This window comes from Thunnus maccoyii, chromosome 8, assembly GCF_910596095.1.
Source record: "Thunnus maccoyii chromosome 8, fThuMac1.1, whole genome shotgun sequence".
NCBI classification, from domain to species: Eukaryota; Metazoa; Chordata; class Actinopteri; order Scombriformes; family Scombridae; genus Thunnus; species Thunnus maccoyii.
The window spans coordinates 14,876,040-14,948,128 of NC_056540.1; the positions used below are offsets into that span (position 1 = coordinate 14,876,040).

The following is a 72,089-nucleotide window of genomic DNA, read 5'->3' on the forward strand; positions in this document are numbered from 1 at the left end:
ATTCATGATTTTTTAATGGGGCCTCGAAGCTTCCAGAATCGCTGATTGTTTCTCCCACGATGAGCAAACATCCACAGCAGGGGGAAAGAAAAAGGGGGCCATGAGTCAGACAAATTTCTGCCATTTTCTCCCAACATACACTGTTAATGTAACACAGATTTCAAGAAGCCAATATCCTGTCCAGTCAGTCTTGATGTTGTTGCATGTAACCTGATGACACTGAGTAAAACATGACTTTCTGGGGAGCTTCTCCCTGGTCATTTAAAGCTGTCTACCTTCAACATGCCTAAACTTAGCTTCAGACTTGGAGGGCTGGGGAAAAAAAACATCCTTTTTCCTAAGAGTGAACATTCACATGAAGGTCAAACTAAAATGTAATTAAAACAGAGTTTGAGGTCCAACTACTGCTGTATATCTCTTGGGTCAAGTCCCAGTGATGTCACCTTAGTGAGCTCACATATAAAGGAATGTTGTTCAGCATTTTGGGAAATACTTATTTCCTTTCTTTCCAAGAATGAGCTCAGTAGATTGATATCACTCATGTTTGTGAGGTAGATATGGAATTAGAGCCAAGAAGCAAAAGGTCTAGCTTAAAAAAAACTAGAAGGAAGAAGAAAACAGCTGGCTTGGCTCTCTCCAAAGATCAAAACTACACCCACCAGCACCTCTAAAGTTGACAAATTAACACGTCCTATGTTTGTTTTGGCTATACACAATCGGAAATGTAAAAATGTGTGGGAGAGTTTTGTGCTGTAACTATGTCTTTGTGTGTGTTGAGTGTCCAAGCACCTCCTTTTCCTAAGTTCCCTCAAAGAATAAACGTTACTTTCTCATTGACCAAACTTATTGCAGCTAATTTGTCTCTCATACACAAATTACAGTCACACTGTAACTACTTGCATGAACTAATGATATAGTAAGTTATGTATATATACTGTATAACTTACTTAGTGCATAATGTATGTGGGGAGGCTGTCAGTAGAATGTGTGTGAAAATATGAATATCATTAAAACAGAATTGAGAGGCATGTAATGACATTTGACATTTTTAATAGTTAAAAAACGGATTGAGTCTCTACTCTCTAATTTTTAAATTATCATAATAGCCATATACAACACATAGCTATATACAACACAATATGAAAACAGAATATACTTCTAAAATAGTTACAAAACGTAGGCTCAACTATTAGCCTACTGTTGCATTAAACAGAAATATTTTCATATGAAAACCATCATTTTTGAAGACAAAGAATTCTGTATTACACATAAATGTCTAGTATTTTGTGACACCCCAAACTGCTGGAAAATTGACTGACTGATGACTGATTGAAAATTCAGAGGCTTATCATAGACCTCTTCCCACAGTATACTTGCATACATTCAGATGCAAGACTACCGCGTAACAATATGGCGGCCACACTGACATACCGATACAAAGACTAGCAGCACCCAATGGGGTATCTACGTGTATCTATCTATGCTTCCTGAAGTCTTGTTGTCACAGCCAGGTTTGGCACTATTGCATCTGTACAGAGAACTCTAAGCTGTGCTCATTTAACCTATCTGGCAACCTATAGCTTGAGACATTGCACAGAAGTGCTAACCGACGGATAAGCTGTTGCTTGTTAATAAATAGTTTAACCTTAATCCAACCAAGTGGGGTACCAGCAGACCCAAGAGGTATACTTTTTGTCATATTTCACAGGTGCTTTAATCTATCATTCGAATTTTTCATGACTTTGTCATTTAATTTGTTCCTAATGACTTCATATTATTGTTTTCTGTTTCTGTTTTAATCAGTGCTTTTTGAAATTACCAATGTATTGGGGTCCTGGGGGACCTCAGTCAAAAGCACCTAATTCCGCCTATGCAGTTTTAATAGTTGGAACTATTTATTGAGTTCATGTTTGCCATGGGTCCTAATTTAAAGTATCACACACTATGGGTTTGCTGATGAAGGGGTAGGGGCATTCTGTCAGTTATTTTGAAGGCTTTGTGGAAAGATTGTACTTATAAAAGCTGCAATTGGTACTACAGAAGAGTATATATTTTCGTTTTACACAATATGCAAATTAATTGTAACTCTCCTGAAATAGTAATAATATGTTTTTTTTCAGATGACATTAATTACATAACTAAGAGAGAAGAGAGAAGTTAACATTTATGGTTGTTTCTTACAGTAGTTTATTCTTGGGGTCCCCAGGGACCCCAGTTGGTAGTCCTTGTATGTTAAATATGTTGGTAGGATGAGGGTTATGCATATAACTCCCCTATACTGTCTGATACAATGTGTTAATTAGCCAGCTTTAGGAGTGCTGGTATGTTTATTTTTGAATGCTGTCACATTTGAAATTACTGTTTGAACATGAGGAAAAAAAGGTCCTAAAATGCATTGTTTGAAGAGGAAATTCGAAATCTTGGCTAAAGGTAAGGTTGTCTGCTGACTGTGTAAACACAACTGCCATTCAGTAGGTTCACAATGGAGGCTGTGAAACGTTAATTCTACACTGTATTTTAAACTACATGGGTTACATTTGAAGTAAGTGGAACTAAATACTTGGTTCAAATTCATTCAAGCTGTTTTTTTGTGGAGGGGTGGGGTGGGTTGGGGGGTTGGAATGACAATCTGGAGAGAGATAACTCCTTTGCTTCGAGTTCTTATGCTACGCTGAGCTAAGCCATTAGCGCCTCCCGACTCAAGCTACTTAATGCACAAACATGAGAGTGGTATTGATCTTCTAACCCCACTTTCCGAAAGAAAGCAAACAAACGTATTTTCCAAAATGCTGAACTATTCCTTGATCAATAAGAAGTCTGTGTATGCTATAGATTCTAAATAGTACTGACAATGTAAAACATGAATTTACATGAAATAAGTTACAGTGACAGATGCTACGTGTGTCTGTGTCTGTGTGTGCTGAAGCAGGGAGGGTAAACTTCTTGCCAGTAAACCAGCACAACAGTCTGTGTGTTCAGGATGAGCATGCTTCTGAACAGAAGGAAACTTTCAAAACAAGTCCTTCTGGTTTGTGTCCCATAATACAGAATTCCTGCTGTTCTCCGAGTGCTCTGCTTATGTTGTTGAAAAATTCTGATTTAATCGATCTGGAATGAAAATCAACAACAGTTAAGCATCAAAGGGCCACAGTCATTATTACGAGTAAAACTTTCAGTCTGTTCTAGGAATTTATGTCAGAACAGGATGATAGAGACATGAAAATTTGAATATAATCTATACAGATCCTCCTCCAGTCACCTCATCACCATATTCAAATATTTGAGTTTCTTTGTAAATAGTCCATCTCAAACAGTGATTCAAGATTATCTCCAGCAGTCAAAACCCCAAGCAAAATGAGGTTCAGATGTTCAGCAGAGGCAGTCGGGTTGCCTTTCATGGCCCTACTTTGCCTTGTAAACTGATTTGCTTGTTTAAAAATTGTCCATAAGGTCACTGGAGGAGGACTTCAGGATTCAAAAGTTAACCTTGCTCCATCCAGCAGTAATAAATCATGAGCTGCGAAAGTCAGGTTACAGCGATTGCATCGTGGAAGAGGTTCAGGTGTCCATTCCTTCCCCTCCCCTCCCCTGCCCGCACTTAATTTATATTACAGGTGTAAAGCAGTCTCTGCTCAGCTAAAGGTCTCCTCCAAAACCCTCAGGGCCACGGCTCACCCCAGCATGCAATAATTTATGAACAAAATTGCCAGGCTTTACGAGACAGGAGTGCCAAGTTTGTGATACCTTTATCTATTCTGGACACAGACTCTGACTGTCTAAAATATAGATCAAAGATTGTGGCCTGGGTGTAGATTAAGAGAATGTAACATGGAAAAGATGGGATCATTTACAAAAAACATAATTCAACTATAATTCAGTTCAGGAAACAAATCTAATATGTTTTTGTATTAAAACAACTTTAAGAGACAGAACAATGGTGTCATGATAATATGACATTTAGGAGGCGTTGCCATCTTTAACATGTCAGCTTAAAGAAGACATCAAGTCTGCAAGGTGATCATTAGACCAGCAAGGAGCTATGGATCATCAATCTGAACTGTGTGAGGCTGAGATCTCTCTTCTCTGCCTCAATGTCACACTAACACTCCTCCATCCCTGGTGCATTTTCTTTCGCTTTTTGTCTCCTTTCACTCTCCCTCTAAGTCTCCCCTTCTCTCTCAGTCGTTCTATTTGTCCACATGACTCTCTCTTTCTCTGCGTCTGCAGTGCATCTGAAGGAAAGCCACATGAGAGAACCTGGCGTACCGTATGATGGGTGCAGAGGCCACACACATCATTCAGTCCTGGCAGATATTTGTTCTCTTTCCGTAGAGGAGGGCAACACTATTAGACTGCTTAGAGCCATCCATCATCCTCCGCTCAGAGTCTGCGCTCAGTAGCATCTCTCTTTCAAGTTTTTGGAGGTCAGAGGAACAGAGTGAGCCATCTCAGTGTTCCCTGGCATTTCTGCTTTACGCTGGCGGCGGGGAGCTGCTGGACCGAGAGACGACAGGAAGGAAAAGCCTGCCATTTCTGCAAGAACAGGCACGGGGTCAAACTAATAGACTGGTTTCTGACAACAAACACTCAGGTGTCGCTAGGCGCAGGTTAAAGAGATGGCGGGGCAGCAAGTACAGGTGCCCCCAGTGGTTGTGTAACAGGAGAAGGTAGTTCAAAGGCTTCTGCTGCTTACACAACAGACATTTACCAACTTTCTGCTGTCTGTCACTGTGTTACACAGGCTTGCGGTGCTGCAAGGAAATGTGGATTTTCTGTGTTCCTTTCAGTTAGCCTCTGCTGGCATAATTTGTGGGTGTGCTGTCCTCCATTCACCTAAAAGGTATGTTTTAGCTTAAAAAGTACGCAAACAAGACTAGGTCAAAAGCTAGTATATTGTTGGACTGTATATGGTTGTGCAAAATTGTGGCCATCTTGTCATAGTCAGTGGTAGTGTCTATAATGTGAATTCCTGGATATTAAATGTGCATCTGCAATTTTCTGTAGTCGTCCCAGTAAGATTTGTTGTTAAAGTGTACTGAAGTAGCATATCACATAACATGGTTAAGCTATGTTTGAGTCAAAAAAAGGTTAATTATCTGTTAACTCCCTACTGTTTAATCTGTTTCTATCTGTGGATATTTTTTAAGACTCACTCTATATTGAGTGTTTTGTCAGATAGATAGTGTGTGCTCTCCCTCATGCCTCTTGGCACATTGAGAGCTGTTTTCTCTCACTCTGCAAGCTTGTGCTGTTTGTCCCAGCTCGGATGCAGCTGAAGCCGCGTGAACCAATGTTGGAAGTTTGTCATGTGCAGCAGCCCCAGGTGCACCACTGGGTGAGCTGCCGACATCCTCCCGAGGAGCGCCAGGAGGCCGTGGACCTATCGAATGCGGATTGGACCAAAACATCTAGTTCAGCATCTGCATTATTACGTCAAATTTGTACATCTTGAGATGACAGAAAATACCCTATTAACACATCCTTTTCAACATCTTAAGGCGTTTGGACCAACTTCCCAGGAACAGCGCTTGACATTGAAGTCAATATGACATAGTGGCCAAACCGTGTAATTACAACTTCCAGGTTCCACGTGAGGCTGTCCGGCCCGAAAAGACTTTTTCCCATAGACTTACACTGTGAAAGAGAAGTCTGTTAATCAGTGGATACATTTTTTGAGCATCACAATCCCTGCGAAATGACTCATTTCACTGTCAGAATTTGATCCATTCGGTCCGAGCACATTTTGAAAGTCTAGAGGAGCCGCATGATTGAATAAGTTTATCCCCATTCAAGTTAGCCGGGGGGCTAAACCGGAAGTTTGCTGTCTCCACCGGTGGAAGTCTCCAGTGAACATGTTCTATGGGCGCATTGGGCTCATAAAATATGTCCAGTACGTTTTCATGCAGGTAATGTCTTTACAGCAGGAAGAGACTTTTTATGGCTTCATGCATCACTGAGCAACTTTCATAGGAATGAACGGGGCCCTGCTTCCAACACTGTATCCAGTTCTCTTTATACATTCATGGTTTGTGCCATGAAGGCTTCCATGCTATTGGTGGGTGTTAACATACACACCCTTTTTTGATATAGGGGTGGTGTTGGGCTGTATGCACAGCATGCTTACGTTGTGGTCATGTGGGCTCTTGCTAGTGGGTATGTTTGGTCTACATACCTATCATGTGTCTTACACAACTGTGATTTAGTATTGAGACAGTACATTTGTGTGGGGTGGATCAATTTGCAGCCAGGAGGGTCTCACGGCACTGCAAGAAGTTTTAGTCCTAGCTGTTTGCTGATGAAAATTCTTTGTATGTATGGTCATTGTCTCCATTTTCAGTCCTTGTCTATTTGTGCTAGGGTTTAATATTAGGAGGGGAGTTCTGTGAGGATTATTGCTGGCAGCTGTAGCCTACTAGCCAAGGCTCAGGATTTCATTCCACTGCCCTGGGTGGAGTTCCAGGGCTTGCTGTATATTTGCATTTATTATGTGTTTGGATTGTTAACAAGTGGTGTGCTTATCCTTTATCACCTGACTTGTGATTCAACTGCTCGCAGTTGATAGAAACACCAGTATCTGGCCGTTTATAGTGGCAATTATTTATTAAGCCTCTCCAGCTTAATGGATTTAGTACAAATACTCAAAATATATATTTTGCTCTATTCCTGTGGGGTGTGTTCGGTCTCTGACAGTTTAGAAAAAGGCAGAGAACCACTGCTTTTATTCAAATGTACTGTGCTCCAGCCCTTTTGGGTTAGTGTATCACATTATCAACATAGGCCAACTACATGGGCATTTCACAAAGAACTTAAACTTTGCGCATATAAATAGAAGTGACTCTAGTCTGGGATTTAATTAACAAATACCAACATTTGTTCTTCCAGCTGACAAGACAAGCTGAGCATGCCAAACTATTCAGTCTTATTAATTAAAAGGAGAAAATTGTGCACCTCTACTTGGGAACAGGGATGAATGCAAACACTAACCATACTGACCCTAAGCGCAGAGCATGGAGAGTGGATTCTTAATACCTGCACCTTGCAGATATGCATTTAGGGTTTAATGATATAGGTTGTAAATTAATGACGAATGATCTCCCCTGCCTTCATCAAAAATTGATTTTGAATTGAAAAAATATTATGCTCGAACTTTATTTGCATAGCGACCTGAGCATGTGAGTGGAGTTGAGCGAAAAGAAACTCCACTCCCCAGCCACATGACTGTGTGTGTGCTCTAGTCCATTGCTCCCCTTTCTTACCTTTGCTCCGCTAGGTTACTGTTCCCTGCTCCCAAGAGGAAAAAACTCACTCCAAATTTGTTTTTTTCTGCTAATCAGCCAAAAAAGTGTTTTGAATCAAATTGTTTCAATAATCTGGACACCTCATGTTATTTCTTCACCACAACAGGAAAAGGTGATAGCCTTTTGCGTTTTTGGTAAGTTTAGCGACCACTGTAGGTTCTCCTACATGCTTGGAAGAGGAGGGTGAGGGGAAAGCTATTCAGTTGGTTGAAATCTGCAACCTTACCACTAGATGCCACTATATCCTACACACTGGACCTTTAATACCAAATATGGAATATAGGAATATGCCAGATATATCTAGCTATCTGGGGAGGGGTACTGCTTAGACAATGCAACACTGTGAGTGGCACAGAGCAAATTTGAGCGAGCTTGAGCAGATTTAAGTGATATCTCTTCAAATTCAAGTATCTGTACTTATATACGCCAATGGTTCAAGTGCGCTTCTCGCTTAGGTTAAATTAATGACGATGTGCTCCCTGCTCCACTCCAACTTCGCTCCTCTCACACGCTCTGATAGCCACTTTACATCCTCTTCAGGTTCTCATTCCTATCCAGAAAATGAACAACAGACCATATGTGTGTTTTCATTTAGTCTCAATTATATAACAATTTCTTACTAAACACAAATGTGGTTTTTAAACAGGAAAACTGATTCCTAATCAACAATCTATTCATGAAAGGACAAAAGTTAAATTGGATTTATTTTTTTTAACATAATAGTCACAATGTAAAATATAATTCACACCACCATTACATTACAAAATACCCCTTGGCTGCACCAATAATGTTCCCATTAATCAGAAAGGATCAGTTTACATCGGAGTTAGTGGCTTGAAGAACACCAAATTTTTTCTTTTTCCCTCATTCAACAGGTTGCCATTTGTACTCTAATACTGCTATCTAGTGGGCACTTAGGCGAACACAACACATTAAATGAATATGTCAAGTATGATATTGTAAAATACAGATGTTAATAATGTCACTGTAAATCAATATTATTTCTTAACCTAAATTCATACAAGCTAGGTTGAGCGGGGAATTGTTTTCTCTCTAGCAATTATTGTATGTAAGGTTTCCCTTCAGAAACTGATGAAGTGGTAGCACCCAATTTTAAATGGTCCAAACACCTTAAGATGCTCAAAATGGACGTGTTAACAGGATATTTTCTGTCATCTTAAATCGTACAAATTTGACTTATTAATGCGGACGCCAAACTAGACATTTTGGTCCACTCTGCGCTCCATTCAATCACTCACGCACCCAGTCAGCCACAACAATGCCTACACACGCTCCTCCGAAGGTTGTGCAATCATGGTGTGGGAGTCCAGGTGCAGTTTGAGGTAGGGCATGCACTAGTCTGACTCGCCGGATGTACACTGTGGGTATAAACCTGCCATTCTCCTCTCCTTCCGCTATCTGCGTGTTACCATTTTCAAAATCCCTGTCGCTTTGTGAAACAACAACAACGTCCAAGCTAACAACCTACATGCTGAAAATGGCAAATTATGTTTATCTTCTTTACAAGTATAAAAGTCGTATAACATAGTTTGTCCTTGGTTTACTGCTTTCAGGTGGGGGGGCAGTGTGCACTGAGAAAAACTCGGAAGAGACTCAGTAGCCACACATTTCTCCGTTCTCTGTTTAAGAGCAGCTGAGATTGACACTAAAATGAGAATAGCTGGTCCACCTTAAAGGACAGCCCACCTTAAGTGAGCCAGGTCAGGTTAGGCTAACCCATTGTTGCTAACTTTGGGGCTAACCCCCTTCACTTTTCCAGCAGTTGGGGAAGCAACAGACGAGACTTTTCTTGGTCTTGGGAAGCTGCATCATTTATTAAATGACATGCTGTAGTCTATACTGTACATTTACTGCCAGACTGACAACTTGCTGCTAAACTTTTCCTCTGCTCCGCTCGCATTCACTGTCACTTTTCTGCCACTGGCTCAACCACACACTCGCTATGCACACATATTATGCACTGCCTTATTCCTTAATGGAGCTATGCTACTCTTATAACAGTACCTTTCATGTAGAAGTCCTGTGAAGAATGAGAGGGAGGATGACTATAAACAATTCCATAATAACGTAGGGTGTTATCATGCTCACAAAATGTACGAGTGAAATCATTAGTAGCCCATTGATATTAACAATCATGTGAAATTTTAGCAGTGGCACTCATAATTTTGCAGCGGCGCAATAAATATAGGGGAAACTCTGTACATCTTTTACTGTTTTATGTGGCGTTTTCTTTTGTGGGGATTTCACCATTTTAATGCCATCGCTCAAACAAGTTCCCCCCCAACACTATTTTCAAGGGTACTGTCCCTGCATCCTGGGCTTAGTGCTGCCCAAGACGATTGTGATAAAAAATTTTTAAAAAAATACAAACAAGCCAGAGTGTTTTTATCCCCGATAGCAGAACTGGTAGTGGGTGCAGCCAGACCTTTCTCCAGCGCTGGCACAGCGCTATGGAGATTGGTCTGGCTATGCAAGACTAGGCATCTACTGGCTTGGCTGCAGGGTGCTCTTAGCATGCGATAAATATGGAATGAGCTGCAGTCAGTGTAATTGCTGTAAACAAAGTGGGTAGCTCTGGGTCTGAAAAGTGAAGCCAATGCAGAAGTGTCTGAAACCTGCATTCTCTCTAATGGCCAGCAGAGGACGACTCCACTGGCTCCAAAAAGAAGTCTAATTGTATGGAAGTCTATGAGAAATGTTCCTACCTCTCACTTGATTCATTACCTCAGTAAACACTTTCCTAATGAGTTTATGGTCTCAATCGTTAGTTTCAAGTCTTCTTCAATACAGCATGATGTTCATTTTGTCAATTATGGTCCCATTTAGAGTAAAATAGGCAATATAACAGGGTGTGCTTTAGGGTGTGGCTACCTTGTGATTGACAAGTAACTACCACATCGACAACATTGGTTAGGTAATGTAACCATGGCGTAACTCCAGATTCACAGAGTAGACATAACTGTTGATATTTCAGTGTGTTTTCACTTCATGAAAGTTAATTGTAACATTTTGGTCACCTAAAAAGTCTTGTTCAGTGTTTGGTTTTACTAAAAAACCCTCTGAGTCGGATGTTCAGTTTTTCCGGTAAGTACATTTTGTTTTAATGGCTTTAAGCTTGTTTTTCACTAACAAAATTAGCATTAGGATTATCACAGTTAACCATAGACTGTCAATGCACCGTGCTAACCAAGCTAGCAACTAGCATTAGGGTTAGCTCCACCCTATTGTCCAAATATGGTCACTTCTGGCTCCAAAAATCCAAGATGGCAACGGTCAAAATGCCAAACTCAAGGCGTCAAAATGGGAGTCCACAAACCGGTGGATAATGTCACAGTGGCTACGTCCTTGTTTTTTACCGTCTATGCTGTGAACACCCCCTGAGGACATCATAGAAAACTGTTTGTGCCAATTTATTGAGAAAGAGCAACCACCAATGGTGAAACTCCACCACTCGGCTGGCTGACCGGTGGTGTAACTTCATCACTCAGTGAGTCAGTTAGTGACGGACAGACATTCCTGTGTGTAGGGCTCTGCTGTTGCGGTCCAGCCAAAAAGACACTGCCAATCCAAGCTGCTCATTAAGAGCTGAAGCAACATCTGACACAGGGGACTGTAGTGGGGAAATTAAGAAGACTGGCATCAGTTCCCAGGGAAGTTAATACAGCCATTAAGTGTCCATCTGTGTGTCTGCTAGGTTTCAAAGAATTCCAAACGTGTCCGCGCGCGCGCACACACACACACACACACACACACACACACACACAAACAGCTGCTTTAAACTTGCATTGAATACAACTAACATATGAAAGACAAACAGGTTGATTGATGGGCTGAAGGCTGAATCAAGACACTGTTGAATAATAAACAAAAGGAGAATGAAGTCAGAACCGCTCATCAATACAGGCAGTCGAAGCTCCTAACTTGGTCTCATGACAACAGAGCCGTCATGTGATCTCTGCCACAGGATACAAAGGCGCTTTTCCCAGAATTCTCAGGGGCTCACACGCCAGCTGCATCATTATCTCTTCTCACCTCAGCTCTTTCCCTCCTTCCGTCTCTCACAATAGCTCCCTTTCTCAGCAAATTATTTGTCAGTCCCTCCTTGACAAAGTTGGTTTAAGACGCTGATGATGCCCTTCCCTCACCTCGAGTGATGTAGAATACAACGCAACAACAATAGTCAGCTAATCTGTCTGTACCTGAGAACGGGAGTGGAGAGAGGCCAAACACAACCTGCACGCCTCCTCTGGCAGCTGAGATGAAGCCACGTCTGGATCCTGTGTACTCATCTCTTTAATGGTGGATCTGGTGGAGTTGGGCTTGGCTGTGTAAATTTACCAACCCAGCATCAGAGTGATTGGCAGTGCCCAGGGGGGGAATGTGAGAACTTGGCAGCATGTTTTCCAAGCATACCATACATGTCTCATCAGTCTTAACACCGGCAATGGTATCCAGGTTAGATGGTCAGGACTTGTCAACCAGCACTGAAGCAGAAACTCATACCTTGCCAAACACTCAGTCTTGTGTTATTTGAACAAGCATGATGGACAGAATAATAAGTAAAACAGTGATCTAATTTGTTGATGATCTAGTCCTGTTTTTTGGAGCAGCAGGCAGGAGCAATATTATATCAAGTGCTTGTTGCAGGCTGTGCGAGTGTCTGTCAGCATGGTGAAAACAATAAGTAGCACAACTGTACAGGAAGGCAGACATTCACTTATTCACATACTTGCCTTGAGGAATGCTGCAGGACATAATGAGCCAAGTGGGATAAGAAGTTGTACATGATAAGGCAACAAAGACTGCATAATGAAATGCAGAAATGAAAGCAGCGACCAGCCACAGAGGCAGCTGTCAGTACCTCTGCGCTCAGATGTTGCTCTGGTCAATAGAGATCGATATTCTAAAACGCCTTCTAACTAAACACACACGCACACACTGTGGCCGTAACTCTCTATGAAACCCACCCAACTCATCAGTCTGTTAACTATTAGTTCCTTTTCAAAACTGTCATCAAATCACAATCACTAAGTTGCCTTTCTTTGTTTCCTATGCACTTGCAGCTGCACACTAGAGCCCATAAAGTTAGTACAGATTACATTACAAAAAAGCACAAGAAAGAATTCACACACACAGACACAAACAGCCTAATTTAAGGAGAAATTAAGACATAAAGATGATTTAGTCATTAGTGATTGTGAGTGAGTGAGTAACTATTTTAACTAAAATTAATTAAAATGTTCACAATGCAGGTTTGTCCACAGCACCCTCTACTTCATTAAATGTTTCTTCTAGTTCATTTTTTTTAAAGTAGGTTTTATAAGCTTCATTTTATACTGCTAGCAGCATGACTCCAGGGATGGCAATGTCAGTCTGTCAACCAGTCCACCACTTTGGTCCAGATTGAAATATCTCAACAATCATGTGATGGATTGCCATGCAATTTTGTAAAGACATTCTTGGTCCCCAGAGGATGAATCCTACAGATTTTGGTGATCCTCTGACCTTTTCTGCTGCGCCAAACATCTTTGGAGATCACCTGACTTTTCCTCTACCTCTCCCCAACCTTTCATCAGGTCAAAATTTCTGTTTGTTCAGAGGTTGTTTATGACCAAATGCCTGCCAGACTGATGACATTCCCATCAGGCCCAGCTGTACTTTGTGTTTAGTAACATACTAAACTAAGATAGTAAAAAAATATACATGCTAAGATTAGCATTTAGCTCAAGTGCAGCCTCACATAACTGCTAGCATGGGTGGAGACTCTTAGTCTTGCTGTTGTCCTTGAGAAGGTTCACTTACTAGCTGTTTCCTGGAGGTTTTGACCATTTACTACAGCCTTCTTCAGTGAATGGAGCTGGCTCAGATGCCATCATGTGACCGATAAAGTGCAGAACTTAGGTCACATGATAACAAGTGGTTGGAGGAGGTGAAGGTGGAGTTTGTGACACATTACTCTTCAAGGATGGTCTTTTTGATCTTTCTCCGGCCTTCCACTGACTCTTTGTCAATGACCTTGACAGATTCCATGTGATGACATCTGTGCAAGTTCAATTTGCTGAAGAAGGCCTTGGTATTCGGTGAAAAGCTTTGGAAAAAGGCGAATTTAGAATGTTTTATCACAGACTCCTGTAACTCAAATCTCATATTTTGTTGTTGTTAAGAGTCATTTAATTTCCGGTGAGGTTTACAGTTACAGTTGCTGTTTGTTTTGTGACATTTTTGACAAGTTTAGTTTTTACACTGTAAAATGTTCTCTTTAGCATCTTGGTCACAACTTTTTAAGGCAGACTCTGAGGTTTCAGACCTTTTTAGCTTGTGACCCATTAAAATAAAACAAGGTCTACTCGTGACTCATCTTAGTGGTTGTGAGCAATTTAACAAAAAAATGAAATTTCCCTCTCAGACTGCTTTGTTTGAAGGATTTTAGAGACCTGAAGACATGAAAGAATGAATCACAAGAAAAAAGAAAAAAAGAGAGAGAAAAATCCCCAAAAAACAAATTTTGTGTAACTTTGTGTACTTTTAATCATCATATTCCTATTTTGGGCCTGCAGGTAGGAACCACTGTTTTAAGGGATCCTTATCAAAAATGTTTGTACATGTTATGTGCTTATGTTTTAAAAATGAATATTGCTGTTCTATTGTTTTTTTAAAAGCTCAAATATGAATAACTGTGTTGGTCTGAAAAATCCAGTTTCGGTCGCACTCTTCTGGGCACACACACATAAACATTCACATAACCACGTTAACATCTACATTATTTTGGTCAGAACACACAATTATTTAGCAAAACCTGTTACAGCTGGAACTGAAATATTACTTATCTACAACAGTAGATTATTTCTGATTTTCCACAGATTCCACAGTCCTTCATTTCCCTTCATTAAATTGTTTCAAACCAGAGTGTTCATATATAAACATGAAGCCTCTTGAGGTGGTGAGTTTCTGGACAGTCAGACAAGATGAGATGTGTATCTTCAGACTGTTTTTCTCCTGTCAAACCCCACTGACCCATCCAGCACACTCTCAACCCAGCACGCAGTGTTTTGAAAACGTGTCAGCCGTAGTTCCAAACTATGCCGATAACATCCGCACTCCACATGTGTGTGTATTTGAGTGGATCTGGGATGAATTATTTTTCAGGCTTTACTGAATGAGCTCTCCGTATTCCTCTGTGTGGGATTGGATCAGAAATCTGTGTTTACATGCAAGTGCAGGCAGACGGGGACACAACACAGACAGCAGTCGGATCTGTAAATTCAGCATACCTGCCTGCCACTGTCTGCATTCTCCTGATGCAGCTGCAAACCAGCTACACCACAAAAACAGAACATAAAATACCAAGAATATGAAGCATTTTACTAGCTAAATTCTGACACTGAGACATACACAAACACACAGAAAGGGCGCTTGAAAGTTCAGCACCATACATCATTAACAGCAGCCTGTTAGCAGGGCACTGATATGTGGGTGCACTCGTGATGAATGTAAGTTGCTTCTGTGTTTAAATTGGTTAGTATTTGGAGGGAGGTGTTCAGGGGCCCTCACTATCTGAGCGAAAAACACTGAACTTTTGAACCAGAAGCCTGGATTAACAACTGACCTGGGAGCAGCAGAGTCTGGGAAACTATAATTAAGGTTGATTAAAGAACATTCCTGGGGTCTGTTTCTGCATGTTGAGTGAGCTGCGGAGGTTTCAGGAGACCTGGGCCCCTATCAAATACGCAATTTCATAGCTGAGAATGAAATATGTTCCTTCATCAGGAAAAATGACACCCCAAGGCGCCTCCCCAAAGTGATCACACACGTATATTTGCAGGCAGTTAGGGAAACACACATGTGCATGCACGTAGGCACACAGAAACATACACACGCAAACAAAAAATTCCCTGATTGTGTCCCATAGCAGAATGAACAGAGAGGAAAACAGCACTGAGTGCTTTGGAAAGCCAACCAGTCATTACTGCAATCATCCCTATGGTGTCCACAGTATAATTAGCTGAAACAGGCAGCACTGTACCTATAAATACCAGAGACTAAACAACAGTAAACAACAGGACAACCGCAGCCAGCAACCTCTCACATTAGACTTCAGCTCTTTGCCACAAGCTCAGACAGCAGCAGCATCAACAATAACTGTAGTGGCAGCAGCGACAGCAGCAGCAGCTTAACTCAGCGATTGGATGCTCACAATGAAACTTTCCTCAAGTTATTTATCATTACAGACGCAGCTACAGAGGAACGGTCGCTTTGTCGAGGTCATCCTTACATCACCACCAAGAGCTTCTACTCCTCTTCTCTCTCTCTCCCTCTTCCTGTCTTCTCTTCTCATCCATCTCCTCCCCAGTGTCACATAAATCCATGTCAGTGTCATTCAGTTTGGTTTGACCAGAGTGTTAAAACGAGGCTGGAGTTAAAATCCATCGTTATACTTCTGAGGCCTCTGGTATGACTTTTGGGAGTCAGGCCCGGGTTCTGAGGAAGCAGGAGCATTGTGTCATGAGCAATATGGGACTTACCGGAGCTACAGCTATAAAGCACAGGTGTTTATGCAGCCTGTCTCCAGCCTATGAAGATACTAAAGCCATATTCACATGATAGTGGAATTACAAGACTCTGTTTCTCTGTTTTCCTCTGTTTCTCAGCTCAGAATTCTTGGGGGGAGATGGGGAGCCTGTGTACGGTAGTTCATTGGAAAGCAGCAATTTGCTAACTTTGCTTTATTGCAAGTTTTATAACCTATTGTGGTATATCGTGATTACCAAGTGAGTAATATCATTAAAGAAACTTAAACAGTGTTTTCTAACCAAGTAGCTTAATATGTAGACTGATATTTTTTGCCCAGCAGATGTTTCTTATTTTGGTCTCAATATGATACATTCAGCACACACAACCTATTAATTTATCCTCCATGTTTAATTACAACTCAAGCAGTAGACACTGGTTGCGCCCCCAAAGGTCAGCACAGCTTGGGTCAAAGGTCAACTAATTTAAATGTTGGGCACATCGCACCACATACATCAATGCAGGACTGTCGCATGGGAAAAACAAAACACAATAATGTGTATATTAAGTTGTTTTCTGCAGAAATATGACCATGGCTTAACAGACTGCAGTGCATCTCGACAGAGGGCTTTGCTCTGTCATTCACAGAACTGGACAAGTAAAAGAAACCTTGACAGACAGAATGATGCTGCTTCTGACTAATACCGATTGTTTTGCCCTTTCTCAAATTTGCATTTTCTTTTCTTTCTTACAACACATCATCACGTCCACCTGAACCAACGCTTCAGCCATCACAGTCTATCCTGCCACTGATTAAATTTAAGACACACACACAAACAGGAGTTGTCACACTCTGCTTCAGCCTTTGCTGGAGCCTGTGACCCACAGATCCGAGTGTACGGGCCCTGAGTGACAGACGACTGCTCCCCAGCTCTGAGAACAATTAGCACAGCTTGCGCTGGAGACAGAGAAAGAGAGACAGAGAGAGAGAGAGGGAGACTGTCATATGGAGGCAGCTCACTGGAAAGAAACGAGGGGTTGCGACCCTTCTCCAACACACTGTGTCCAGTTGCTAGATGCTCCACACTACAAGACTTATTGACAATGACCGCAAGAGGCAGAGACAGTGACAAAAACAGAGCTGGGTCCAATTCTCACTTCTAATTTCGTGGTATCCATGGGGAAGACTCAGGCTTCCTCTCACGCTCGACAGCAGATAGGCTAATCCAATTGAGTGGGAAGGCCGAATCAGACCACACAACCATGTCACTCATACTGTAACTTCGGTCCATTAGACACAGACTGAGCCAGTCACCCGCCTCATTGTATATTTGCAAAAACACCCTTGAAGTAGTGCAACGTCATTACCAGTTACCAAACACAGACAGCAACAGATCATTGCAAGTTTGACCTCTCACACCTCAACCACAAATAAACTCAGGAAACACGGTACATTGCATTGTTTTGAGAAAAATCAGAGCGTGTGTGTTTTTTTTTTCTCTCTCTCGCTCTCTCTTTGACCAAATACGTGCTGTGAATTCCTGGCATGACTTCACAGGCAAACGGCCTTGTTTTTCTGTGCTCTTTGTGGATAATATATGTTGGCAGTGGCAAGGGTGCTGGCGGTGAAGGGATTGTTCATGTGTGCATTTGCGAGCAGGTGTGCTCGTTAGCTGGCGTATCCTCCATCTAAACTAGGTTTATATGTCTGTTGTATCTCTTCTGTCATCAACATGTTGAGAGAGATTTTTTTTAGTCAATATTTCTCCAACCAAGGCCATACAAAGTATGTTATGTAATTCAAGGTTGCATTACTTTCCTTTGCTCATATGAGCCTAGTAATTTAAAAATTTCTAGCTAACTTTCAGATAATAAATTTAATCAGGAGGAGACACAGCAGAGCTTAAATTAGTGCGTTCAGCAGGACAGTATAATTTATGTGAGAGTTGACAGCTGAAAACATTCATTTCACAAATACTGTGCACCAAAGCAAGTCTACAGGAAACGTACATAAGTTTGTCTTCCTTGTGCAGACATTTTATGGTGTTTTTATGGCCTTTGACATAAACAGCACATGACATCTTAAAATATGCTTAAGGTTGCTCGTCCCAAATCAGAACAATAAAACTCAGCAATGGGAAACAGCATTTGGATGACTCAAAATAAAGGAACTCAAAAAGGAAAATGGAACAGAACATTAAAAAAAGACTTCATAATATTTTCCTTATTATTCACATATGGACCCAACAGTGTGTTACTTTAGATATCCAAAGCAAACGTTAGATATCCAAAGCAAATAAGCAATAAGTGTATTTAAACTCTGTAGAAACAAGAGCTAGATGCCATCAAAACAAACAACTAAAAGTGTGTTCAGTGGTGCACCAGTGACTTTCACTTCTCTGGTTAGGTGTGATTAAAGGGGACATATCATACTTTTTGGGATTTTCATTTTTTGATATGATGTTGGATGTCTATGTTAAACATGGTCAAAGTTCCGAAACTTGAGGTAAACATATGTAGAAATGCTCCCTGCAAGTTAAAAGCCAGGGCAATCAGAACAGACTGGGTTCTTTGGGAGGGGGGCCTTAAAGAGACAGGAGCAAAACAGTCTGTTTCAGACAGAGGCTGAACTGAGGAGCTGCATAAAGGGTCAGTATAAGATAAATAAGGAGTTTTTTAAACTGTAAATCATGCAAAGATATTCCCGTAGAGCCCCAGACTAAAAATATAGACCTGAAAATGCGTGTTATATGTCCCCTTTAAGCTCACTGCATCCTGGCAACAGGTGACTCCAGTTAATACACTTAACATCTGGTCAGGATGCCACTTGACCACCCTGCTCTTACAGGAAAAAAAACCCTAAAACACACACACGTCCTCCATCCAAAGCTGCTGCTGTCCATTACACATAACTTCAGGCTCTCACCTTCCTCTCTAATGGGACAAAACCACACCCCATTGGTTTAACAAGAGTAATAAAACACACACACACACACACATGCGCCAGCAGAAACGTGCTGTTATACGGACCACCAAATGCTCAGGTGTCATTCATCATCATTTTGGTTAAAAAGATTTGCTCCAAATTATATCACTGTCTTTTGTCACTGTTGAGCAAAGGCCAGGATCTGTTCTGAGATGATTTTCATTCAGTGAGTATTCTAGGGGCCCGGCCTGCTGTGTTGGCTCCGTGTGTCTGGTCTGGCAGGTCCAGCCTCAGTCAGACACACACACACCCAACTATATTTCATGTGCTCATTTCTGGATCTTTACAACTTGAATCTACAACCTAAAAAAGTATTCAGATATCGTGTTAGGAGGAGTTGGCTGAACATCACACACAAGGCAACTGGCCTAGTAGTCATGCTCACGCACACACACACACACAGACAGACACAAGTGGGAATTTCAGAGGAAAAGGATTAAAAAAAAAAAGGATGGTCAAGTGGGGGGAGGAGGAATAAAGCAGGATATAGAGAAGGAAGAAAACAAGCAGGAACAAGAGAGGAGAGATAGAGAGTCTCTACATCTGCAAAGGACTTTACAGGCTTTGCAATCATGCTGCCACGTCAACACAAGACATAGTCGGCCAACATTGGGGTGAAGCAGAGAGGAATCTCTCTTTTCTCTCTCTCTCTATGCGAACGCATACAAAAAAAACTACCTTGTTCTCTCCAACATCCTCTCACACATTTGGCCAGCTGTTCCTGCGAGAAATTCCATTTAAAACAAGAAGCAGTTCATGACCTCGAGAGGGAAAATCGCTTCTTGGACCGCCTTTGATATTCTCTTCCAATTTCTTAACTCTTCTCATTTTAAGCAGATTAACTCCACTGAATTAAGGCAGCTATGTTGAAAAAGCTCCTGGTTTCCATCTAAGCACAGTTAGGTGAGAGGTGTGTTTACTGTCACAATTCATTTTAGTGTAATTATTATGACGCCTTTGGGCTCATTGTGTACAACTTCTCTTGCATGAATGTGATTTGTTCACTCTATGTACAGAGGTTTGTGTGTGCTAAAAACTGAATGTGAATGAACTGATAATTATCATTTTGTGCTGCAGAACTTCACATCATTTTACTTTTATTTTGTGGTGCCGACTTTCCTGTGGGAAGCTTAGTTGCATTTGTCCACAAGTCTCTCAGGTTTCTCCTACAACCGCTTCACCATGTGCCACTCATTTATGAAGGGGAGCTGATGGTTTACATCCCTGCAGGTCTTTTAACTGGTACTAATTTCATGGACACAGCTGCAGTGATTTAGTGTGGAAGTCCACTATTATCTGAGAAAAGTCTCTTCCTAGTACCGGCATACAAGTGAGAAGAAATTGTTTAGAATTTTGCACAATCAACAAACACATCCGATAGACTTCAGTGAATACCACATTGATTAAAGGGCAGTTGCGCATCAGCAACGTGCGCTGGTTCATGGCCGGCCAAGCACAATGAAAAATGACAAGTGAACCAGGTGTTAGTTGAGAAAAACCTTCTTCTTCTAGTCAGATCACCAACCAACACCAAGTAATCTGTTGAACAGGAAAACTTTTTCCAGAACCCAAAGTAATGTCTTCAAATTGCTAGTTTGTTGACAATTGAGAATCCCCCAAAATATTCAACTACTCTATTACTATATATTCAACTAATCTATTAATCACCTAATTGTTCCTGGAAAAGTCTTAATAATGCTTAGTTAAGAATTAACTTTCTGATTTTTATTTGTTAGTTCTCACATACAGGTTGTAAACATCATTCTGTATACATAAACATACTCCTGTCATCAGCAACTTTTAATTGGTATATCAACAATAAAAATACATTTTATTTATACCTCTCAGAACAGATGTTACAAACTGTTATGTCCTACACACTCTAGTGGCATTTGATAAATCCTTAGAATACAATTACACTGTGCATCACTATTCAGCTTCCTGTTCTCACTAAATTCACTCCAGCTGATGTTATGAGCCCTCTGTGACTCGTTCAAACCTGACATCATGCATCCTTCAGTGGGCGACCTGGATGGATCAGTTTTCAGCGCTCGTTTGAAGGTGATTCTTTGGCTCCACCATGTGTCTACGACTGATAATACACAAACTGTCATCCCCAGGCTGTTTTAGGTATTAAATGTTAATGTTAAACTTTATTGATCCCCAAAGGGAAATTCTCTTTTCATTTGCCATCCTGGAGGAAAATCAAAGGTCAGGCTCAGCTCAGTGTCTCTTCAGGGGGTGAGTGTACTTGCTGACACAGAGATTCAACCAGGCCAACCTCCCTCTAACGCACTGGTCTGGAAAGCAGTGTCACGGAGCGCAGAGGGGTTTTAATTTTAACCAAATGCCCACTGATATTCACATCATTTGATGAAGCTGCTGTAGAATTTGGTTGAAACAAAGACATGCAAAGCCGCATCCTCCTGGGCCTCATGATCCAGCCTCCGCCAGCTGTTTGACACACTTGCATGTTTAACATCAACCACCACACAATGCTCCTAACTGCGGTTTGAATAGCTACATGCTGCTGTTTACAATGGGAGGGAGGAGACGTGTGAGCTTTGTGAACCAGTGATCTGTCTGCTTTCACAGCATGTTTGCTGCATTAAATGGCTGATAAGGTCACTGGAGTGAGGAAGAGAACCATCTATAGTCACTTTATATTGTGTCAGCTGTTAAATCAAGTCTGAGGAAGATTGGAAATAATTAAAAAATTGAAAACAGAAGCAAAAGGAGGCAAGACAAGGAGAACAGATATAGAATTTATTTTCAATATCCATTGCAAAGAATAAGAGGTGACACAGCTTGAAACAGATAATATAGAATTTATTTTCAACCAGAAGTAGGAAAATACATAGGTAGGTGTAAAGGAAACAAGCAGAACCTGTAGTCAACGGAAAAAAAAAATAATTAAAAGAACAAAACTAGTCCAAAGAGAATCGAGAGGACGGCTAAGGGGTACAACAGAAAGCATTGTTTACCATTCAGTTTCTTTTTAAAACAGTATGTGTTGATTTGAAAACAGCTGCCTTGATTTCTCATCTGGGTTAATGGACATTCTACAACATTGTGCAAGTGTTTTGTCATTATTCTTTTTTTTTTTTTTTTTTTTTGCTGGTATTTCATGAATGGTAAACAATAGTTGGTCCAGTGCATAAACACAGTGACACAGATCAATACATGTACTCAGCTGACTACAGATAAGACAATCCTGATCATTGAACAACTACCACTAGATCGGCAGGGAAAAGGAGATGGAGCAAATATACAAGATGGATGATAAATGGAAGAGGACAAAAAAAGCATAAAAAAAGGAGGTCAGGTAACGCAAAGGTCAGGAAGGTCGGGATGAAGATGGAAAGTTTAAAAGCAAAAAACGACCACAGTTTTTGAAAGATGAAATAGCTACATTTTTCCAGATAAAATATTAAAAAACCCCTTCTGACTGTGTCCAGGTATTATTGCCAAGTTGGTTTTTTTTTTTTTTTTGGAAAAAGGATGCATTTAAAAGGAGCCGATGGATTGAGAAACCAAACTCCCAACAACAGCGACGAGTATGAGCATGGATGCGAGGTGTTCATGTAATTCAAGGAAAAGGACCAAAGTACCTTGCTTTCCTTACAGCCCTACGTTTCATGAAGACTATGATTTGGATAAGAAAAAAAAAAGTTGGTGAAAAGAACTCGCTCTACAACAAAGAACTGAACTACAAGCAGCTTTGGTGTGCACCGTTACAAAAAGAGATGCAGCCTGGGAAAAAAAAAACAAAAAAAGAAAAAAATCACTTGACGCTTAACAAGCAAACTATGAAACACAATGCAACAGTGGAAAAGTACAAAGCCAACAATGTGATCACTCGCTGAAGCTTGCAGGGTGACATAACTCTGCTCTGTGATTAGCCAGATGCCATAGTCTGATTTAACAAGAGTGATGAAGGGAAGGGTTATGGGGGCATCAAAAAAATGAAAAGACTTAAGAGTCAAATCAGTGACTATTGATAGAAGCTAGCTAGTGTAATAGATTTAACCACTGTGATGCACAAAAACAGAGTGAGATGGACTAGAAGTACTCAAAAATCATCACAGGACCAGTCTAGCGACCAGCGGCACATCGTTAGCTTAGTCTTACAGACACGTTTTACACCAGTCAGAACAGTGTTTTCTAGCCACGAGTAAGACAGCTCTGCTGCCCTAACCTACAGACACTAGCACTCTCCAGCTAGTGCCACGCAACATCCAAAATAAAGCTGAAAAAAAACAAACAAAAAAAGGTTCAATATCCCTGTGCTGAAAGTTTTAACTGATACCAACGATGCAGGTATTTTTCCCGCCCCAATAAGCACGCAATCCTTCATTCTACGAGGCAACATTCAACTTCTCGAGTCGACCCATCAAGACAACATCTCATCATGATTTCTACAAAGGATTTGGTTTGTGATGGGAGAAGAGTATATGGGGGGAGAGAAAAAAAAAAGTAATGAGTAAAAGTAAAAACAATGTAGCAAACATAACACCATCATAGAATTCATGATTTATACATCAACAACACAATTCAATATCTTTTTAGAAAGGAAACATGAGATACATCTTTTATTCACACTTTACAAAAAAAGCTAGCCTTTAAATCTACTACAATACTAATGCCATTCAGGAAAAAAAAAATTTGGAAAATCATTGGAAAACAAAAAAAAAAAGTTTAAAAAAAAACAAACATGGGGGTGGGGGGCAAACAAATGGGACAAGAAACCTTGATATGAGGACTAAATTCATACTTCCTATTTACTTGCTTCCCTCTTGCTTTAAAAATGTTATTTAAACATGTACATTAAAAATCTTTATTCACTAATGTGATGGGACAGGGAGTGAGGGGAGCTGCATCTGAATCTAGTAAGTGCTCATCATCGGTTGTATCTGTGTAAAAGCCTTGAAAGTAATCGTCCCGCTTGTTGGTCTGGGATGTGACAAATTTGATTCATAGCAACATGTTTGCCTGGCCTTCAGAGAGAAACAGCTGAGCTCACTGCCCCTCATCCCTTGTTCATCCAAAAGTAGAGCAAAAGTGGGATTACCACCTTTTTCCGATACAGAGGTAGGGGGGACGGGGGGGAGGGTCCACAGATGGCACTATAGCTGCAGTGACGAGCGTAAGGAACTATACAAAGTGGTTGAGCAAAGGGATTTAAAAAGACACAGCTCAAGTAATATAGAGGGCAGGTTAAGTCTGAGGTCGGGCGGTTGAGGGTGGGAGGAGTATTAGGGTGATGGACAAGCTTGGGTGGAGATTTTAAAATCATATCTAGGGTTATATGGCCGGGGAAAGGAGCTGTTGGTGTGTTTTGGGGGGCCTGGGCATGGAGCTGTGCTAAAGTACAAAGAGGGTGCAAAACAATCCAAGAGAGCAGATTTATAAAGACATCCTACTCATGTTCCTTAAAGAGAGGGGGAAAGGGTCAGTGGAGAAAACATACCTGATTACTAGAGAGCTCAATGAATAGGAAGGATATACACATCATCATAACATTGTCACAGCTCATAAAAAAGGAAATCAACATTAACAAAAACCAAAAAAAGGACATAAAATCTTCACAAATGTCTCAACAGTATTAAAAAATAAAAGGAGAAAAGGTTGTTCAGGCGTTCGTCAAATGTAAAATAGTGCAAGACAACGACAACTGCTACAGTGAGGCACGATGTTTTGTTGTACATGTGGGGTTCATATAGGTCGTATCAGTCACACGCCACAGGTGTGTGTGTGTATGTGTGTGAGATATATAGATGAACGGATGTGGTGTCACTGGTGGGCTGTGACTCATCTTTGCGTGTCCTTTTTAGTCTGAACTGATGGCAGCAGTGTGGATCAATGGCTTTGTTAATGGGCAAGAAGCAACAGGCAGAGTTTACTCAGTGTCTATTTACAATCGCAGCAATATGCCGGCAAATCAAATCAACAGCAGAGAGAGAGAATGGGGGCGGGGGGGGGGGGAGGAGGGAAAGAAATAAAACAATACTGATACATTAATTACAGTTTATCTCGAGGGAGTGCAAAGTAGTGACTGCGAACGCCTTGAACAACCTCTTCTTAGTCTTTTGTACAAGCTGGTAATATCAATTCATCTTAACATTAACTGGATAAAAATTTAGCCATAGTTTACAATACAATCTTTTTTTTTCAAATCTGATCATAATTTACTCTTAGTACAAAAAACGCCAGAAAACAGGTCTTTTGTGGTTCATATACAATCATGTAAAGACTGAGTCTAGATTTTCTATTCTGTACAAACACTTGTGAAAAAAACCACTGCTTTTTGTGTATGGAATTTATGGCTGGGGAAAGTCACTACTGGCCTCGGAGACAGTGCTACAGATCTGCCTGCAAATTATGTGTGTGTATGTTTTGCATGTATGGAGCTGGATGGCAACTCCAGACAGTGAGAGGAATGCTGGTTTTACTCCTGTGTATCATCCATTACTCGCTCTCTCTGCCTAAAAGCAATCGAGACAAAGAAAAGATTTGTGAAAGCCCCCCCCCCAATCATTTTGCCCATCAGCCTAAATCCCTTGCCCCTTTGCCCCAAAAAAGGTGGTACGTGGGCCATATGAGCTCCTAAGCACAAGACTAGCCTAACAACTATACAAGCTGGGGTGAAAACAGTCTGCAAAATAGGATGGTAGCTGCTCTCAGTTTCTCACAACATCCTTCCTTCACAGATTAACACTGCCAATGTAAAAATCAGGCGATGTCGTTCTCGGACGTCTGGTTCTCGAGGCATGTGTGGGTTTTGGTAGCTAATGCACCAGGGCCGGGGTCAAGAGGTGTAGACTATCTTGTAGCACCACGGGAGGCCGTGACCACACGAGAAGGCCTCAGCACCACAGAATGACAGCAGGAAATCTCACCTCATACGAGCTGCCCTACATCCACCTCCAGGGACGCATAACTACCAGCTAAAGCTGCTCTAACCCAACCACATCTGACTCAACACGTGTTCATCCTACAATGACTGAGGAAGTACGCTGGCTGCCCAGAGTACAGGGGAAAACGAGCACAAGCCAATGATGGGAGGTATGAGACTGACATGTCTGCTGTCTTTGCTGGTTTCAGATTTTTACAGGACAGACAGACAGACCATCAGCTATGAAGCTTTTCGTGTGAATGTCGTCCCCGCAGCCGCTTTCTCTTAAACCAAAACAGTGTCCCATGTGACAAATCTGAATGAGCTACCATCCCCTCTAGTTTGAAAGATAGAAGCAGAAGTGGGTGGGTGGGTGGATTTTGAGGAGGAAAGGGAGTCCAAAACACAAAATATGATACACGAACTGGACTGAATCGAGCAGTTAAAAAAAGAACAAAAAAGAAAAACGGAGAAAGAAAAAAAGAAAAATATAGAATATCTATAACATTATACGAAATCCCTGTCGGCCAGACCTCACTGTACGAATATTTTACAGGTTGTGTTTTTGTCTTCCTCCTCCGGTGTGGTGGAGGGAAGAGCTGGTAGTGGGAGGGAGGAGGGTTGAAAAGGGAGAGGCTGCGGTTTACAGCTCCCCCTGGTGGTGTGGCAGGGACTCACTACCTGCGTGCAGGCAGATGGAGCCCATTGACCTGGGGGGGCAAGTTGGGCAGGAGCAGCTCCAGCTGGCTGAAGAGAGAGAAGTGGTCGGAGGGGATGTGGGGATGTGGGCAGCCGCTGACATTGTTCTCTACGAGCCAGTGGGGGTCCAGTGGGCCCAAGATACCCAACACGTTCAGGTGAGGCTTGGAGTAGAAAATATAGTCGATGACACCCTGGAGGGAGAAGAAAGGAGGGAGTCACCTCTACAGAAATGTTTCTAAGAGCAGATTAATACATCTTTGACACTATGATGCTTGTTTAAACTTATTCATCCCACTTTGTACATATTCACTTTTGTCTAAACAAACTTGATGCTAAACGTTGCTGCCTATTTCAACAAAGACACATCTGTATGCTGCAAACCCAGTCACCTTGAAGTCAAAGGTGTAGTTGGTGTAAGGCATCAGGCCGTTCTCATAAGCGCTCTTCAGCTTGAAGCCGTGGGTAATCCTGCCGTTGGACGTGCTGTTCTTGCCATTGCAGTTGAATTTGGTCAGGCTGTCGCTATAGCGAAGCTCCTTGAAGTCCTTGTGGGTGCAGTCCACTCCGCCAGTACTCAGGTACTCCACTACGCCTGAACAGAGAGACAGAGAGAGAGGGGAGAAGCTGCCTAATCAGAATCAAGAAAATGTCAGGAGGCACTTGTAGGTCCCAACTGGCCAAGCCAAGTGTGTTCCAACTCTAACAGTGGGCAATGTTAAAGGTACATTTAGGCAATTTTGGTAGAGTTTTGAACTAAAAAAGAAATAGGGGGCAATACCTTGGCACCTGATAAACATTTTTCAGTAGATAGATATATAGATAGATAGTCATTATAGATTGAAGTTTGTCACATTTACCGAATCAAAATGCTAAAACAAATCAGTCTAATAACAATCCAGTCCTGGTTTATGGCTGTCATCTTGTGGGCTAAAATGGATGGGATTTTAGAAGTCGCTTTATCCAATGCCAGTGACCTCCAAAAACGTAAAGGTCAGTCATTCATGCAAATTAGATCCCAGATAAACATACCTTGCAAATAGGGCTGCACATGTATACATAACTTTTTTCAAGCTAAAAATGTAATCTGGGTCTATCATCTGGGTTATGTTTATTGTATTCCCATAATTAATTTGATGGAGGTGCCATACAAGACATCAACCTGCTCATCAGGAGACGCTTGTAATTCACAGTTTCGCTTAAGGACACCACAGCATATTACAAGATGACAGGAAACAAACCGACAATCGTACAATTACCCATTAACGTAATAATGCTATGGTTGTTGCATCTTCAATGAATGTATAGTTGTATATAGTATAGTTGTGTATATAAAAACTCTCTGTGGTCAGATACAGCGCAGCTCTATCAGCCTTGCTTACTTACCAGAGTCAGGCAAGGAGTTGAGGTCAGCGCACAGCACCAGTGGAATGGCATTGGTCTCACCGGAGACAGAGGACAACTTGAGGCTGCGTGTGGCCTTGTCTACTATGTTCTTCACCTCTGACAGGAACATCATGGTCTGGACCAGCTTAACATCAGAGTACTCTGGGTCCCAGTGCATGTGGGCATTGGCTACCAGGAGCAGCTGCTTCTCCATGCCGTGCAGCGACTTTCCAGCTGAAAGGGGGAAAGAAAGAATGTGAGCAGCAAGAAAAGAGGAATTAAGACATTGAATACACTACCCAAATGGAAAATGTATCTGAACAGATAAGATAGCCACCGAGGACATGTGTAACACCACCCACAATCCTCTGTACTGTACATTCAGCTTCTTAGTAAGTTTCAGATAAAAGTCAATTCAGGATTAGCAGAACCAGCAGAACAGAAACATGTACAGTAAATCTGTAATGTCAGACAACAAGTAAAAAATGCCAAAGATCAGAAAAGGGGTGTCTACTCACAGGAGGCCTCCATCATCTCTTTGCGGACCTCAAGCAGTACAGCTACCCCGATGTTGTCCTTGGTCATCACCCTGTTCAGCATAGCCTCTGAGCCCTCGGAGTTAGCCATAGCCAGCTGGTTGAACTCCACAGTATGCTTCTGCACTGCACTGAACCTGAAGGAAAACAGAAAGAGATGAAGGAAGAGACACATTTCAGAGGCAGTGGTTGGAACACATGTATGAAGAGAAGCACAGAAATGTCTCACTCCAGATTAGCCTTCAGGACCTCTGGCATGGCAAACCTCAGTGTTTGAGTTTAACTCAGAGGTACAACCCTTGGGCTCAAAATGCTTGTAGCCGTGTCGCACAATGGCTCATGCATGGTATATTTCAATTGTATAATCTATCTTATGTTTTATTACTTTGAGGCCTATAGAACTGACCTATACTGGCTGCTTGTCACAGCTAAGAATAGAAGTACTACAAATTATTATTTTATCAAAGCACCAACTTTGCTCCCCAGACTTGGCCTCATTTTGTTAAAATCATCTAAATAAAAACTGTATGCCTCACAATACCAGAGACGACGGGACACTGTGCAAGATTATGATTTAAATGCTTCTACAGGGTAGAAATAAGACATTTTACCACTTGTCCCTACAATTTTGCATCTCAGTCATCACTGTAACATTAATGATATTACTGTACATTAAAATGGCAGCAAAGATTTAGAATTTCAATCATATAATTTCTTGCACTAACTACCAATTGATGTACAGATGCAGCTTCAGCTTTCTATGTTTTTTTTAACTGATGTCAAAAACAGGCTCCTTCCCCTAATTTAATAAAAGCTTATAATAGTCATAGAAATGCTATCATTTTTAGTGAAAAGCTAATGCTAACACACACCAACAGTGTCAGCAACAGATCAACGCTACAGTATGTTCGCCACTTTAAAAAAAAAAAAAAAAACACTAATTACACTACAATTGGGAAAGCAAAAATATCAATATAAAAAGAAGCTCTAATATTTCTTCTTGTCTCTTTATGTAACATAATGTAACGCATGTTATTAGAGTATGTAGCTCTAAAATTTCTTGGATGGGATGAGTTGTTTTATCTCATACAACATACAGTCATACTTAAAAGAATACTTCACCAGAAAATTGTATTTCTTATATTGTGTAACATCTATCAATATTTTTGCATAAAATAGTATGTTGAAAAGTGGATAAAGGATTATTAGTGATGGTGATCTTATAAAAATACTTACCATGAAAGAAGCTGAACATTTGTAATTTTCCCCAAATACATGTGCTATGGTACCAATCCCCACTTCAGATTGCTATGAACATCAACCTAAATAAAGTTCTCTGCCTACATTACACCATTGGCTTTAGCAATGCCAAGATGAGCACAAGAAATGTTGTCACCATTTGTACGCTACAGTTAATTATTGTTTGTTGATCCTTGAAGAGCTTTTCATTTGCAGAAAAATCAAACTAGTTAGTTAAGAAAAGCTGTGAAAGCTCTACTCAGCTGAACTACTCCTTTTGATGAACAGAGTGGAAGGACTGAAACCACTCATTTCAAAGATTTTTTTTTGTGGTTTCAGCTGTCTTAAAACAGTTACAAGTTGCTGATTTTGGCATTTACACAAAAAAAAGAAATGAAAATTAAGAAAAATATTTCTTCAGTCCTATTAATGCCAGTCAACAAAAGATGTGTGAAGGACAAGAAATGCAAAACTGCAGTTACATACTTTTCTGTCTTGAAGAAAATTGCACATCCGTCCACATGTTTGCGGTCCGACTCCGACATGGTCCTAGCTCGTGACTTTGGACTGAAGAACCCGTCATAGCCCTGCTCCTTCAGCTCAGGCAAAAAGAAATTGTAGTACTGCTCTGTCTCAACTTCCTGTAATTAACAAAAAGCATGTGTCAGAGAGAACAGGACAGGCTGACAGACATGTAAGCATAACAAACCTCCCTTTAAAAAAAAAAAAAAAAAAAGAACAAAACATAATGCTATATTGTATATTTTAATACAAGACTAAGGCAGCAAGAGGTGGTGTGAGATACTAACATTTAAAGAACAAAAACTATTTGAGTAAGAAAAATGTCAACAACTGAAAACGAATGCAGGAGGAGTATTTGCATTTATAAATACAAAGCAGTATTTGTGTGCAAGAAATCATTTATAGATTTTTTTTCTTCCTCAAGCTACACATTAACCCTGCTTCATGTGATATGGGCACGTGTGAAACAAAGTATTATTAGAGACACTCCCTGAAAACCTAAACATGTGCTTTGATGTCCATCTCTCACCTGCAAACTGATGATGTCTGCATTGCAGCCCATGATCTCCTGCATGATGGACTTCTTCCTGTACTCCCAGTTTAGAGCCCAAGAGGGGCAGTAGCCATACAGCTGTCGTGTAGCGTACTTATCACACAGCACGTTGTAGCACATCACAGAGAACAGTGCTGACAAAAGGAAAACAGAAGGCATATCTCAGACACACTAAGGAAACTGCTCTTTTTACTAAAATGTTACACAGGCTAGTTGCTCAGGTTGAACCACAGAAACTGTGCATGGTCTGTTACACTACAAGTGTCAAAAGTGTTGTCTTTGGGTTGAGCTCAGTAGTACTTCCCACACAAAATGAAAGGTTTGAACCTAATAAAAGAACCACATTTGTACACATGCTGCTCACCTGTGAATAAAAAAATAAGTCTATATGTGGGAATCTCTACAACAACAGAGGTGGACATTTATGTAAGGAACATTTTTAGTGTTGGGATGAGACTTAAAGTCTTCATTTTCACAAATAAACAGCAGTGTACAACAGAGAAGGTTATAGAGGCCATGCGAATCTATTCAAAGTCATGTTTCATGTATGTGGTTCTTACCCGAAGCCCGTGTTCTGTCTGGTTCCTGAAGAGAGATCCATGACCGGGCTGGAGGCTGCTCTGTTGGTACTGAACAGAGATAGAAAACGGTTCAATATTGGTGACAACAGGAACACAGATAACAGCTACTAGACTTAAGCTATACTTCTAACAAGGTGATTTGATATTCCTGCCTAAGAGAGCTTACAAAGCATATGGCACACAACTTCATCTAATGAATTCCACCAAATTAGAAAGACAGTTGTTAAAACTGTTGGGCAGATCATTGTGTTTTGATTCACAATGGCCCCATCTATATATTCTGATGAGCCTTATCTTTTCCTGTTCCAGTCTCAAAACGGCCAGAGAGAGGGGAGACTCACTGCGCTTGATAGCCCCTGCCAGATTGTCTAACAAGTAGCTGAGCAGTCTCCGCGTGCCATCAGGTTCCTGGTAGAGGCTCATAATTTCTTGTGCAAGTGGGTTTCCTGGTGAAGGAAAGGCAAAGTGGGCTGAATCATCTAAGAGAACAATGGGATTTCAAGGCTAGAATGGCTACAAAAAACATTGATAAGCCACTCACCTTTCAACCCCAGTGTTTGTAACTGAAACAGTTTCCCCAATTCAAATGGCAGAACCCGCAACTGGTTGTTATTTAAAAGCAGTTCCCTGTGGAGGACATAGAGGAATTTAATCGTCAGAAACCAGCCCTCCTGAGAAACAACCTTTCAAAAACATTATCAATCACCCTGCTGACATCATAAAAATGTCTATGTAAGACCTGTCACCTTTAGATTCACTGGTTAATGTGGACTTCTTTCTTTTTTCCAATAGACAGACTTCATATAATTAACTGAAGAACTGACCGTGCCAATTTTATAGGCACAAATACATGTATTCAGCATGAGTGCCAAAATCAAATTCAGGATCAACCATCTAACAGCTACTGCTTTCCACTGAACAATATGCCTGAATTAAGAGATAAACATACAGCCTGAAATCACTCACCTGAGAGACACCATGTTGCCGAGCTCTGCCGGCAGGCTCCTGATCTTATTGGATGAGAGATCCAGGTACACCAAGTTGTGTAGTTTGGCAATGTCTGGCGGGATGCGTGACAATGAGTTGTCACTGAGGTGCAGGGCAGTGAGGTGGGTGAGAGACCACAGGGCCGTGCTGAGACTCCTTACTCGGCCTGCAGGGACACACACACACACACACGAGAATTACATTCCAGTGCCAAACTAGTATGCCTCTTGCAACGAAAGAAAAACCAGAGAACTTGTTTCCCATTGGTGTGAATGAGCCAATATGACTTCACTGATTTGATCTGAAACCCAGCTCACCAACAAGGTTTCCTGCTGGTCCAAACATGTCTCGCTTTAATATGAAATGGTGAACAGTAGTTTATCATAGTGAGTCACTATGTTTAGTAAAGGGTTACTAAGTTACATCCCCAGTGTAAAACAACATTATAGTGACCTCTTTTAAAACCAAGGAAACCCTGTTTGGGACTAAAACTGGAACAATAGTCAATTAATCAATTAGTCAATCAAATTAACTGGCCACAATTTAGATAAAGAAGTTAATCATTAGTCATTTCTGAAGGAAAAATGCCCCAAATTCACTGCTTTCAGCTTCTGTACTGGTTTAAATGTGAAAAGTTGCTTGTTGTCTTAGTGATCTATGATATTAAATTGAGTATCTTTGGGTTTTGGACTGTTGGCCCACAAAACAAACAATTTAAAGATGTCACTATGGGCTCTGAAACGAATGGAGATTTTACACAATTGTCTGACATTTTATAAAACATATGGTTAATCAAGGAAATAATTGGCAGATTAATTGATAATGAAAATAATCATTTGTTTCAACCACACATGAGATTGACATGTGCAGAGCCACCATGGTGGACCCAGGTCTTATCTGAACAGTGGAGATCCAGAAATTACATGTGCTTGATGCTGTGATTTAAATAGTTGATATACAAATAATGATTACATTTTATATAATATGAGACAACAGTGTGATCCAATTAAATTCTATGCCATTGTTGAAAGATGTGTGTGATTTCTAAATATCTTGTGGTTAACATTTTTATACAACCAGTACTTTCGAGCAAGACCTTCAACAGAAGAAATAGCATATCCATGGGGGAAAAAATAGCAAAGAGACCTTTTTCACAGTAAAACCAATAAATTTCCTACACAACCAGGAACTCTGACAATACTCACCGCTGATTTCCAGCTCAGCCCAGTATGACTTCTTCCCGTTGGCTGCTTCCTCGCTGGACATAATTGTGTACATCCGCCTGGGATCTGGCGGGTCATATTTTTCCTTGGGCATTCCTATAACACTACAGAGATAAAAATTGATTTTAAGTGTAAAATGTCATTCCTAATACAAAGTGAAAGTTCCCCATATATGCCATCAATTGTAAATTTAGCCCTGAAACTAAAGCTGAAATACTCTAAATAAGGTTAGCAGTGATGCATCTGACTAATCGAGTAACCCCATCTTCTTTGACATTTAAGCTTCCACATGAGCACATGTTGACAAAAATATATCAGGTGTGACCTTTAATTAAAGTTTTTTTTTTTTTTTTTTTTTTTTTAAAAATCAAGCTATGGTTGAAGAAATAGTTTGCTATCGATCTTCTACAATGCAGTGTAACGTTAATTGAAATTTTAACAGGTTCCTTTGAAGGCTGTGATTTCACTGGAGTTACATAAGTTAATAATCAACATTAAAATTAACGTACTACATTATTTTTTAATGCAAAACTTGGCACACCAGGCTGTTGACAACTAGGTAAAGCTTATATTATCAAAAGACCTGAAAATTAAACTGCATTTTAAAATCAAGTACATAGCTACTTATGGTTATACGGTGTGCTTCTCGTTGTCGCTAACTGATTAGCCTAGCTTAACCTAAATAGGTAGCCATTAAACTATACATAACAAACGCTAAATAGCTAACGCTAGCTCAATTGCTAACTAGCAACATGGAAAACGGACACTCGAAGTTGCTGAAATTGAACAATTAGCGTAAGCGGACTTTAACACTCCGCCCCGTTGAGTTAATAACAGAGACACAAATTTATATTAAAAGATACTGTACAATTGTTGTTTACATAACAGCAAAGCACTGACTTGCGCATTAACACTAGGCCACGAAACAGCGCATTAGTTAGCTACCGCTAGCTAGCCTCTAACAGCAAGAATCACTATCACTGAGATAAACAGTGAGCAAAAGAGCTCACAAAGCTGGATTTACAAGTAATTGTGAGCTATTTAGCTTAGCTTCTGTTAGCCAGCTAGCTAGAAGCTAACAAACCCCAATTATTCGAAGCTGACCGACTTCCTATTCAAATAAGTCCGACTTCAGAAAATCATCACGGTGGTTTCAGCATCTGATTGAGATTGTGGTGAAATCAGTGAAAATAGTTCAGTATAATCAGAATTCATTTTTACCTGCAAGAGCATACCAAATCGCGAGGACGACTGCGTGTTCTCTTTTGTTTTCTAGCTACTTCTCACCCGTTTCCGCTGCTGTATCATGGCGACTGTAAGGTTTTTTTTTTCTCTGCCGATAACAGCGCTTCATCCTATTGGTCAGCGTGAAGACGGTCCAACCAGCTGTTGAACCAGAGTAAATAAAATCCTGGACTGATGAATGATGGACCATGAGATGGATGGATAGGATACCACAGATCAATTTAATGTGGCTTATTTAGAAAGGTTGCATATTTAGCACACTGATCAATTTATCAATAGCTGTATAGTCAGAACAATGGTCTATTGGTTGCATCTGCAAGAAGAGTATGCTTAATGACAATAAATGTCTTGTTGGCATAAAGACATGATAATTATAAAAAGAGAAGACAGACATAAATACAAGGCTTTTATTTAAAATACAAAAATGTTACCAAATTGGGAAAAACAGAAAAAGTGGTTAAATCTTTTGACAGGTAACACAGGCACAAAACAAAACTCAACTCTACAAGAGAAAACAAACAAACAAACAAAAAAACATTCATGTACGTTCACATACACACACAGACTCCTGCAAACATATCTTCCTTTAGAGGCACACATACAAGTGGAAACACACTAACACAAACACACAACATTGTAACTCTTTTTTCCTCTTGCATAGTAAAATTTTTTTTAAAAACAAACAAAAAATATATAAATATTAAATAAATACACATTTCTTTATGATTTCCTCGGGGAAAATGAGCATAATTAAGTTTTTTTTCCATTCAACACTGAGAGACATCTAGCAGGTGGTCCTGTAGATAAGTGAGAGACTCCTCCATGTGGAAAGGTAAGGCTTGGCCGATGTCAGCCTGGGATCTCGACAAGAAGGCCTCCACAGCTTCACGAATGGCTGGCTTTGTTACTATATCATCCGGCTTGTAAACCAAGGTGCCAACGCTGCCTCTCTGTTCAGTGACTGAGCTGCACAGGTAGCCTGTGGATAACAGATGCCAAGACGTTAGGAGTAAACCAAAGTCAGCTCTGGAGATAGAAGCAATTTTACTTACTGTTGAAATCCTTTAATATTTAAGGACATGGTGCATCGGATATCAGAAAGTTAATATAACCTATGCCTTCGAGGCATTCTGCAGCAGAGATATCTTTTGAAATGTTTAAATGCCACCCTATCAAGAATGTACTTTCCATTTTATGACATTATAAAAATCTTAAGACAAAATCAACACTTAAAACAAAGCACCAAGAACAGGAACATAAAAATATGTAAAAAAAAAAAAAGTTCAATACTGTCATATTTTTGTAACTCAAATACATCCAAAATAGTTAACAAGTCAGAGACATACAAGTTGGAAAATGAATGACAGATGATTAATGGTTTGTAGAGAGGAAAGTAAAAGACATCCAGCTCTTATTTGATCTTTTTAGCCAAAGTAAAAACTTCAGCTTCACCCTCTTTTCTTTCTCTGTTGTACAAACAAGATTAAGATAAAACACTTCAGGAAAATCCCATTTGGTATCACACCACATATCACACATTTACTGGAGTCTGAGGTTCCCAACAGGCTCCAAAGACTGTCTGGGCTCCCTGGCAGCAGGACACTGGCAAGCTGGTCCAGTCAGTAAAGATGCTGGTTTTGATTCTGATAAGACCATCCAACTCCCTGTAGTTTTTTTTAAATTAGCTGAATAGCATGAGGCCGATCATTGTGTAAATAACAGACATTTATTTAATGTTTCTCAGACTTCCATCGACACTACCAAAAATTATATTCTCTTAAAGGTTACAGAATTTAAAGGGAGACATTTTTCTCATCATATCTACACACACTGTTGAGCAGTGTGTTGGTATTTACCAACATCTCACCTTTCATTGCTTTGTTGTAACTGAGTAGCAACATCCAGAGAAGATGGACCAACTCTTCCCACTTCTGCCACTTTTCAGTACCGTCCTAAAGAACACAGTCATGGATCAGTTGCACTGAACAGTCACTTGCTGTGGCTTACTGTTAATTGTTAGATTTAACAAAAATAAGCATCCTAAATTCTTCTTCCATATTACCCAAATCTTTTTCTGATATATTTATTCATACATAATACATCCTATATCTTACCGCTACATCTGTGAAGGGAAAATGCAGTCTTATAAGATAAAGATAAAAACAAGATATGAGAAATATTTAGAAGTATATTTATACTTTATGCCATTTATAATATTCACCGTCGGGTCTGGTGTCAGAGTGCAGTTCTTCAGAAAGTGAAGCAGCAGACTGAGCGACATGGGCACAGAGATTTTCAGCGGGCATGCATAGTCCAACAGATGTTCCAACAGCTTACATCTCAGCAGCTTGCTCTGCAGGCTCTCCAGCAACAGCATCCTGGGTGTCAGAAACAGATTAGTCAAAGATAAAAACTGGGAAAAAGTGGAAGATTGTGCCATTGGAATAATCATGCAATTTCTTTGTGTGGTGAATTATGAGTTACCTAATTGATGCATTTAAAACAATGTGTTAAATTATTAAATGTGTTTCCATTTAAACAATACAATTAAAAACTGTTACGGCTGATTTAGAGCAAAGATTTATGACGAGGTGAGATGAAAAATGCAACTACTTGAAATGCGCAGGTCTGCAACAATCTGAAACCTGCCAGTTTACACCAATGAGACTAGACAAGGCGGTGTATCATTTCCATAGCAACGGCTCTCTGTACTTCTTCCTGGCTTTTCAGGCTTTTCTGTAGCTGGATACTTTGTAGTGTAATATGAATAAACATAGTGATAGTGAGTTACTTGCTGCGGTTGCAGTTCTAGTATTGATGAAACAGTGAAAACATAAACAGGAAGGTTGAGAATTTGGATTGAACTTTTATTGCAAATTTGCAAAATGCAAATTTTAAGGCCTGTGTCATATAGACACGACTGTTCGTCAAACAAATTGATGAGGTCATCCTCTCTTTCCTCTGTGCAAAATTCTGCCATTTTGACCAGCTGAAAGTTTGTAACTGACTTGACCAGCTGACTTCACTACGAGCTGATTGGCTGTGAAACAGGTGATGTGCCTTATGTTCTAAAACCAGCCACTGTCATCTGAGTCGCAGGCAACACCACCAGCTGGCTTAAGTCTAGCTGGCCGGTTTACACTGCTGCAACTTTTCCCTGCAATGTTCTCAAACGGTATCGTCTCGTCTTGAATCTTTGGTTTAAACTGGCCATTACACATATCAAAAATATTGTTTAATGAATGAAAATGAATCCTGTGTTTAAATGATGAATACAATCCTAAAATTTTATATAGGTTCATAAAGTTACTTTTGAAAGGGCTTTTAAAGTTTAATTTATGTTAATGCCTCTTGCTATAATATACACTCTCATAATTTATTTGTCTCCTGCTTTACTGTTCAGTTTCTGTTTCATCCCCACTTGTGTTTAAAAAAGCTGTCTTTAAATTAAAGACAGTAGCACATTTAAAGACTTCAAATCAGAGGCAGTCCAGCCCACAGTTCTCACTCACAAGTCATCACTTTCAATACTGAGCCACAGCAAGAAAATGCTTTCTGTTTAGCTGACTAATGAGAGCTTCTGTTACTAATCTGTAAACTGAACCCAATTTAAATTTTACTGCGGCTCATTGGCTGCATGCCTTTAAATTAAACAGAGACTGTACATGTTTAAATAGGAGACAAATAAATGGTTAAGTGGATATGATAAAATGACTATTAGTAGATGGAATTTTAAAAAGTAAATTTAAAAGCCATTATTACAATCATTTTGTGAATCCACTCATTATTGATCCATAATTTAAAGGACGGAAACTGAATGATTAATTTACACATATGATACTTTGAAAAACCTATTTATACAAATATGCTTATATTGTATAATTTAAATGTAAATTTAATTGCCTCATAACTTGTCAACTAAATGTACCAATTAAATAATTGATTATAATTAACACTTGAGCTTCAATGGGAAAAGATAAGCCTATCAAGTAATCAAGTCAGTATATCAACGAAAATCATTTCTCCCTCTCACAGTGATGAGTACGAAACCTACTCCACTTGCTTTCTTAACTTTCACCTTTCCTCCTCACCTTTGTGCTCGTAAAGGCGCATTGCTGATGAGCATATGGAAGAGCTCATTGGACAACTTGACAGAGCTGAGAGCTGGAGAGCGGTCCACATCCAGAGCCAGAGACAGCATCCTCTGGAGGACGGACACTATTCTGCAGGGGAGAAAGGGCCAAAAAACAGGCTTTATCAACTTGAATGTGGTAAGGACAGTCGTGATGACATAAAATGCATATAAGTAAGGTCTGAGTAAGGTTACATTTATTTCTAAAAAGTTTCTTTGTAATTCACCTGATATGTTCATCTTTCTCTCTGGCTGCTTCTCTACTCTCTCCATGTTCTGTTGATTTCATAATGGCAGAAAACAGCCACTTAATGACGTCTCTGGAAAGCAAACAAGAAAACACATGATCAGTATTACTTTAACAAGTGAAAAAATATAAATAAAATAAACTAATCATTAGTCATGTACTATAATGCAATCATCCTTGTGATTTGTTATATTTTATTGCATATGTCATGCTTTGGCCTGTATCATAAAGCAAGTTTAACTTATCTGGGCTCTGTTCTGAAGTTATCAAACCTAAGGAACTCTAGTACTGGCAACCTGAAATAATTAGTCACAAACCTGGTGATTGCCTGGCTCTGTTAACTCTTGATTTCTCAATGCAGCTATGAGTTTCATTTACACAAAAGAGGTAGGGTTTTTGAGAGCAGTGTATTTAATATAAGGTGAGATAATTAAGGCTCAGAAAAAAGGAGGGGAGCCGTGAAATGCAAAAAAGTGAGAGAATTTAATATGCTCAGTAAGTGCACAAAGACAGGCACTAAATGGCATGAAGAACACAGAAACTGCTTGGATCAGCTGCTACTCTAGATTACAACACGTTTCCAGCTTGGCACTCCTCTTTAGGCAGCAATAGGAAGAGCGCCAAGCTTAAATTCTCTGACTTTTTTGCATTTCACGGCTCCCCTCCTTTTTTCTAAATATTTTCATTGACCCGTTTTGGAAGCGGTTTCCCACTGCCCCCATTAAATGGAAACTATGTCCTTACAGTGACAAAGAGCATAGTAAAAGTTACACAATATAAGCCTATGGCTACATTATAACACTAAGAGAGTGCAGCCACACCAGCAACTCTGTGAGGCTTTACTGCACAGCGATGCTAAATGCTAACAACACCAGCGTGCTAATTTTAATATGTTGATGTTTAGCGGTGATACTGTTTACCATGATCACCATCCCTTAGCATATAAATATGCTAACATTTTCTAATTAGCACTAAAAAAAGGCACAGCTGAGGCTAATGGGAATGTTATTAGTTCTGACACTTCCAGTGAATGAAGTGGTTTATAGACGGGCAGTTTATATGTTTTGATCTGATCCTCTGACCTAAACCTGCTCTGAAGGTTAGCTGTGCAAGACATCTTACTATGGTGATTTGCCGTGGAACTGAAAAGCCTGGGTTACATCAACAGTTAGCTGGCTAACCCTCAGCTTTTGCTTAATGATAGAGGCCCCTGATTACCAAAATCACCTGACTCGTGGGAACTGCTGATCACATGACAATGTTGCCTTGGCGATTGAGTCATGAAGAGCAGAGATAGAACGTTTGGCATGGAAGTCATCCTCCAAAGTTTGCACGATGTACTCCAAGAACATGCGCACAACTTCCCATCGAAGTCTGTTTGTACGGTCCTAATGAAGCGAGAGGGGCCCAGATAGGCACATGTCAGTTTAATGAAATCACAAAAAGCTGTCCACTTTATAAACATTTCTGCCTATTAGGGCTAGATGATACTGACAAGCACAAATGTCTAGTAGTAGTAGTACCTGATTGGCCATGACTGAGGTCAACAACTCCCAGTCCCATGGAACTGTGTTTTTATCAGCCATGTGGTGTCTGCAATCAGAAAGAAGCTGTAATCTCAGAATTCAAAGATGCAAAAGGGAGATGAAAGATGGAAGAGAGGATGTAAAGGACAGATGAAGGGTTTAAATAAGACAGACTACGTAGTGTAGTACAACGGATAATTTCAGGGCAGATATTTTGACTTGTCAAAACAGGAGAAGCACATATGGATTTAATGACATTAATGATGGCTGAATTACATTTAGGTGAACTAGTTTCATGTCTTTGTTACTGTGAATACTCATTAATGTTATTACTTACACCTGTGCTTTTCCTGCTTTGACAAGTCAAAATGTCTGCAGTGAAAAAGGGTCTATTAGCTTATTCTTATGGTTCTCTCACCTCTGTGTCCTCATTAGCAGATTGAAGGCATGCAGACAGACATGATGGGGACACTGCGGGTCCAGCAGAATGCCATGCAGCAGGTGGGAGGTGATATCCCTGGGAGGATAATAACCAGGCTCTAGTAGGTCAGACAAGAGCTGCAAAGTACTCTCTGGATAGTTCTCATCAATTGTAATGTAAACTAGGCTCAGGCTCTGCCGGCATAGCACCTCTGGAGTTTCAAATCTTTCCTCTTCCTCGTCAATCTAAAAAGAAAACATTTAAAAGAAAAAAAAACTGTCATGTGTAATGAGTTACTGAACACAGCAGAGAAATTCAAGTATCAAGAGAAATGTTTCTAACCAGGGTTTGAGCTGCTCCTGCCATTATTTTCTTGAGTGTAATTGGGCACACAAAATGCCTGTCCTCTCGACTGGCCCCTCTGAAGTCCATGTCATATCTGCTCTCCTCATTCACTTCTCCATCACTCCCCTCTTGCCAAAGGAGAGACACTGGACTGTCAATTCCCAGATCCCCTCTGTATGTCCCGGTCCCAGAGCCTCCCTCCACGTCCTCAGTTTTAGTCACTGACAGCGGAGGGTCACCAGGGATGCTACAGCACAAAAAGTCAAGGCTGTTTGAGGCCTCATCAGTGTTACCCTCCTGAAATTGCCATTCAGAAGTATTTTCAGCTCGTGTATCTTCAGAGGTGGGCATTGGGTCAGCTTGGCTCTTGAGGTTATGAGATATGGGACTTGTGTGGGACAGAGATACAAGATCAAAAGGCCGAGAGGGGTCCAGTTCAGTGGGAGGAAAGTGAGAGGACGAGTGATCAGAGAAGTAGCCTTGTCTAGATTCTGCTCTGCTCAGTTCCAGCTGGTCAGTCCTTGATTCAAAGGCTGGCGGGGAAACATTGGAGCACTGGAGCTCTCTCTGTAAGGAACCTTGTGCTTCATCTTGAGATGAGGCAGAGGGTGTTGGAGATGGGATGAGCGTAGATGAGCAAAAGTCATCCTCTTGAGTGCTTTGCTCCTTTGAGGTTGTGACAGAGCTTCCTTGATCCATGCAGGGAGAGTCAGCTGAGCTTTGTAGAGGTGGAGATATTTTATCGTTAAGCTGTGTGCTTGTTAATTCATTACTGTTCTCTTGTTGTCCCAGTTCTATAAGAGGTTCAACCACCTTAGGAGGAGACTCATCCACTGAAGGCTCCATGTTAGGACCATTTGATGTGGTAGTCCCCAAATTACTAATGCATGCTGGTGCTGCACTGTTTTTGTCCAGTTGTCTGAGGTTCAATGACATTTGCGTACAATCTTTGGTTAAACTGACAGAACACATTGATGTTTTCAATTCTGTGACATGAGTTTCAAGAAAAGGCAATCGTACTAATTTTACAGTTGGTGTGCACAGCAACATTTCCTGTTGATGTGTTTCATTGGCCTCCGTTTGGTGTTCTGTTTGAGAATCCAAACGCCTGTGCTTTGGTACTAGGTTACCACAATCGTGTGCTGGTTGAGAAACAGTTGAGTCTCCTGAAAAGCATTTCTGTAAATTAAAATCTTGTTTGTTTGAAGGTGAATTTAAATTTGGACTTTTTTCTTCTATTTGACAATCATCTGTTGGCAAATTCTCAGTCTCCCGTTGTGTCCCATTTGTTAAATCGCTCTCAGTCAAGTCTACCACTGCCAAAGCAGCAGGATTTTGTCTTTTGCGCAGTTTCAGTTCTGGAAGAGTCCATCTTGGGTCTGTGAGTTCAATATAATGCTAAAGAAGGGAAATATAAATCAAAACAATATGTCAATAAATGCTGTGGTTGCTTACATCAGAGAAGACTAATATGGCTTCTGATTCTCCTTTGTCCAAAAAATGTCAGTGTCAGTGTAAACACGTTTCTCCTCACCTATTCAGAGGAATATAACTATTTTGTCTTCCCCCATGATACTTTTATAGGTAGCTATAAAACAAAAAACTATTTACCCTTTTTTCTTTGCCAATGTTGTAAACAGATATTAAGTTCTTTTTTTGGCCAATGCCTGTATTGTTAGTAGTTAGTATTGTTAGGTCTGATATGTTTTATGATATGTCTCACAAGTTGACAATAGGGTAGGGCAATAGGACAATATATACTGTACTAAGAGATGTTATAAATTTGTCAGCTGTCAACAGATTTTGTCATAGCTTTTACACAGAGGCAGCTTTCCCATATCTACTGTATATCTCTATTAGGCCATTGCAGACAGATCTTGCAAATCAATGAGCAGGATAGTTTTACAGCCATATTGATACAATCTGATTGTTTTATCTATAAACAGTTCCTCAACTGATTGGCCGTAAAAATATTACTAACTATATCACAAAATAACCCATTATTGCATTACAAAAGAACAAATACAGTAATAGAAAAATGCATCCATATTACCCATTCGGCACCAATGTTAGCTAATGTTAAGAATGAATCATTTGCCAGAATAATATAAAATTAATTTATGAGATATGTAATTTTATTCTAATTTTAAGTTGCCTTTTTTACATCTGACTGGGGACAACAGATAAAAATGAACCTCTTTAAGTTACGTTGGCTCATTCAACCTATACTTCTTAATGAATGAGCATTGTCCTTGTCAAATAAGTAATTAAATGAAACGCTAAAGCCAGCTAAAAGTCTTTCATTTCTTGTATTTGAGATTTTCTCCCATTCTTCCTTGCGTCTAGTTCTGCAATATTCTCTTTTAAGACACCTTGGACCAGACTTCACGGATTCCATCTGTGGGTACTGTCAAGGAGATCCGCTCAGCAAAACGCTGCATTCAGCAAACCAGAAACATTTCATCAGCAGCTAATCAATGCAGCATTTCCCGTGTCAACCACATGATCTGGTCCGACATAGGTTCAGAGGATGTGTTCACTCTCAGTGACCATATTACTGAAACTCAGGACAGCATTGACAATCATCACTTTTGCATCCTGTCATTAGTTGTCAGCAGTTGAGGCAGTACCACATTGCCAACCCTCACACTGATATTGCAAAGTGGTAGCTTGAGAAAGAAGCTCTGTAAAAATAAACTGTTTCAAGGAAATTAATCCTTGGAATAAAAGGTGTTTAAATGTTTCCTGAAAAGTGAGATGGAGAAGAACTGAGTTTGTCCAAGACAGGGAACTACTTTTGACTTACCTAGTTGCTCTAGAGCCCAATTATTTTATGTTTATATATGACTGCATTGTATATCTGAACATTGGTCTCAAACACTTGACACAATACATTGTATGTAGTATTGTAGTACTCTGAGACGGGACTTAAGACCTCCAGTGTTTCCATGGAAATAAATTGAAATTTATGTTTTTCGGAACGGTTCTGATATGTGCAGCTCTGCTGCTTTACTCTCTACAAATCTGGTCAGAATGCTCAGTGAGTTTTTACCCTTTCCATGAACTGCTGAACACTGTTAATATTATATTCACATTAAATCCTCAACTGAGGACCTTCAAATTGTAGACGGGAAAAAGACAAACTTTGCCCATCTAGTTTCGCAGGTAATAAACAAATCCAAGTTATATTAAGCCTATAGGCCTCTCATTCCGTGTGTAGCCTACATTATACCTCACTACTCAGTGAAGTTATACAACAAAAGTGAAAAATGCAAATGTTTACTGCCAGATTGACAACTTATTACTAAACTTTTCCTCTGCTCCGCTCGAAGAACGAAGAGAGTGAGGATGACAAAAAAAATCCACAATAATGTAGGGTGTTGCACAGTGTGCAAGAGAAAATCATTAATGATCGTCTTTTAGCAGCGGCACTCATAATTTTGCAGCAGTGGTGAAAATAGGGGAAACACTGGATTTGGACAGCACACGTACACTTCCAAGGAACACGCCCGTAAAGTCAGCGAGTCTGCAAGAGCGGTGAAGTCCAGACATCTGGATTCAGCCTATATCTAAACTCACGAGCAGGCCAGGCCTGCAAGTTGAGAGCCAAAAAGTCAATCAGTTAGTCAGTGGGCAGGGTTTTTGATTGACACTTTGGGTGGAAGTAACAAAAGTTGCTCGCTGTAAACCATAAATGTCAGTTGGGTATCGTGTATGATGAATGGTAGACAATAGACAGTAACACAGCCCAGTTAATTATCAGAACAACCGTTTCAAATAAAATGTCAATCAAGGTTATCCAATTAATCGACAATTTATCACTCTATTTTTCAATTCACATTCATTTAATCACTTCCATTATTAATTTGTGAACATTTTCATCTCTTCCATTTTTTTCAGTTATTTTTTGCTACTCCCACCCTTGAGACCACTTGCCTTAAATGATAAATTTTGTGTTGTGAATGATGAATGATGAATGTAAGACGGGGAAAATGATGAAACATGTCTCTGTTTACATCATATCGGCTTTAAATGAATCAAATCAACTGATAATTTATCACTCAATTTATTCACTTCCATTTTTACTCAAGTGGGTGGCTCCCGTTCTGAAAAGTGAAGCCAATGCACAAAGTCTGAGAAAATTACCCTACTTCTCACTTGACTTATTAACCCTGTAAACACTTTCTTAATTTCTTAAGTTTATGGTCTAAATCACCATTTTCGAGTCTCTTCAATTTGTAAATTATGGTCCAATTTAGAGTGAAATAGATGATAAAGCAGAGTATCCTTTGGGGCGTGGCTATGTTGTGATTGATAAGTCACTACCACAGCGACAACGTTGATTACGTAACGTAACCATGGTGTAACCCCAGATTCACAGAGTATAAGCGTAGCTGCCACTATTTCACAGTGTTTTCAGTCCATGGAAGTTAAATGTAACATTTTGGTCACCTAAAAAAGTCTTGTTCATCGTTTGGTTGTACTAAAAGACACTGTTAAGAGTTGACTGTACAGTTTTTCTGGTGTTAAAATGGTTTTAAAGGCCCCATGAAATGGAAGTTAGAACATCTTTAGCTTCTGTACTGTGACATATTTCCCAGTGAAACAGAGTATTTCGCTAGTGAAAATTAGCATTAATATTATCACAGTGAACTATAGACTCTAATTGAACCGCACTAACCAAGCTAGCAGCTAGCCCCCGTGTCAGCTCCACCCTCTAATCCAAATATGGTCACTTCTGGCTCCAAAAATCTAAGATGGCGACGGTCAAATCACAAAACTTGAGGCTTCAACACGGCAGTCCACAAACCAATGGGTTTGGATGAGGTCCATGGATTTATAATAAGAGCTGGATAGGGCACCGCCGCTCAGCCTTGCAGCCAGTTTTTCCCAGTGGCCACTCGCAGTATTGCAGTGAAAAATCCCCCTGCAGCTCAAAAAGCATTTTCCCCATAGACCACCATTGTAAAAGAGACGCCTATAAAACTGTTGACAGGACCCCTTGAACTGCAAAGAACGTCAATTATGACTCATTCTATTATGAACTTTTGATCCATAGAGGTTATGTGTTTGTAAAACTTTCCTCGAGTCGAGAAAAGCGATTTAAAAATCTGTGACGTCATCACAATGTAAAGTCTATGGGCCGAGCGGGAGCTCGCTGCCGGGCCAGCGGGGGAAACACTACTGCACATATTCAGTGGGCTGCACAACGCGGAAGCAAACCCGGAAGCTAGAAATTTTTTTTAGCGTATGCGCCAGGTGAGCAATTCCTATAGGACTGAATGGGCGCCATTTTTAGTCCAGTATCCAGCTCTTATAATACATCCATGGTGACGTCATGGTGACTGCGTCCATATTTTTTTTTACAGTCTATGTGTTATACCCCTCTATTTTTCAATTGACATGTATTTTCATCACCTCCATTTTTATCACTTAATTTTTGTTACTTCCACCCTTAATACATTTCAGTCAAAATAATAACAACTCACCTTGACGAGCTAGCAACACTCAAACAGAAACTGGTTCGCGTAGATAACCCAAGTGGAGTTTTCTTGACAGAGGACGGCGCTAGTGAGTAACTTAACTAAGGTTAGCCTTTACAATGTAGTTAAGCTCGGTTTTGTTTGTATTGGATTTAAGTTACAGCTGCAGTGACATCTTGAGGACGTTTCTATGGTAACTAGCTTTTTTCATTTCACTTACCGTTGGGAGTTTTATGCCTGCGTAGCCAACGTCAACCCGCACCGCCGCGAGGGGTGGAGGTTCAGTCCTCATCATGACATTATTGTAGGAGCCGACAATCTCCACATCTGAGTCGTCTTTGTCACTGTCGGAGCTGAGAGTGATCACATCATCCATGTCTGCTCCTCATGCATTCATTCATTCATTCACTCTCAGAAACTTCAGCAGCTTATGTAAGGTAATGGCACGACATCCCCGTGATAACCGGCCACAGTCTTAAAGACAGCAGGAAGCAGATCTGACGTTACTGTGAACTTCCTCATCATGTTTCGTAGTAAAAGACGAAAACAACAAAGAGAGGCGTGTAACCTTTAGATGTTTGGCATTTCCTTGTTGAGATCGTTAGCTTAACTTCATGATACACTTGACGCTGCCGGTGGTTTTGAATTCTGTTGTGTCTTCATAATTTATAAGTAACAACTAGCTTAAACTACGCTACAGACGTAAAATGCGGATAAAGTCACGGATGTATTATAATAACATGCCATGGCGTCCATATGGCTAGATCAACCAAGGAAGTTACTCTTTAGATCAACTGTGCACCTGGCACGTGATCTAATACTGAACGCTTCCTGTTTTGTTTCCTCTTCAATCTTCTTCTGTGTCAAAACCAGCTACAGTTGAACATATCTCCACCTACTGGACTGTGATGTCTCAACCTGCCATCATTTCCTACTGTTAAAACCTGATATATATCCTGTAAATAAAGTGAGAATGCTACCCAAACTTTTACAACAAAATCAAAACGTCAAACAAAACATCACACGAGCCTGTCCAGTGTCAATTAAAACTCTGATTAAGCTTATTTAAATGCGCCTCATATCACTCATTTACAGATTTGTTAACCCTGAAATCTGACAAAAATATTACATATATATATATATATATATATATATATATATATATGTATATCTGTATATGTATATGTGTGTGTGTATATACATACATACATACATACAAAATGTATTTAAATTCACTGCAACACTTGAATAGAGCAGAGCCATCATTAATGTTATTAGGAATACCTGTGTGTTTCCTACTGTGACAAGCTGTGAAAAAGGCCTATTGAAAGCCCTTTACTGACAACAGTGCAACATATCAGGAGGATAAAAGAGAGTTAAAAAAAAAATGGCTGAGGCAGTAAAAAATATTCAGACAAATTGATATATTGGGTCAAAATTCTTGGAGAATATAGATTTTTTTTAATTATTAAAAAAAAGGAAACAAATGAGATAATTTTTCAGTAAGTCTGGTTTTAAACCAGTCACTGGGGTTATTGGATAAGTGGTTGGCATGCAGAACAAGAGCTTTAATACTTAATGTCAAGTCAACCAATTTAAGCTATGAAAATGCCAGATGCCTTTTGATAAGCTATAGGCCTAACTGACTACCATAAATGCACAAACCTCCCTAACAATCGACACTGAGGTTTTGTGACCATGTGTAATCTCAGACACCACCACTGGAGAGCACTCATGTTGTGCAAAAGATTCTGAAATTTGTCAAATATGTCCATATATACTCTTAATAGGAATTTCCCTAAAAGTGAACTGTGAACAAAACTACATGCAGCTCAGAGCGAGACCTAACCTAAGACCAATAGTGTTTTTATCCAACCTTATTAGCTTCTCAAACATACAGAAAAAGAGCTGTCTGGTAAATTTCTGATGGCAATGTGATACATTCAAACCTACACCTCATACTGATGCCTGCCTGTTTTATTAGTTTTCTGATCCCTGGAGCTGCATTCCTGATATTCTGTGAGCCCACTAGACATGAAAAATAGAAAAAAAAATTATCAATGTCATACAAATCCTTGTGTTATAATGATATCAACATGCTGTGTCAGGGTCGAGTAGACAGCAGGAAACAGATGTAATGCACTTCTGCATTTGTAAGCTATTCACAGATGACATGTTGAACCCCATGTTAGATGGTGTTTTACAACTTACTTTCCTGTTACAATGATACACAAATGCTGTGGGTGTTTTTGTGGCGCATGCCATCACTATAGGCTGCTTCCTATTGATGGGAAGCTGTGACACATAGACATACTGGTGTGTTCAGCTGATAAGAATAAACATGAAGCTGTGGAAAATGTTGTGCACACTGAACTGTTTGTCAGCCTTGTTTATGTCATGTTGCAAATAATAGTATCTCTGCAAAAACAATTTTAAAAAACATTTGAATTCTGTTTGTTTTTTTTCAAAAGTGTGTGTTGTGGACGAGAAATATTCCAGGAGAAGACAAAATATTTTTTTGTAACTTGTGCTTGTTTTTCAAAGAAAGGCAAAATTTTGAAACTGCGTTCACATATAATTGGATGAAAGGAGCTATTAACCTCAGATGCCTGCAACCATTACTCCCTGTGAGGAATAACAGGAAGGATGAGTCATCATAGTCAGACATACACAACCTCCTGACACCTTTTCAGCATTGTGAAGACTTTTTTAGGATGATGATGTAGAGACAGAAATAATGCTTCTGTATATAGGTGGTAATGGCTGTGTGTCTAAGTGCGCATATCAGGGTCTTTTGTGTTTTAGAAATCATCCTTGCCTTCTGTACTCATGATATCATAATGCTATGATTTCCGAAGCACACATGTTGCAGTTTGAAAACAGACAATGCTATCTTTTTTTTTTTCGTTGATAAAAGTAGCAGCATGTCATAATGACAAACACACAGCAGTGGTTTGATGCCAAATCATTATTGTCAGCCAGTCCATATTATTGTGCTCAGTTCATTAGTTCTGAGAACACAAATATTGCCACAACGTCAAACCTAATTCAGCAGGAAAAGGTGATCCAAGTTCAATTAGACCGAGAGGGAGAGCTGTGGAGACGTTTGAAATCCCAGATGAACCTCCAAACACTGTGATGCCCATACATGGACACAGATTAAGGATGAAATACTTTATCAGCACCAGAGCATACATTTTCCCTGTTTTTAAAAGGTGAACAAAAGCATGTCTGCACTCATTAGTAGTTACTTGGATTGGGGAGCAGTGATGTCTGATATGAGGCCAGCTGGCTTCAGAGAGAAATGTTTTAGGAGATCTGTGAGCAGTATTGGACCAACAATAGAAAACTTTGCTTTTCAAGGTAGGCTGTGAAATCAAAATGCAAAATCTGGAATTCAATTGACTATCTAACTATTGTAATATGCATTATAAATGTACCTTTTCTGAACAACCTTGATGGGAAATAAGCATCTAAAAGTATTTGTATTGTACTTTCTCATACAGCATTTTTAAAAAGAAATTTTCAGGTGATCTATGGAGTTTTCTGCATATCAACATTTGATTTGCTGTACTTTTTCTTGCGAAGTCAGTAGTGAAGGACAGACCTATGAGATGTCTGAGTATGGTTAATGCAGCTTGCTGTCTGTTTGTTGAGTGCACTGAACTTATATTTCCATCAACAACATCAACAGGCAGGCAGAGTTTCAGTCTTCATCAGCTGTCCGACTGAAATTAATTTCGACTCATGTTTCTCAATTTAAATCCTCTCTATCTGAAAATAACAGTATTCATTATTGAACACTAATAACACAAAATGAAATGTATGATATTTTCCTTTGCTTTGGGCTCTATCAGAAGATATTCTCATGGTACAGAGTGGTCCATAAGGACACTCACCTGAGACAGGCAGCAAAGCATGCTGGGAGCAAATATTATCCATCATCAATATTGCAATAAAAACATCATCAACTCCACAAAGTTTATTTTCAGGAGTTTTGAAAAAATGTCTTATCTAAAAGTTCCGGGAAGCAAGAAATGAACTTCAGTTCATGCCTCACGGCATAAAACTTACTTCGCACATAGAAGTAGTACTTTATTTCACAGAAGTATGTAAAAAAAAAAAAAGAAAAAGTGATAAACAATTGAAAATGAAGGTTTTCCTGGGCCACAGGGTACAAAATTATCATTGCTTGCCAGAAAAGATAGATAACAACAATAGAATCATCAGTCAGTATGAAGACAAATAGTTTTAGTCTCAGATCGGGGATAAAGCAAGCAGAGAGAAGGACCTGGTCTGACATGCGTTAGAGACAACTGTGTTTATCCCTTCCTATCCCAGCCAGACAGTCTCTGTGACACTGATAAAGGAGTTAGCCAACACTCTCTGCTGCAGTAGGTCAGAGGTCACATCTGCTGTATTATCACATTTAGCAAAGAATGAATAATAAGTAAATAAAGAATAAAAAAACAAGTACCATCAGGGGGAATATCCACAGGCTCCAGAAGACACTGTCCTAACTTTTAGCATGTACTCAATGTCATAATACCTTGAGACAGACTGCTTGACAAATCTAATATTTGCATAACTCTTTGGAGCTATAAATAAATACTAAAAATTGTAGGAACTGCACCCTCTTGGCACAGAGTGACTATAGTTTATGAGGAAGGAATAATGTTTCAAAGTATCTGTCTGAGTGAGTGCTAAGTCATGATACACGAGGGGTGCGCCAGTATTCAAAAATAACAGACAAGGCAGAAGGAAAGAACAGCACAATGCAAAGACAAGTTGTTCTTCCTCTGCTGAGTACATTATTTTCTATATTAGGACTGAGTTTATTGTCATGTCTATGTCATCACTACTGATAAAATGAAAACAAGTATGCTGTGTTCAACGGTAGTAGAAGTACTAAGATTTTTACTTACCAATACAAATAGTACCAATACCAATACCAACAGTACCAATACAACAAAGTACAAATACAACAATGTAAAAACACATTATCAGCTATTATATTGTAATATTATCAGCTAAGTACACTTAAAGTATGAAAGTAAAAGTGCTCGATCTGCAGAAAAATGGCCCCTGTGATGGATATATTATGATATATTACATTGTTAGATTGTTGATACTGGTGTATCAGTTCTTAAGCAGTCTTTTACCAGTGGTTCCCATTTTAGGGGTCAGATTTATCTTGTGACCCTCCAAAGGGTCACAAGATAAATCTAAGAGGCTACGAGATGATTAATGGGAGAGGAAATAAGAAAAAACAAAGTGCTACTGCACATATTTATATTCTTTTTTAAAAAAAAAAACTTTTCTCTAATCTTTGTTTTTTGTGAAATATTGGATACATTTGACATTTTGCACCTTGAATATTTATTTAGTATTTTATAATATATCTATATCTATATATATATTTATAGATATATATATATAAAATCTTTATCTGAAAAGTAGTAACTACAGCTGTGTATACAGTATTACTCAAGTAAAGTACAAGTACCTTACAATTGTTCACTGAAAAGAATAGAGTACAACTTGCACACCACATAACAACATTTATAGTATGAATAGTTGAAATAATAAAATGCAATGCACAAAATTTAAGAAAAGCATGATTAAAATTGAACCTCTAAAAATTGCCTGTAGGATAAATGTATACATTGTTTGCAGCCAGAGGAGTTCTGTAGCACTTACCAGAGTCTAGCTCCTCGAATTAGAGAACATAGGATGTGAAGGTTTCTCTGTTCCTAAAGAGCCCCTAACTGTAAAATTTTCTGGCTCACACCAAAACTATTAAGTCATTTAAGCATGCATGCACACATTTCTTGAAAACCTAAACCACATTCTGCTCATTAATACTGATTTAAAATGTTGGTTTGAAGTGGATCTTTGTTTCACGTGTCCTGTTATATAATTTTAATGGACACCTGTGAGCCAATCAAGAGCAAGTTTTTAGGCAAAATGGCAAAGTGATGACTAGTAATATTCTTGGAATAAACATCATAATGACTCTGACACCAAAAAATCTTTGCCATAACGTGTTTTTGTCATCTACCAACACCATAATTCAAAAAAATATAATTTCTCTCGACAAGCACAAACCCATTAAAGTTTCAAAATCATAATTTACATGGATTATGATGATCAGACTTCCTCTCAGTGGATTTGTTTCGCCAGGATCACAGTAGTTTTTGGGTTCATTGCCACCAAGCAGCATGTAAAGCGAGAGGGCTGAGCATCCCCAAAGCCCCACCAGATGGTCAGGGCTTAGAGTCCTGTCTCGTGGAAATGGGGCGTGACAACAGGAGCGAGAAAGACCGGCAGGTGGAAGAAGATAGAGGGGCGAACTGAAACAACACCTTACACAACCGACAGGTGTCAGCTGTTACCACAAGAACATGAAAGAGATAGCAGGTCTGACAAAGTTAGACAGGGATGAGCGTGTGTTCGACATCCACCTCCTCACTTTTCTATTGTGCTGTCTACATCTATGTCATGCTCTCAAGCTGTTTAGACCATGCCTGCCACACACCCTGCTTCACATTGCCATCAAATTCAGCAGCGTTTCAGACACCACAGCACCCTTAACATTCATTTGAGTGACAGAGCGTGCCAGGTCCAGAGAAGGAGGACGCTGATGGTGGATCAGAGCCCAGTGACTCACTTGTGCAGTCTGTGAACCCAGGGGCTGATTGGTGTCACAACAGGATCCTTCACCATCAGACAACTGAAAATATATTTACAGTGTTTAAGTATCTGCTATTTTGCAAAAACCCAAAGAAAGTATTGTCATGTTAGATTTTTAAGATTCTGCTACAATACAGCCTCTCTCTAAGGTAAAGCTCCCTCGTCTTCCCTTGTAGATGCTCTAATAAAGCGCAGTCAAGCTACACTAAGTAAAAGAACCACAAAGCATAGATTGTTTTTATAGCACAGGATTTAATTTCATGGATGTTTGAAGCTTGTGAGTTACAATTTCAGATCAAGTGAAAGCTTTGGTTATACCACAGATCTGATAGTAATCCGATGGAACAGATGAAAAGTGGTCAAAGACTCTATTAAGATAAAGTTATAATAAAATCCTGGATCTTATTGTTTGAAATAAAGAGCCAGTTATGCCTATTATGTACTGGTATGTGTTCTGTATACAATAACAGTTTATCTTGTGGCTTTAATCTGTTTGTCTAAGGTCTGTATAGAAACCGACTTCCAACTCATTATAAAAAACACGGTGAATCAATCATGATGAAAAGTGAAGATTAAAATACCAGAAATGGTCCTGTTTTCTTTTCTCTCAGTTTTTTTATTCCCTTGAATAATGTGCAGTATTGGATGGACTAGAATTGTGTGCCAACACAAATATACATGGTTAATAAACGGAGATATTTTCTGTGATAATAAAAAGGCACAATTGCAGGCTGATGCAAAAAAGAACAGGGCAACAGGCCAAAGTCAAATTTAAAATGAATGCTCTAATAAGCACTTGCCTGGTGGCAGGATGCAGAGGGATACCTTGAATACTAATAGTTCACTTTCAAATTCTAGCAGAGTTAGAGAAGTGGTAAATTGTGGAGATTAAGAGTTAACAAGAATTGTTTCAAGGTAGATTCAGGGTAAATTACTTCTTTTTCTCAACCGACAAGAAGACCGTAGCCTAATTGGATGTACTAATGTGGAGAGATTAGACAACCTCTGTAGAGTCACAGAGACTCTGGCATTTTATAGCAAGTCTTAGTCTGCTGTCACGCAAGCAGTGAGGTATTTGGTCATAAACCAAAATATCCGAAACATTTTACAGTTTGACCTGATGATGGCACTAGTAAAAATGTTAAGGGAGCACTAAAGTCAGTAGGATTCATCCTTTCAGCCCCTTGCATATCTGTACTAAATTTCAAGCCAATCTATCCAGTTATTGAGATATTTCAGTCTGGACCAAAGTGGTGGACAGACTGACATTGCCTATACCTTAAAGCTACGTTGCTGGTGAGGCTAACAAAAATGTATCTTTTAGTGGTCCTTCTGCTGTCAACTTTTCAATTTTTGAATCAATGATTCAAAATGCAGCCCCTGAAATGCATTAGAAATCCACTGGTGTGACAGCATGACTTGTCACTGATTTTTTGTTCTAGTGCTGACCAGCCATGATGATCAGTCAGTCATGTATCCTAATAACGTTGGTGATCTTCTGCTTGACATCTAGTAGAGCAAAATTGACACTTTAAAAGACTTAATTTTGACTGAATTCCTGACAAAAGTACAAAGCACAGATTTTTTTTTTCATTTATCCACCTTCAGGCCAAATTACACATTTTATGCTCACATTATGTGGATAAGAATAGCAACAGAATAAAATAGCAACATTTTTTAATACATTTTTCATACATCCAATAGTGCTTGCTCGTTTAATGAGCATTACAGCCTCACGTAGCTATATAGCCTTTTGATTTTATTTTCACTGTAAACATACCCATATATAAAAAATGAATGAATGACATCACATTAGTAGAGCATTCAGGACACACGTTCACCCTTATCTGCATCATCTGCTAACTCATGTTTAATAGTTTATTACAATGACCATAATATCTTGTGAGTCATCACAGAGCTCTGAGTCATTGCTTCACTCGGTCTGGACTCGGTGTCCAAAATGAAGCCAGTAAGTGGATTTTGAAGTTTGGTGGGCAAAAGATATTAGAAGCAAATACTTTTCCATGCCTTACAGTGTTGTGAGTTGATCCCACAAGTGAACACAAAATGGCTTGATTTGCCTAAGGCCCTAATACTCAATTGTTGACTCTTATTCCTCACCCATTGTTCTTAATTTTAAGCCAGAGCCAACAGCTCACAAGGGAGTTAACCAAATCACACCAAACAGCCTGAAAATGGGACACTATTAACAAGCTGCAAATGTGTCCTTTCCCTTAAAATGAGATGGAGTATGTAATTCACTGAAGTGTTTTTTTATAGGAAGCCTTTTCTCTAGGGTCTTGGAAGTGAATTATAAAAGTGCTGTCCTTTGCTGAATGTGTCATTACAGCTTGTTTGTTTCTAGTTTGAACATGTTTAAAGCAATATTTTAAATGATGAACAGTTATGGTGTCATGCTTGCTAACAAATTTTTAATGATTTAACATTTTATCACATTTCCTATTCATGTAATTGCCTTTATGTGTATTGCCCTTTGAGCCTCTCCTGATAAGAAAACATCCCGAACTTCTGCTTAGATCGCATAATTCTTTCAGGGAATGTGCTGACATGTGTGACCTTCAAGGCTTCATTAACCTGGTCACAGTTTCAAATTCCTGTGTGGTTTTGTCCAAAGCTGTGGAAAAATATGAGGGAAATCTTGTTTGTTTGGGACACAACAAAGGTCAGACATCATGTATTTATCCTGACCTGCCAAGCCTACCGACAGCAATAGCAACACTAGAAGAAGGTGGGAGATGAGGAAAGATGTGTGATCTCTGAAAAAAAAAGAATGTGAATCACAGTGTGGCTGTGACACTCTCTCTCTCTCTCTCACACACACACACACACTCAGAGTCCTCCCCCACTCCCTTGTACGCTATCCCCTACATGTATACACAACAACAGGAGCCAGGGATCCTGTAACACATATACGCAAATAATTATGCATATACAGTATTCAGGTAATCAAAGGGGGGTCATGGCTGAGTTTCTGCAGGCTGAATTCCCTGAGGAAAATGTTTATGATAAAAACAAATCACCTGCAACCTGAGATGAGGTTTTCACACACCACCTCAGGCCATTTATTCCTGGAACGTTACATAATGCAGCAGTGGGTTCTGCTCACAGCCAGCCTAAACAGCCTCCTTAGAAGAAAACAGGAAGGTAAGAGGATTGAGCGAGGGAAACGCAGCCATCAGTCTCTTCTGTGTATGGCATCGTCAGTTATCAGCATCACTGTATGTCATACCATATTTTCCATCACCTCTATTTATCAGGAAGTGACCATCTTTCTCATTAATCTCCTGTGAGTCTTTCTGAATATTCCTGGACACCCATCCACAAGTGTCTCAGCCATCACCTTATCTATGACAGGAATTGAGAGAAAGGCACATGTCTGCGCTTATAATAAGCGCAGTGATTTGGCAGTGAAATGGTGCTCAGTATTAGTAATCAATGCTAAGCTAATGAATAATTGCTGGGGGCAGTAATTATCACTAAAACCACATAAATCAAAACATTATCTGCTGGCAATGGGACAAGTTGTCAAATCACAGTGCATATCTAATGATTGATGAGCCATTCAGCTGACTTGGTAAATATTTGTGCTGCTCCTGTGGCTTCAGAGAGCTGCTAACATTTTAAAATGAGGCTGTAATTGAATCTGGTGCCCACAGAGAGGTCATGTGTGTCACAATGGTGGCAAACATATAACGCCCTAATATCAGATTTACCTTTTCAAACACTGTTTTTAATGTCATTCGGAAACTGTAATTGTTGGAATATTGAGAGATTTGATCTGTCATTTGTTCATTTGTGGGACGACCTTTAGCCACACAGCAGCGGGGACCTCAAGACGGGCATGTGGTATATATCCACCCCTCATTAGGTGTGATGACTGCATCATAACAGGAAGCTGGATTCAAAGTGACAGGATGCTGGGTATTGTTGTATTACTCAGAAAAGAAAATACGGAAAGCCGGAAGGAGATAGTTTTCCTAAATATAGTTATTCTATGTATAGTTATTCTGTGTATCCGACAGCTTGCTATGTCTAAATATAAATAATAAAATAATGTATGTGTATATATATTATGATTATTTGTATGTGTGTGTGTGCCTGTGCAAGCATGTGTTTCTTTTTTTCTTTCTTTTTGGGATACACAGTATATGTGCAGCCCATACCATATATATAAAGTATATTTTTGTGATACATATGAAATGCAGAGGAAGGTGTGTGTGTGTGTTTGTGTGTGTGTGTGTGTGTGTGTGAGTGTGTGAGTGTGTGTGTGTGTGCCAGGGAGCTAGAAAGTATATTGAAAAGTTTGTGCAGTGACTTTCGGCTTCAAGAGATATTCAGAGAAATGCGTTATGTAACCGTAAATTCTGTTCTCATGAAATTCTGGATTAGAGAAAATAAAAACATGGTTGAGACAGTTTTGTTCTTTCATTCTAAGCAATTGTCTGCACTTGTTCTGTGTGGAAAATAAAGCCGGTGCACTAACAAGACAGATCATTTTGTTGCTGTTTTGACTGTATTTTGTCAAGACCTGCAAGCAGAACAATTCTGAAATGTTGCATAATTTGTGGAGATAGGTCTGGCTGTGTGAGACTAGACACAACACAACTCCGTGTCTCTGTTTGTAAAGAGCTTGTTTGTGTTGTGGGCTGCTGGTTACTGAGGCCAGTGTTTTTTCTGTTTTTATGCAGCAGGTAGACCCTTACGGGAATGTCTAGAGACCACTGATATATGGTGACAGTCACCTTTAGATGTTCTTCACTGTTTTTTATGTTCATCCTGGGGAGTGAGATCAGAGCGAGAGAGAAGAAGGGAGAGAGAGAGCGAGAAGGGAGATAGCCTTATGAATCCTCCTCCACTTCCTCCTCCGAACCTACTCTGTTTCGGCTCATCGCAGCCTCTAAGAGATGTTCTTACCAGGCCTCCAGACAACTCACTTTCAAGGACACAGATGCACACACATACACAAACATTAATGTTGGCATCCATCAACAGCTTCAGCTGGACTGCAAATCCCATACTGATAACCTTCCAGCAGATGATATTTATTTTCAAAACAGATTTTTTTCTAAATCCAAAATTAATAAAGTGCTTCTGGTGAGCAAAGCTACAGTCTGTTCACTGGCTCAACAGCATTTTTATTTTTTTTTTCTTATTTCACAATGACCCCTGAGTGGCTGTGTGTGTGTGTGTGTGTGTGTGTGTGTGTGTGTGTGTGTGTGTGTGTGTCTGTGTGTGTGTGTCTGTGTGTGTCTTTTTGTATCACTCCTGACTGGTAAATATCCCCTGGCTACACAACTGCCTGCCTAACACCACTGCATACATGTTATATAACTGAATCTCCAGAGGAAACAGATGCATGCTTCTCAGCAACAGGTACCATGGTCACCTCCATCTGTGCCTGCAAAGAACAATTCCAGAATATAATGGAAAAGTATGAATAATGGAAAAGGGTGAGGGTGCATACAAACAGGTCTTAGATGTACGGTCTAAGGTGGATAATGAGAAATGTACCTCTAAATGCAATATTCAAGTGTAAATCAGTCAGTCACTGTTGCATGAAAGCCTTTTTACTTTGACAACCGTAGCCTCTTAATTGGTGGCCCTGCCGGGCTGATTAAGTTCAGAGAAGCCTCCTGCAGTGCTGTTTTACCTCCATATCCATCACTGACTCTTGATGGGCATTTCATCCTACGCATGCCTGTCATAGTGCTGCCACTGGCATGAAAATGTTTTTTTTTTTTTTTTTTTTAAATAATTATTAAAAAATAATAATGGAAGGCTACAGTGGTACATTTTGTTCTGTAATACAAGAGTTCATGTTTCTATATATGCTATACCTAATGCTGAGAAAAGTTAAATATGAAAAGAAGAAAACATCCAAGTGTGAATGTATGAAATCAAACACAACAAGCCCAAGGGCTCGCCTGAAGAGAAAAACTTCGAGTTTCCAAGAAATCTCAAAACCAACTGTCTAAACAATGCTCTCTCTCTCTCTCTCTCTCTCTCTCTCTCTCTCTCTCTCTCCCTCTCTCTCTCACTCTTTCTCTCTCTCTCCTTTTTAAGTTTAGAGATGGGTTGGTCCTCGGAGTGATGTCACCTCACTCCTGTATGGGCATTCAATCCACCAACAGTGTGTATCTCCGGTGCGTCTCCAAAGCGATGCTCTACACCAAAACGCAAAAGCAGCATTACGCACGGCGATTTGACAGCAGATAAGCTACTTCACCAGTGGAGCTTTGGATTGTGAATTCTTTTTCTCATATTTGTGATGTATTCGGAACTTGGTGCGCGCAACGGGACTATTTGGAGGACTTGGGGTGAAGGTTTTACTATTTGCGGAGGAAACATTTGTGCGGTACCGCATCTTATGTGGGTTACATTCTTTTTGAATTGACCAGGAGCGTTACGCGCAACATATCTCCATGCCTTAGTGGAGGGCAGGTCAGGGCACCTCGTCTCAGCTGTTTGGGAGAAGAAGAGGACGCACAAATAAACATGGTACGCTGGGACAAACTGGAGCCAGAATGGATTTAACCCAGTTAAATCTGTTGATCGAAAATGTTTCCAACGATGAGAACACCACGGACGCACCGCTTGCCCTGCCACACACGGAGGCAGCCGCTGCGCTCATCATCCTGGTGGTTACTGTGATCATTTCAGTAACCATTGTCGGTAATGTGTTGGTTATTGTGGCAGTGCTGACCAGCCGGGCTCTCCGTGCGCCCCAGAACCTTTTCTTAGTCTCACTTGCCTCAGCAGACATCCTGGTGGCCACACTAGTCATCCCCTTCTCCCTCGCCAATGAGGTCATGGGCTACTGGTACTTTGGCAGTACTTGGTGCGCCTTCTACCTGGCGCTGGACGTGTTGTTCTGTACCTCATCCATCGTGCACCTGTGCGCCATCAGCCTGGACCGCTACTGGTCAGTGACAAAGGCGGTCAGCTACAACCTGAAGCGGACACCTAAGCGCATCAAGTCCATGATCGCCGTGGTGTGGGTAATATCTGCTGTCATCTCCTTCCCTCCTCTTCTCATGACCAAACATGACGAACGGGAGTGCTTACTGAACGACGAGACCTGGTACATCCTCTCCTCCTGCCTGGTGTCCTTCTTCGCTCCGGGTCTCATCATGATTCTAGTTTATTGTAAGATCTATAAGGTCGCCAAGCAGCGCTCCTCCACTGTGTTTGTGGCCAAAAACGGCCTGGAGAGGCAGCCGTCCCAGTCAGAGACCTGTTTCGTCAGGAAGGACCGGTTCGAGATGGAGAGCCCCAGCAGCCAGAGCTCCGGCAGCCACCAGCAGAGACAGGGGGAGTTGGATGACATTGACCTGGAGGAGAGCTGCTGTCCGTCGGATACTAAACCCCGCAATCATCGCTTTACCAAGCGGAGGAAGGTGGAGGGGTCAGACTGCTGCCCTCCTCAGAACTGCCGTCTCTCCTGGGCTTCGGCTCGGGCGTTACAGTTCTACCCGGAACAGAAGAACCCAGCTGCGCGACAGCAGCTGGCCGCGGCCAACAAGACCAAAGTGGCCCAGATGCGGGAGAAACGCTTCACCTTTGTTCTGGCGGTAGTGATGGGCGTGTTTGTGCTTTGTTGGTTCCCCTTCTTCTTCACTTACAGCCTGCATGCTATCTGCAGAGACAGCTGCTACATCCCTGGCGCACTTTTCAACCTCTTCTTTTGGATTGGCTACTGCAACAGTTCAGTCAACCCCATAATCTACACTATTTTCAACAGGGATTTCAGAAAAGCCTTCAAGAAAATCATTTGTACAACTTCTAAACGCACCTAAAACACACAGACACAGAGAGGGTTCCTGGGACAAATCTATTTTGCCAGCTTGTCACTCAACAGTGAAGAAGGAATTACAGAACTCAATCTTTTTGGTTGACTATTTTAATGTAACTACTATCATATTGAAACTGAATGTTGTGTCTTAATGTCTATGAATAAAATGTAAAGTTGAGCAAAACAAAGGAGAAATATTCTTAGTTCATCAATGTTACTCACCTAGATATATTTACTTCAGATATGTAGTTATAATATATAGGTCACTGTATAATAAGTCCTGCAAACGTGCACCTTTGAACAAGAAATCCCTGTATTGGATCAATCTTTTATGCCGCAGCAAGCAGGAGGGGAGAGCTACTTCAGAGTGATATTGAAGTCATGTAGCCGGATTCCAAAGCAGGCGGTGAGATTCACAGTGGGTGTTTTGTGATAAGATAAATAGATGATTAATCTCCACCATCTATAAAATGTGAGCATGAGGATAAGCAGGCAAGCAAGTAATGCCTGTAAGCGCGTGTCCTGAAAAAAAAAGAAGAAATGAAATACTGTTATCACCAAGTGTAGAATCTTGCATGGTTAAATGTTTGGCATTATTGCAGTTAATTTGGATACGTTCATCTTTCTTTGCTTGTTTCATGAAGCTTAAGCCAAATGTGTGCAGTTAAAGCTGGCCAAACAGGGCTCTCAGCCATTTCTTATCAGTGAACCCCCAAACTTACGTAAGAGCCTAATCTCACACCCCCACTACACCATTGCACCACTTCACACTAGAACAATGGCCAAGCTGAGGCCTGCGTGTGCAAAGTCTATTGGATAAATCTACGTATTTCTTGTCAACATCCCTCACAATACCACAGTATTTTGTGAGTTAATATTTAAATTGTGTGACACAATTCTCCTACACAACCTGATTTGAGTGTCGTAGGACATGAGATCAGATCTGGTTCATGTTGTCTGGAAATAATTGCTCTCATAGTGGTGTCAAATTCTTGATTTTTTTATTCTCTAAAAAATGAAAAGATCCTAGCAAGGTGGGGAAAAGGATTCTAGTGGATTCAACTTTGATATTCCTGAACATGTAACAAACTAAAATACAAACAGCCCTCCTCACTCTATCTTGAAAATAACATCTCTGGACACAGTTATTGCAGTTATAGATCTGGACCACCATCCGGCTTCAAATCTCTGTGGTTCAATAAGAAAGCTTAATATCTACAAGCCAAGCCTCAGGCTGTAATCCTCTGCTTTATAAAGCTGTCTTATCATCGGAAAAGTCCTACGAATTATGACTTCAACTATCCTCTAACTTCCCACTACTTAAAATTATTCACAGCGGGAACAAGTCTTCAACTTACAGTGTATGGGAAAAAATATACAGTTTCCACACAGATAAAAAGGGAATGTTATGGTTGAATTCAGGGTTTTTGAACTGCAGCACTGTTTCCCTTAAAGCCTCAGGCCGTGGTTGGCTCATGATGCATCTGGGATATAAAGAGTGTGTGAAATGTTGGAATACGTGATGAGGCTTGCAGGACAAGGCTTCTCTGGGAAAAGCCTGGTTAAGTGAGAGGAGAACTGACCAGCTCCATATCAGACTATTGTCTGCATGGGGGTGCTGGGGATAAAAACACTATTTATATCGTCCTAGGAAAGTCTTCAAAGCTCTCCTACTGCTCACTGGCGACCTGCCAAAGATAATCACTCTGTTTGAGGGGTGTCATGCTTAAAAAGGAATTTAAAAACATGTTTAATGAAGTGTTGTTTTTTTGTGTGAGGTGTACCAATATTCGAGAGGGTGGTGTTAAAATATCATCAAAGGAAACCACCATTTTATTCATGAACAGAATTAGTCTGAGATAAGTGGGGTCAGTGTGAGGCGGGAAACTTTATCTCAAAGGGATTCACAAACTCTTGAAACAAATGAAATGTCTGGGTCAAGTCGTACCCACAAGAGGCGGTAAAATTAGATCTCCATCTTCAAGAATTAGCAGGATGGGAGTGATGTTAATTGTGATGTGTGTAACTTAATGTGATGTTATTGTGCACATTGCATGTAACTTAATTTCTCCCGAGAGCATGGCCATCACTCTTAATGCATGTTGCATTACCCATGGAGGAAATGTTTACATGAACACTGACATGTAATTTTCTTCCTGATAGTATACTGATTACTATCCGACAAGACATACAAGTCCCATGTTAAATCTCACTTCCCAATTCAATTATCTTTCTAATCAACAGCAAACATGGAGCACAATGTTTTTAATTAGCTGTAGTGTTTCCTGTTACTTTCAGTCATGTGTAATCTCTTTAGTCATGTCGGCTCACACATTTATCTCCATTACATATTTTATTTCACTGTCCAAAGTGGAAGATCTAGAAAACTTCAAACAAAAACAAAAGCGTCATGAAGAAGGAGAAACACAGATCCCTCACGGTCCTTCACTATTCTAAGCTCTGCTAATTGCATTCTCACTCCAGACAAAATTAGTGTTGTTTGTACTCTGTTGATTTGCAGGCCTCTCCAGTCTGCACTTCCATCTACCAAGCCTTTTATTTATCCCAGACTGTAAACAAAGTTGGCGACGAGTCCAGGAAGAGAAACTGAGCTACAGCGACCCTCAACCTCTCAAATCCTCTTCCAAAAGCTTAATGAGAGCAACAGACCAACTGGACTGGGCCCAAACATTTCCCGGTGTGGGATGCTGAAGGGAAAGCTTTATTCGGGCCTTTTAAAGGAGAGGAAGAGGGTCAGAGCCGGAGTGGCTGGGGCTGTCTAGGGTCAGCAGTGTGGGCAAGGCTATTTACAGTCACAATAGGCGGAGGAGATGTTGTTATAAATGTTTCGAGATGTGTGCCGTGTAGGAAAAAAAGGAGCCTCTTAGGATGAGGGAGAGAGAGAGAGCAATGAAGGGAGCAGTTGCTTGTTGTCCTTTGCCACATTACCTTGTTTGTCAGAGACTATACAGCATCTGCAGGTAATTGCTTTTTTCAATTGTCTCTAACAAGATAAGGGTTGGAGGCGAGCAAGGCCAAAACTCGTGTCAATCCCAGGAAGCTGCATATCTGGAGAAGAAGAGCCAGTGTAAATCAGCTGATGTCACTCTAAAGCACATGCGGGACTGAACTCACTATCTCCAGGCTATTGTAATAAATTGTCCTGTTTAACACAAACAACCGGTGTACGACTTGAGGTGTCATAGGCAATCAGATGACTGTACTGGTAACCTAAAGTTGACAGTCTTATCACCAGCCTTCATGTTTGTGTGTGAAGATAGAGGGGTTTATCTTTGCATGCAAACATATGCAGAAATGTATCTTCCATGCTTCTTGAAAGACATAAGAAATTTCAAGCTCTATTTCCAAAACAATATTTCCTATCAAACAAGGTGTGGATGCTGTGTTACAGATGTTGTCATAGAGTTATAATGCAAACAATTTTGTAGCTTTAAACAACAAATCTGGTGATATTCTATATTTGTTTTGTGATGTCAACAAATCCAAAGAAAGACCAAAACCAACAATGAATTGATTCAACTGAAAAGTACTGTCTGTGTAGCCAGAGCCTGATTATCCTCTGTGCCATATCACCTCCAAAAACTATTAAAAATACTTTAATGAGCCACACTGTGTGACTTACCATGAACATGCTGTATACAGTGCATGGTAGTTTATTTTGAGTCAAACCGTCCTCATGCTACAAACACTACACCACTACACCAAATCCGCTGCTGAAAACAGTCCCCAACAATTACACTATTTACTCCTGTTTGAGTTACATTTGTTAAAAACTACAGTGCCCAGCTATCTTAGGAACTTCATTAGCCTTTTAAAAAAATGAAAGTGTGTTTTTTAAAGATTTATGTCCAGTAGCCACAGACAGGCTGGAGAAATCAAAAAAACATTGAGAATTCAATATTCCTCTGGTCTTACTCGTTTCGTGAGATTTGTTGAACATAACCAAGATATAGACTATGACCAGACTTAACATTTGAAACTCTAAGAAATAAAGAAATCCATATTAAATTAGTCTGACAAGGTGATATTTGGGTTGGAAATTTATATAATGCTAATTGGCTATAAAACACTTTAAAACAAAAAGGATGCTCTCTCCTCATCAGTTCTTGTGACTAAAGGGACAACTCTGAGGTGTGATTAATGACTTGCAGTGTGGTCATAAAAAACTTCCACCCCCTAAAGGTGCAACTGGGACACCTAATCTATGGATTTTTTTGTGTTCTGTTGCCTGCCTTGTTGTTTATTGTACTGCATTAGCTACAAAAAAGTTAAGAAAGTAAAGGGTAGTTATCTATTATTTCTTTCTATTCCTTAATTAAATTATCATCAAGTATGCAAAAAAAAGGTATGCAATTATGGTTCCTTCCAACATCTTTCCACTTCATATTCTGATTGTTGCAGTTTAATGTAATAATCTAATAACAAATTATTTAATTATGCACCATTCTTTAACTACACACATAACTGAACAATCAAGGATATTTTGCAGCTGTCAGTATGGAAGTTACCTTGATGAAAAAATATGGTACAGATGGATTTATGTGAGTTTGACAATCAGACATATTTAATTCCTAAACATTGCACTGCTGTTGTTTGTCTTTAAAAATCAGTGGGAGATATTGCATTTACCCCCCCCCACCCTCTGCTTCATAAAGTGAACACGCTTCCTCAGCAGTCTGCGTGAGATTAAATCTTCTTTTGTTTCTAGCAGGCATTCACACGCAATATTTAAATCCAAACAAAACATCCGTGCAGCTGATTGTTTTCTAGGAAAAATGTGTGGACCATATATCTTTCATAGACTCTGTTGGGAGGTGCTATTCTTTGTGTTTTCTAGTGTTTTTATATGTTCCTGGGTTGAGGAAGATTACTGGGGTGATACTACGCCCTGCTGGAACATAGTGCATCACTCCTATTTGTTTTCCCTTCCTGACATCGTCTGTGCAAACACACCCTCTGGACTCTGCCATGTTTTTGTCCATTTCACACTTAGTGTTATATTAGCTACTCAATCAAAAAGACACCTATGACCTGACATATTATGGGAACTCTGATATCTAGACACAGGAAATGGACCAGTCTAATTTATAAAAGTATAGGTCACTGCTGCACAAAACAGGCACACAAAATACAACATCATGAAATAACATATTTCTATCCGGCTGCATTGACATGTTTTACTTATTTCTCTGAAAAGTAGAAAAGAAAAATAAATGTGCATACAAGCATAGAGAAGAAACAGAAACTAAAAGCTTTCTTTAAAAAAAATCCATCAAAGATTCAACTACTGGTTTGTTGTTTACAACTTGTAATACTTTCTCAGCCAAAAGAGCTCTGGTTCTGGCACCAACAGCAGCAATAATTGCAGTAGGACTTGGGAATATTTTTTGACTTGTGGTACGGGCACAGTAGATGGCACTGTTTTCTGCCCTTCCAGTGACTCATGAGTCACAAAAACTGACCCCCAAGTCACAAAAACTGACCCACATGTGTGTTTTCTGCTCTGTAGGGAATCTGGCATGCAGGGGGTGGAGTCAAGAGAATTAAAAAAAGGGCTGAAACATCCACAGTACTTAGTCCAGAAGGCATTGTACAGCAAAAATAAATGATCTGATACCATATCCCATTGAACCTTGTTCCACTACCCTTTTTTTTTTTTTGTTGAAAAAATACAACCTCACATATGTCTAAATTGACAGATATGGTAACCTTATCCTTTTTTCCATGCAACATAAATGTTGGTACAGGCTTATAGTTATTATTTTCATATTTATTTTGCTGTACACTGCCTTTTGGATAAAATACTGTACTTTTTCTTCACTTGCTCAACTCCAGCCATGACTCCACCCCCTGCATGCCAGATTCCCTACAGACCAAAAAACACACGTTAGTCAGTTTTTGTGACTCATGAGTCACTGGAAGGGCAGAAAACAGCACCATCTACTGTAGCACTGACCTGCCACAGGTCAAAAAATATTCCCAAGTCCCTCTTAATAATTGTACGAGTGCAGCCTTGCCAGCTGCTCAGAGTAAAGGGACAATAGACATTAGACATAATGATGATGAGGGTACCTATAAGGAGTTTCAGCAACATAAACACACTGTGTGTATTTTTCTCCTCTGCAGTGTTGCTCACAACCAACAGCAATTTGTCAATACATACTCTGCTCTGCCCCGGTTTCAGTGAGGAGGGTGGGTGGGTGTATATGGAGAGGGATATAATTAAAGGGTCCCGGTGCTTGTCTTTGCCTTGGGCCTCCAAGTTACTGAGAGCACCCCTGAGTGGGACGCAAGCAGAGACTGTAACTCTTCACAGCAGGAGGTATTTTAATCATGCAGACTTGAAGTTGTGCTCATCATGCATCCTGAATTCAGTCGAATGAATAGCCTTGAATAAAACCTGTAGGGTGCTGGATATGAAAGGTAACAAAGCTTTCAACCTACATGCATCCATAGAAATCTTCTTTGAAAGAGTCTGACATGGTTTTACAACACTGCATACTGAAACTGAGATGATCATTACAGTATATAGTATATGAAGTGTGATGTTCAACAAGGAATAAAATGTAGACCATTTCAAGTAATAATAAATTAGCTAAAGTATACAGAATACTTAAAAAATGCACTGCTGAAGAACACCTACTCTGTTCTTCAGCAGTGCATTTAAAAAAAATCATGTTGTGGATGCAGAGATTTGCCTTGACAAGACTGATATAATCTGTCACAACTGCCTTCATTTAAAAGTCTTCTTTTGTTGTTGAGTATTTAAGAACATAAATCCTCTCCCAAAAAGTGTGTGTATGTCACTGCCTTGTTGCCGTCAGCTGGGAATATTAATACACTGGTAGAGCTCTCTAGCTTTCCTAATCCTACGAGTGATAGAACGTTTTTTTTTCTCCTTTTTTAAGCTAAGAAGGGGAAATAACATGCTTTTCCTTCTGTCCCAAAAAGAAGGATCAAACTCACATTACTCTGAGAATTTGTGGGGAGTTTTTTTTCCTTTATTTTATTTGAAAGGGACCATGTACAGTTTTAAACATAAATGTTACCATTTGATGCAATATACCAGAGTTAGCTTATAGCCAGTTTTCATCTGCAGTCCCTTGTTACAATTAACATATTACAGCACAGTACTAGACAAAAATCATAATACAAAGGATAAAGAATAATACAGAATAAACATAATACATAGGGTACAAAATAATACTGAATAGATATTACAAGGTTATACACAATAGCACATCACACATAGACACGATGTCAACTAGAATGACTAATGAATACTTGTCCAATTAAAATCAAGAATATTTGTGTTCATAGGAAGAACATAGGATAAAATGTAAATTCAGTGGTTACAGAGCTGAGTAGATTTTAGTAAATGTTTTAAATTGGTTTTAAAATTACTGAAGGACATGTAGCTCTTCATGTCATCAGGTAGGGCATTCCACTGAGTTGTGGCTTTTACAGAAAATGCTGACTGTCCAAATGCAGTGCGACGATATGGTATAATACATTCTATAGAGTCTATATAGAGTCCACAGAACGAAAATGCACAAAGTCACATTATGGAGGAGGGGCCAAACCATTTAAAAATTTATAAACAAGGCACAAATTACAATATAGTCTAAAATTCTCAAAGCTCAATAAGTTGTATTTCTTAAGTATCCTATAGTAATGGTAATGCATCAGCTTTTTGTCCAGAGTTTTTAGAGTTTGTTTATATGATGACTCAAGAAGTCATATGGCTGTCTCACCAGCCTGTCCCCAATATGTAATACAATCAGACATATGGAAAAGGATCATAGAATGCCAAAATTTCTGATATGTCAAAAGTTTGCCAGACTGTACTTCAAGGTTTTTACCATTTTTTAAACATATTGTTTATGTTTCTTAAAATTAAAATTTTGATTCAGTACCATGCAGAGATATTTAAAATCAGTGACATCAGTGCTTTCGCCATTGATGAAAATATATGCATTCTGAGGTTGTACCATGTTTTTTAGTGAAAAACATACCTTTTTTCTTATCAACATTCAGACTGAGACTGATTGATCAAGCCACTGTGTGATCCTTTCCATTGCAGTTGTTAGCTTAGCAGCTGCTAACTCAGCTGTTTTTGCATGTGTGTATACAACAGTGTCATCAGCATACATTTGCAGTTCTGTCATAACACTGTTGAGGGAGATCATTAATATACAGGCTAAATAATAGGGGATCTAACACTGACCTTTGTAGAACACCCATTGTACACCTCATGTTGCTGGACAGTGCATCACAAACTTTAACTCATTGTATCCTATTAGATAAATATGAAGACATCCATGCCAGTGCCCTAGATGAAAAATTAAATTTAGAGAGTTTGGAGATTGAAACGGCATGATTGACTGTGTAAAATGCTATAAGTAGATCTAAAAACACAGCACCAACCACTGCTTTTCCATCAAGCCTTGATTTAATTTGCTCTATTAAGTGCAAGGTAGCAGTTTCGGTGGAATGATTTGCTCTAAAGCTGAACTGCATGTGATGTAGACCAAAATTGCTTGTGCTAAGAAAAGTTGTTAATCGTTCAGCAGCAATTTTCTCTGCAACCTTTGAGTGCTGGCAGTATGCTTATTGGTCTATAATTGCTGGCTTCAAGGTGGTTTAAATATAGGTTTACAATGGCACATTTCCAGTTATCAGGGTGTTATCAGCTGTGTTTAAAAGCCAAGTTAATTAAGTGAGCAATGGGAGGAGTTAGAGTATCTTTGTCTGATTTAACAAGCATGGTGTCAAATTGGAAAGCATCTCTTCTTTTGGAACTTTTTAAGGAGCTGATGATCTTGTTTAATTGTATCTCAGTGGTCTCTGCCAGCTCAAAAACCTGGCCTGTAGTATTTATAAGAACAATATCCAATTCCCTTTTTGTTATTTTTTTTACTTAACTCACATGCAGACTCAAGGAAAGATATTAAAGACATAAGCAATAAAAAGATTATCTTCGATTAACTCTATATATGCTTTGAGCTGAAAATCTCCCAAAAACTTTGGGTCCCCCCGGTAAGATTATCAATATTGTTCCAGATCAGTTTAATGTTTCCTTTTGCCTCATTAATTATGTTTGAGATAAAAACAATATTTGGATAATCTCACCTCTTGGATAACGTTGTTCCTCAGACATTTATAAATCTGCATATCAGTGTCTCATCCAGATCTCATTGCTTTCCTCAGTGCTGCATCTCTTGACTTCATCAGTTTCCACAGGCTTTCATTAAACCAGGGTAGGTTTTTCTGGACCCTTACAGTAAATCTTTCCCTAACAGAATTAATTCTGTGTTACAGCCACCATCCAGATCATCAGAAGATATACATCATCCCATTTCAAACTAGCAATTTCATTGTCAAATTCATCTTGCTTAGTTTTAAGAATGCCATGAAAGATGTTGATCTTAGTGGTCGCAGTATTCTTAAATCTATTTTTTTTGTCATTTTTCCCACAAATAGAGTTAGATTGTGATCAGATAAGCCAGTAATCAAATTATAACTTTTGGTTATTCTTGACAGTTTGTTACTGAATAACTATTTGTGTACTAGAGAGTTTTGCAATCCTTGTTGAGCCTTTGACTAATTGTTCTAGGTAGAATTTCTCTGTAGTCTTTTCATCTTTTTTCAAGATTTTAATCAAGTTGATCATAGAATGTGTCATTTGCTGAAGGGGGCCTGTATACACCTATGATATTAAATGACATTTGTTTAGACAAAAGTATTTTCAACCTGGCATATTCTAGAGTGTCAGCCACAACAGAACATGTTCACATTTTCTGCCATTTTTACATATATTAGCACACCCCACCTCTTCCTTCAGTACTCTCCTATCTGAAACTGTTGTGGTTTGCAGTGCGGACCCAAATGCAGACACAGACTAGAGTGACGTTAAACGAAGTAAGGCTTTATTGCCAGGGAAGTTGGGGGGGGAGTTGAGGTGGATGGAGTGGGGATGAAGCAGGCTGAGGCCGAGGACTGGAGGGCTGAGAGGGGTGAGGGAGAATGGCAAGGGCAGGCAGGAGGGAGTAGGTGGTAGGGGGCCCCAAAGCAGGCAAGCTGGCAGGCAGGCAGGTAATGGTCCAGGAGCACTGGATAGAGAAAAAGCAGTTAGTAACAAGTCCAAACTTTGAGAAATCACTAAATATGCCTTAACGAATAACTTAACGAAGAGTCTTTGGAGCACCTGTCTGACATGCTGGGTGTGTTCCTCCAAGTCCCGGGAGAAGATGAGAATGTCATCCAGGTGAACAAACACAGAACGATTGAGAAAGTCCCGAAGGACATCATTGACCAGTGCCTGGAAGACAGCGGGGGTATTGGTGAGACTGAAGTGCATGACGAGATATTCAAAGTGGCCAAGGGGAGTGTTAAAGGCCGTTTTCCATTCATCTCCTTCTTTAATCCTGACAAGGTGATAGGCATTTCTGAGGTCCAGTTTCGAAAAGATGGTGGCTCCCTGAAGGGGCTCAAAAGTGGAACTGATAAGGGGCAGAGGGTACTTGTTCTTGATGGTGATTTTATTGAGTCCACGATAATCAATACAAGGGCGAAGGGTCTTATCTTTCTTAGAAACAAAGGAAAAACCTGCACCAACGGGCACGACCTAGCTGCATAGGTTCCTCTTCCGCTGGGGGCAGGGCTAGAGGTCAAGGCACTGCGCGGGAAGCAGGCACACGCCCAGGACTCGCTCTTGTGAGAGGTGGAG

General features: G+C 39.9%; 3 protein-coding genes across 4 annotated transcripts; 1 reads left to right on the forward strand and 2 right to left on the reverse strand.

Annotated features, from left to right (window-relative positions):
* Positions 1-21,621: 21,621 nt before the first annotated feature.
* On the reverse strand, positions 21,622-34,739 carry cnot6a (CCR4-NOT transcription complex, subunit 6a). The gene is made up of 12 exons (XM_042419165.1): positions 34,656-34,739; positions 33,417-33,538; positions 32,191-32,377; positions 31,766-31,851; positions 31,566-31,670; positions 31,204-31,272; positions 30,620-30,777; positions 30,055-30,209; positions 28,312-28,466; positions 27,794-28,027; positions 26,800-27,002; positions 21,622-26,601 (listed from the first exon to the last, which is right to left on the reverse strand). Exons 2-12 carry the CDS (start codon positions 33,526-33,528, stop codon positions 26,386-26,388), a joined length of 1,680 nt encoding a protein of 559 aa, XP_042275099.1. The 5' UTR covers positions 33,529-33,538; positions 34,656-34,739; the 3' UTR covers positions 21,622-26,385.
* Positions 34,740-35,072: 333 nt separating this feature from the next.
* simc1 (SUMO interacting motifs containing 1) lies at positions 35,073-47,693 on the reverse strand. 2 transcript variants are annotated; one of them, XM_042419406.1, is made up of 10 exons: positions 47,054-47,693; positions 41,348-42,748; positions 41,003-41,250; positions 40,582-40,651; positions 40,286-40,446; positions 39,039-39,131; positions 38,771-38,902; positions 36,901-37,057; positions 36,547-36,631; positions 35,073-35,658 (listed from the first exon to the last, which is right to left on the reverse strand). In XM_042419406.1, the coding sequence occupies exons 1-10, from the start codon at positions 47,207-47,209 to the stop codon at positions 35,447-35,449; spliced, it is 2,715 nt and encodes a 904-aa protein (XP_042275340.1). In that variant the 5' UTR covers positions 47,210-47,693; the 3' UTR covers positions 35,073-35,446. The 2 variants fall into 2 exon arrangements, with proteins under 2 accessions (XP_042275340.1, XP_042275341.1); XM_042419407.1 differs by lacking the exon at positions 47,054-47,693 and adding an exon at positions 46,840-47,025.
* Positions 47,694-59,631: 11,938 nt separating this feature from the next.
* adra2db (adrenergic, alpha-2D-, receptor b) lies at positions 59,632-61,441 on the forward strand. Its single transcript, XM_042419254.1, has one exon. The coding sequence runs from the start codon at positions 60,072-60,074 to the stop codon at positions 61,341-61,343; it is 1,272 nt and encodes a 423-aa protein (XP_042275188.1). The 5' UTR covers positions 59,632-60,071; the 3' UTR covers positions 61,344-61,441.
* The last annotated feature ends 10,648 nt before the right edge of the window (positions 61,442-72,089 follow it).

Bases quoted from the DNA above. Each gene is read 5' to 3' on its own strand.
- cnot6a (XM_042419165.1), bottom strand. From the start codon at position 33,528: ATGCCCAAGGAAAAATATGACCCGCCAGATCCCAGGCGGATGTACACA. The intron at 31,671-31,765 runs GTGAGTGGCTTA...TTCCTTCACCAG, and splicing joins ACAAACACTGGGGTTGAAAG to GAAACCCACTTGCACAAGAA. The intron at 28,467-30,054 runs GTATGTAACTGC...GTTTTCCTTCAG, and splicing joins ATTTTCTTCAAGACAGAAAA to GTTCAGTGCAGTGCAGAAGC.
- adra2db (XM_042419254.1), top strand. From the start codon at position 60,072: ATGGATTTAACCCAGTTAAATCTGTTGATCGAAAATGTTTCCAACGAT.
- simc1 (XM_042419406.1), bottom strand. From the start codon at position 47,209: ATGGATGATGTGATCACTCTCAGCTCCGACAGTGACAAAGACGACTCA. The intron at 40,652-41,002 runs GTGAGAGAACCA...TTCTGATTGCAG, and splicing joins CTGCTAATGAGGACACAGAG to ACACCACATGGCTGATAAAA. The intron at 36,632-36,900 runs GTGAATATTATA...TGTGTTCTTTAG, and splicing joins CTCTGACACCAGACCCGACG to GACGGTACTGAAAAGTGGCA.